The sequence below is a fragment of the Hibiscus syriacus genome, unplaced genomic scaffold, assembly GCF_006381635.1.
Source record: "Hibiscus syriacus cultivar Baekdansim isolate YM2019G1 unplaced genomic scaffold, ASM638163v2 tig00110858_pilon, whole genome shotgun sequence".
Taxonomy (NCBI): Eukaryota; Viridiplantae; Streptophyta; class Magnoliopsida; order Malvales; family Malvaceae; genus Hibiscus; species Hibiscus syriacus.
The window spans coordinates 1-69,706 of NW_024062890.1; the positions used below are offsets into that span (position 1 = coordinate 1).

At 36.1% G+C, this 69,706-nt stretch overlaps 5 protein-coding genes across 6 annotated transcripts; 1 reads left to right on the top strand and 4 right to left on the bottom strand.

Moving 5' to 3' along the window:
* Nucleotides 1-23,449: 23,449 nt before the first annotated feature.
* On the bottom strand, nucleotides 23,450-25,006 carry LOC120143543 (shewanella-like protein phosphatase 2). The gene has a single exon (XM_039157843.1). It carries the CDS (start codon nucleotides 24,966-24,968, stop codon nucleotides 23,787-23,789), a length of 1,182 nt encoding a protein of 393 aa, XP_039013774.1. The 5' UTR covers nucleotides 24,969-25,006; the 3' UTR covers nucleotides 23,450-23,786.
* A 196-nt stretch (nucleotides 25,007-25,202) lies between these two features.
* Nucleotides 25,203-27,320, top strand: LOC120143544 (protein FAM136A-like). Its single transcript, XM_039157844.1, has 3 exons — nucleotides 25,203-25,435; nucleotides 25,804-25,941; nucleotides 26,980-27,320. The coding sequence occupies exons 1-3, from the start codon at nucleotides 25,307-25,309 to the stop codon at nucleotides 27,160-27,162; spliced, it is 450 nt and encodes a 149-aa protein (XP_039013775.1). The 5' UTR covers nucleotides 25,203-25,306; the 3' UTR covers nucleotides 27,163-27,320.
* A 307-nt stretch (nucleotides 27,321-27,627) lies between these two features.
* Nucleotides 27,628-40,539, bottom strand: LOC120143542 (cysteine synthase, chloroplastic/chromoplastic-like). Of its 2 annotated transcripts, XM_039157842.1 has the most exons (11): nucleotides 40,392-40,539; nucleotides 40,191-40,358; nucleotides 39,500-39,609; nucleotides 39,082-39,139; nucleotides 38,013-38,276; nucleotides 37,797-37,934; nucleotides 29,288-29,339; nucleotides 29,102-29,181; nucleotides 28,881-28,940; nucleotides 28,401-28,481; nucleotides 27,628-27,823 (listed from the first exon to the last, which is right to left on the bottom strand). In XM_039157842.1, the coding sequence occupies exons 1-11, from the start codon at nucleotides 40,461-40,463 to the stop codon at nucleotides 27,731-27,733; spliced, it is 1,176 nt and encodes a 391-aa protein (XP_039013773.1). In that variant the 5' UTR covers nucleotides 40,464-40,539; the 3' UTR covers nucleotides 27,628-27,730. The 2 variants fall into 2 exon arrangements, with proteins under 2 accessions (XP_039013773.1, XP_039013772.1); XM_039157841.1 differs by having other exon boundaries at nucleotides 40,191-40,539.
* A 3,192-nt stretch (nucleotides 40,540-43,731) lies between these two features.
* LOC120143486 lies at nucleotides 43,732-44,372 on the bottom strand. Its single transcript, XM_039157794.1, has one exon. It carries the CDS (start codon nucleotides 44,292-44,294, stop codon nucleotides 43,737-43,739), a length of 558 nt encoding a protein of 185 aa, XP_039013725.1. The 5' UTR covers nucleotides 44,295-44,372; the 3' UTR covers nucleotides 43,732-43,736.
* Nucleotides 44,373-45,957: 1,585 nt separating this feature from the next.
* Nucleotides 45,958-52,636, bottom strand: LOC120143504. Its single transcript, XM_039157809.1, has 14 exons — nucleotides 52,512-52,636; nucleotides 52,138-52,246; nucleotides 50,625-51,536; nucleotides 50,233-50,333; nucleotides 50,022-50,136; nucleotides 49,613-49,690; nucleotides 49,431-49,523; nucleotides 48,944-49,027; nucleotides 48,457-48,555; nucleotides 47,738-47,800; nucleotides 47,502-47,532; nucleotides 47,129-47,175; nucleotides 46,828-46,886; nucleotides 45,958-46,341 (listed from the first exon to the last, which is right to left on the bottom strand). The coding sequence occupies exons 2-14, from the start codon at nucleotides 52,183-52,185 to the stop codon at nucleotides 46,122-46,124; spliced, it is 1,950 nt and encodes a 649-aa protein (XP_039013740.1). The 5' UTR covers nucleotides 52,186-52,246; nucleotides 52,512-52,636; the 3' UTR covers nucleotides 45,958-46,121.
* Between the last annotated feature and the right edge of the window lie 17,070 nt (nucleotides 52,637-69,706).

Genomic DNA, 69,706 nt, shown 5'->3' on the forward strand with positions numbered 1-69,706 from the left:
TGTTGGAAAGTGCAAATGAAGTTGGTGGAACATCTGGAGCGCGAGTATGACACTAAAAATCGCTGGGAAGAAATACTTGAAGATTCCAATGAAGATGAAAAAACTGAGGACCTCTTTTGGTTGAGGATGATGCCATGTTTCGATGGTGATGATGATATCAATATTGATGAATATTCGACACCATATCAACCTACCCCTCACATACATGAGATTAATTATGAAGCAATGAGGGCACCTGAATTCCCGGAGATGCCACATTTAACTTCAGGATACATGATTGAATCGTTTCGATAAATCTGGTGAATTAGCAGTTGGGAAATAATACAGAGGAAAAAAGAAGTTACACTAGCAATTAAAGAGTATTGCATAAGGCCATGTAGTAAGGTTGCAAAGTCCAACCAAAAAATTTGTATGCGAAGTGTGTTAAATATGAGCCCGAGTGTAAGTGGCTAATCAGAGTGTCCAAAATGCAGAGGCAAGATGCTTGGGTCATCACAAGGTACAATGGTCCACACACATGTTTTCAAAACTCTATCGAACAAGACCACCGACTACTAGACTCCGATGTAATATTCAATATGTGAAGGTTTTGGTTGAACAAATCCAAGATCCCTTGCTCGGTGTTAGCTGCATCTATTCGAGACCAGTTCGGATACAATGTAAAATACAAACCCGTTTGGTATACGAAGGAGAAGGTAAGGAGGTTGATATATGGTGATTGGGATACATCATATAATGAGTTACTGATTTAATATGATCTATGAAATAATTCATACCTGGAACCATCGTGAAGTCTCAACCAACCTGCATACGACCGAGAAGGTCAACTTGTTCAAGGGAAGAGAATATTCCATAGACTCTTTTGGGCATCAATTCTTGCATAGAAGGTTTTCCATTTTGCAAATGTATGGTCCAAGTAGATGATACATGGTTATACGTCAATACAGACATATATTGATAACAGTTGTGTAGGATGGTCAACGAAATATATTCTCAACTGCATTCGCCATCGTTGAAGGAGACGACATAGGCTTGAGACTTCTTTTCTGACTAATCTACGTAAGTATATCGTCTGAGAATAAGGAATTTCCTTAATATCCGATCGAGGAACAGGCCTTTTGGCAGCAATTGAACGACCGGAAGTCGTTGGACACCTCCGCACGCATATCCCACATATTGTATTCGTTATATTGGTAAGAATTGTATTGAGAAGTTTTATATCGGCCGTATTCGTAGGGAGATAGTCAGCACGGGTAAGTTTATTTTAGCATTTGTACCCATTATGTGTTGTTTATAAATTGACTTTAACACAATATCTATTTTGAAACAGGATATGAACTACGCCAACCAAATTTTGACAAGAGATTGGAGAATTTGAAGGCTATAGATGAGCGGGTTTGGAACTGGACGTCGAAAATCGAGCGGGAGAAGTGGTCGTAAGCATATGATGGTGGTCGGAGATACAAACATATACTATAAACCTTGTTGAGGCTATTAATTAAGTACTAAAAGGTACCATCATCTCCAATAGTGGGTGTGGTGAAAGAGACACTTTAGGTTGGCTAAAGTTTGGTCTGATAAAGGGAAAGAGATCGAGTGTCTAATAAATCGAGGTAAAATCTGGGCTCCGACGGTGGTAGAAGCAATAGAAGCAAATGAGCGTATGGCAGCCTCAATGTTTGTTCATGACTTCGATTGAATTGGACATACTTTTTTGTCATCGCATGCATACATCACAACGAAGGAGCAGATCGAGAATCATTTACTGTTAATTTACGACAAAGATGGTGTGATTGTGGCCGCTTTCAGGCGTGGAGATATATGTGTGCTCATGCAGTCGATGCATGTATGCATACTGAAATCAATTCATACATTTATGTTGATGAGTGCTTTCACCTACAGAGGATATTAAATATATACACCATGAGTTCAGACCGATCCCAAATGAATCTTATTGAGAGAATCGAGATCATGATAAATGGTTGCCAAATCTACTACTTCGTAGAAGTCAAACGGGTCGGCCGGAATCTACTCGTATTCATACTAGTATGGATATCCATATTAGAGAGAAAGGTCAACCGAAGAGATGTGGATTATGTAAATGTGAAGGTCATTCAAAAAGAAATTGTCCAACCTTCCACGGTACATGCCTCAACAGTAATCTTATTTCTATTTAATAATGAATAATTGTATTTGTTTAAAAATTGTTATATCTATTCTATTATTCGAGTGTATATATAATTAATTAAAGTTTAAAACATCAATTTAACTCCTTACTGAAATGAATTTTTTTTACTAAAGTTTCGAACTTTAATAGTAAAAAACTCAATTTAAGTGTAATGATATGATTTATTAATAATGATTTAATGATTTCCTACTAATGATTTAATAATAATGATTTAATGATTTGATACTAATGATTTGATAATGATTTGATAATAATGATTACTAATAATATTTGAACCTTAATGATATGATTTATTAATAATGATTTAATGATTTGATTACTAATGATTACTAATTTTATAAATAATGATTTAAGTGTAATGATATGATTTACTAATATGATTTAAAATAATAATGTAATGATTTAGTACTAATGATTTAATATAATAATTTAATGATTTAGTACTAATGATTAATATAATAATTTAATGATTTGATACTAATGATTTAATAATGATTTGATAATAACTTTTTAATGATGATTGAATAATAATGATTTACTAATGATTACTACTAATTTTATAACAATTTTTATTTCTTAAATACCAAACAAATTTATTAATTAATTTTATAAATTTATAGATTATATTAATTTATTAATTTATTAATTTATTAATTTAACCAAGAATAATATATTAATTAACATTAATATATTAATTTAAACAAGAATAATATATGAATAAAATATTAAAAACCAATAATTGTGGTCTCATGTGAACTGAATGAATGCTTCATGAATACAATAATCGCACTGCAGTTGACGCGTAAACAGTAAAAAATCCGTTTCCATGCTGCACATTTGAAAAAATTGTTTCCATGTGAACTGAATGAATGCTTCATGCATGCAATAATTCGCACTGCAGTTATCAAAATCTGACCATTCATTATCAAAATCTTTTCAGCTTTTGCCCTTTTCAATGTATTTGAATTTAACTTTATATTTAAAAAACTAAAATACAAATGATTTAGTAATGATTTATTAATTATTAATTTAATAATGATCACTAATGATACCAATAATGATTATGTTGAAAACATTTTGATGGTTCGATATAACAAATTAAAGTTAAATGAATTTTAAATTTTACAAATGATTTTATAAGTATATTCGACTCAATTAATCGAATATCAAATCAATTACTCCAAGTCTTTTCAAGATCAAATTCAAACCTTACTAAATGTGTAAAATTGTGTTTTATACTTAAATCATTTTTGAAACAATTTTCACAAAGTATTTTGAACCAAAATCAAGCCTAAAATCAATTTTCAAGTGATGCACCAATGCACAAATCCATGCATCGATGCACCATGGAATAAATTGAACATCGAATGCATTTCATGCATCGATGCACATACTATGGATCGATGCACTCAGAGTTTTATGAAAACATTGAATGTATTGATGCATCGATGCACCGTCCATGCATTGATGCACTCAGGCTATTTTGAAATATCGAATGCATTTTATACATCGATGCACTCTTAGTGCACCGATGCACTAAGGGTCCAACAGTCAAAATATTGAATTTTACACTTGATGCACCGATCCACCTTGGGTATGCATCGATGCACTGACTCTCCCAACTGATTTAATTAATTGTTTTCACACTTAAAACTCTATTGACTCCACTAATCATCCCCAACGTTCAGAATCATTTGAAGGAGTATTTAAACAAGCTTAGAAGCCATTGATCAACAACAAGAAAATACAAGAAACAAGAATCAAGAGAGAATCAAGAGAAAGCATCAAACCTCAGTTTGAGCATTTCAAGCCTATTTTTCATTCAATATTCATTTTGCTTTCAAGAACACTACTTGTACTCAATTGTATTCATTTTTTAGTATTATTTCTTGTTCTAGAATTGTGCAAACAATCTACCTTGTGAGGATTTCCTTGTAAGTTTGCAAATTTGTAATCTTATCTTTGAGAAAGAGTGTTCTCAAGAATTGTGGTATATTCTTGAGGGAGTTGTAAGGTTATCTCTTTGGCCTCAAAGAAAGAATAAATTAGTGAATTTGTTGGAAAATCCTTAGTGTGGATAGCTAAGGTAGTGGACGTAGACTTTGGTTGAGAAAGTCAAAACACTCTAAATCGTTGTGTAAATCTTTTCAATTTTCTGCAAAAGCTTCCACCAAAATTTTAATTGCCAATTCACCCCCTCTTGGCCAATATCATCGATCGATTAATTCAACAATTGGTATCAGAGTCTCACTCATTTGAAGGTTTAATAGCCTCTTGAGTCGATTCGGGAAGAGTTACATCGATTATCAAGTCATCAATGACCTCTACTTCAAATGTCGACTCCGGTCTCGATTCGATGCCCGTCAACAAGCCTCCTTTCTTCAATGGAGCTAACTATGCCTATTGAAAGAATAGGATGATGTATTTCATTCAAGCAAGTGACATGAGAGCATGGAATGTTGTAGAAGACGGATATCAAGCCTCTCACTCATCTAAGATTGTGGAGTGAAGGAGAGACAAGAATGTTCCAACTCAACTCCAAAGCCATCAATATCATATTTTGTGCTCTGGACCAGATGACTATGGAATAGATTCATCTTGTACAACTACCAAAGAAATATGGGATAAACTTCAAGTCACTCATGATGACACCGACGAGGTAAAAGAATCTAAAATTAGTCTTCTAACACATAGCTATGAAAATTTCAGGATGAAACCAAATGAAGATATCAAAGCTATGACGGATAGATTCTCAACGATTGTAAATTGTCTCAATCATATAGAGAGATCATTCCAAACGAAAAGCTTGTGAGGAAGTTAGTTTACTCACTTCTAAAATCGTGGCAATCTAAGAAGACGGTAATCATCGAGGCTAAGAACCTAAAGTCCTTAACTCTTGAAGAGCTAATCGGTTCCCTCCTCACTCATGAAATGATGCTTAAAGATGAGGTGGACCTCGATAAGATTGACGAGACACCAAAGGAAAAGGAGAAGAAGAAAAACATTGAAGTTGCTCTCAAATCCACAAAAGATGAGAGTGATTCGGATGAAGATGACGATGACGAGGAAATGACATTGTTTGCCAAATGGTTCAGAAATATAATGAGACCTTATCGAGGAAGAAAATTCAAACGAAATTAAGGCCTAAAAAATGAACCAAAAGAGAATGGCCCTATCATTTGCTATGAATGCAAAAAGTCGGGGCATGTCAAATATGATTGCCCACAAAGAATAAGTACAAGGCTCATGTGGCTACATGGAGCGATGAAGAAGGTTCCGATGAAGAGAAACAAGAAGTAGCAAACTTGTGCTTGATGGCATTCGAGGAAGATTCTAAGGTAACCTCTAACTCATTTTAATTAGATGATTTATCTTATGATGAGTTATTAGAGGAATATAATAGGTAGGCTTCGGATTATGAGAAATTATTTTTAAAATATAAAAATGATGTTTCAAAATTGAAAAATGAAAATAAGCTCATATCCAAAACCAACAATGACTTTGAAAGTAAAATTAGTGATTTATAAATCAAACTAAAAGAGTTTGAAAAGAAAAATTTAGATTTGTAAAATTTACTTTCAAAGGTCAATGATGATCATCAAAAGAAAATTGATGATCTTAAAACTTCATTTAATAAAGTTGGAACAAAACGTTTTGAAAAAGGGGAAAATTCAAAAACCAACTTTGTTAGAAAAAGTTTAAAAAACTATAATCATAGAGGTCCCCGAAGAACCTCTAATGGAAAATCGTTAGAAGTATATGAGTTCCTAAAGGACTCATTACTACTAAAGATAAGGATATCCTACACAAATGGATACCTAAGGGGACTAGGATTTTGGAAACTAATGAATATGAACCCAAAAGAATTTGGGTACCAAAACTCAAAAATTAATCTATGTTTGTAGGAAAAGAAGCATTGCTACAAGGCACGAGAAACAAATTCAAACTCATGATACCTTGATAGTGGATGCTTAAGATACATGATCGGAGACAAAAGCTGGTTCATAGAGCTCAACGCCAAACATGGAGGAGAAGTGACTTTTGGTGATGATTCAAAAGGTCACATTGAAGGTATAGGTACTATAGGTAATGCCTCTTCCATACAAATTAATAATGTTTATATGTGAATAGATTAAAGCATAATCTATTGAGTATTAGTCAATTGTGTGATAAGAGATTCAATGTCATGTTGATATTAATGGTTGTAAAGTCATTGACATTGCATCTAATCGGATTGTGCTTGTTGGTCATAGAATAGGAAATATATACATGGTGCATTTAGACTCTATATATATAACTAATTTATGCCTAGTTTCTAGGGATGAGCATGATAGTTGGTTATGGAATAGGAGACTAGGACATGCTAGTATGAGTGTTTTGCAACGGCTAATTCAAGGAGATTTAGTTTGAGGGTTGCCTAAACTAAAATTTGATAATGATAAAATCTATGATGCTTGTGCTAAAGGAAAACAAAAGAGAGTTTCTTTTAAATCCATTAATGATTTATCAACTAGTAGAGTATTACAATTGATCCATATAGATCTTTTGGGCCAACTAGAACTACTAGCTTGGGTAGAAAACAATATGCATTTGTCTTGGTAGATGACTATTCTTGATATACTTGGGTTCTATTTTTAAGTACTAAAGATGAAGCATTAGAACATTTCATCACATTTCAAAATAATCCAAAATGAAAAAGGTTACTCTATAACTAGTGTTAGGAGTGATCATGGCACTGAATTTGAAAATCTTAGATTTATTGAGTTTGTAATTCTAATGGTATTAGCCATAATTTTTTAGCACCTAGAACTCCTCAACAAAATGGAGTTGTTGAGAGAAAAATCGTACTTTAGAAGAAATGGCTAGAACCATGCTTTGTGAAAATAATTTGCCAAAATAGTTTTGGGCGGAAGCCACAAATACCGCTTGTTATATTGTAAATCGAGTAATTATTAGGCCGATTTAAAGAAAACTCCATATGAAATTTTCAAAAACAAAAAGCCTAACATTAGCTATTTTCATCCTTTTGGATGCAAATGTTTTGTTTTAAACAACGGTAAAGAAAACCTTGGCAAATTTGATGCTAAAAGTGATAAAGGAATTTTTTTGGGTTATTCCTTAAATTCTAAAGCTTATCGAGTATTTAATAAAAGAACTTTAGTTGTAGAAGAGTCTATACATGTTGTTTTCGATGATAATCCCCTTCCAAGGAAGGATTCTCGTGTGAATGATGATGTAGGCATTATAAATATAAATGATGTTGGAGAACCATCATCAAAGGAAGAAACGAAAGATGAGGAAACTCAAGATCCTCTCGAGAATCCAACCATTGAAGAAAGTGAAGTATCTTACCCAAGGGAATACAACTATGTCAAAGATGGTGAGATTATAGGTGATCCATCCAAAGGGGTAACAACTCGATCTTCTTTTAGAAATATTTTTAATTATGTTGCTTTTATCTCATGCATAGAGCCTAAGAATATTAAAGAAGCATTAAATGATGAACATTGGATTATGACTATGCAAAAAGAGTTAAATCAATTTGAGAGAAGAAAAGTATGGACATTAGTTGAAAAGCCTAGTAATAAATCCACTGTAGGTACTAGATGGGTATTTAAGAATAAGCTTGGTGAAAGTGGTAATATAGTGAGAAACAAGGCTATACTTGTTACTCAAGGGTATACTCAAGAAGAGGGCATAGACTATGATGAAACATACGCTCCCGTAGCTAGGATGGAAGCAATTAGAATGTTATTAGCATTTGCATGTTTTCATGAATTTAAATTATATCAAATGGATGTTAAAAGTGCATTTTTAAATGGTTTTATAAAAGAAGAAGTGTATGTGGAACAATCTCCTGTTTTGTAGATTTAAAATTTCCAAATCATGTTCTTAAATTGACAAAAGCACTTTATGGTTTAAAACAATCCCCTAGAGCTTGGTATGAAAGATTGTCAAATTTTTTAATTGAAAAAGGTTTTTTAAAGGGAAGGTTGACACTACATTGTTTTTAAAGCATAGAGGTAAAGGTTTATTAGTAGTTCAAATTTATGTTGATGATATAATATTTGGTTCTACTAATGATGTTCTTTGCTAATAATTTTCTAAGCTAATGCAAAGTGAATTCGAGATGAGCATGATAGGGGAGCTCTTATTTTTCTTGGGACTCCAAATCAAGCAAAAAAAAGATGGCATTTTTATCAATCAAGCTAAGTAATATGCTCAAGAAGTTTAGACTGGAAAATGAGAAACCTCATGACACTCCAATGAGCTCATCAACAAAGCTTGACATAGATGAAGGAGGTAAATATGTGGGTGTTAAATTATATAGGTCAATGATTGGCTCTTTTCTTTATCTAACTGCAAGTAGACCGTACATTATGTTTAGTGTTTGCTTATGTGCTAGATTTCAATCATGCCCTAAGGAATCACATTTACTAGCTGTTAAGAGAATCTTTAGATACATTAAGGACACTCCTAGATTAGGACTTTGGTATCCTAGAGACTCTAGCTTTAGCTTGCATGCCTTTTCTGATGCGGATTATGGAGGATGCAAATTAGATAGGAAAAGCACCTCTGGTACTTGCTAATTCCTTGGAAATATGCTGATTTCTTGGTTTTCAAAGAAACAAAATTGTGTTGCATTATTTACCACTGAAGCATAATACATTTCAGTTGGTAGTTGTTGTGCGCAACTTTTATGGATGAAACAACAACTTTTTGATTATGTAATTGAAGTAGGTACTATTCCTATCAAGTGTGACAATACTAGTGCTATTTGTCTCACTAAAAATTCCATCCAACACTCTAGAACTAAGCACATTGAAATTAGACATCACTTCATTAGAGACCATGTCGCTAAGGAAGATGTAGTTCTAGAATTTGTTGATACTTTGCACCAATTAGCGGATATCTTTACAAAACCTTTAGACAAAGAAAGATTTTGGACACTTAGGAGAGAATTAGGTTTAACTGACCTATCTTCACTTAGTGTTTAAAATAATTTTATCACTTTTAAGAATAAATGAAAATTGCTTATAATAATAATTACATTCATTGCTATTAGTTAGGGGGAGTTTATGTTCTTTGGTGAAAATTAATTTTATGTTCAAATGTAGTTTAAGAATTAATTGATTGATTGAACATTATTAATTTTCAATATATGAGTTGCCAATACCAGTAGAGCTAATTAATTTAGCATTCTGAGTGTTTTAAAACGGATTTTTGACATTTTTGTGCTTCATGCATCGATACACTTAACAGTGCATCGATGTGTCCCTTTGAATGTGCATCGATACACCATGAAGGTGCACCGATGCATGCCTTGAATGTGCATCGATGAACACTGCCATGCATCGATGCATCCGTCGGGTTTTGGGTTTAAAAGGCTTATTTTCTCATTTGTTTCAAACCCTAAAACTATACCCTCATCAGTCGCACGCCTCTCTCACTCTCTAAATTCTCCTCTTACTCCAAAATCATCGTTTTTAATCGAAATTCATCCTCATTTCATCTCAAAGTCCTGCTACTATCTTTAAATCGTGCAACACAATATCTCATTCTCATCAATCTGAAATTTTCAAGGTATTTTTCTAAAAACTTCTAGTTTATCATATTTTGATCTTAGGACTAATTTTAATTAGTTCTAGGATGAACATTATATCGGGCATTAATTGTTTGATGATTTCAAACTAGATTTTACAACCAATTCCATAAAAAAACTCACAAATTTTCAATTTTTTTTTGAATTTTTTGAAATTTAAAAAAAATCGAAAATCTGAATTTAATTTTTAATTTTTTGTAATTTAATTATGTTGTTTTCATGAAAACTATACATATTATGATTTTTCAAAAATTATTTTCAAATAGTTTTGAAAACCTTGCCCATTAGGATTCGGTTTAAGAGAACCTTGAATTATTGAGGACTCAATTGAGTTTTGGGATTGATTATTATGCATACATGTGTTTTAAATTGCAGGTTTCATTCCTTATTCCGATACCTTAACCATGTCTAATCCTAAACGTCCTAACACTTCATCGAGTCGTTCAACCCGACCTCCTAATCTCGTTCCTCCTCCACCTAATATTCTTATAGGATCCTGTTTTAATATGCCTGAACGTCGTAGAGACGACTTGTACTCTAGGTACATAAATTCTTTCCAATCCTATAGAATCCGGGAAGAGCGTATTCCTTCTCTTCAAGCCATGATAGATATTGACTTCGAATACCTTCTGATTCTTAAAACTTGGAAGTTTGATAAAATGTTTCACCTCAAACCTATCATCTATCATCAGTTAGTCCACATTTTCTACTCCAATGCGGTATGCATTCAAAACCAAACTCAATGTGGGACTATAACAATTAGATCATATCTTTTAGGTCAATATATTAATATTGACCCCGAGACTATAGCTTTTCGTTTTGGGCTAGATGATGATGGATTATATAATGAGAATGAAACTGTGGAATATCCCTATGTTCCAAACTCTAGTGTTAGTACTCTACGATCTCATCACGATCGTTTTCTTCATTTGATGATCTCTTGGTGGTTTAGACCATCCGGAGGTAGGTTGTAACACCCCCCAACCCGTATCCAACCCGGATACGAGTCAGAGATATTACATTGACTTTTAAAACACAACTCATTACAAATAATAGCAAAATATTTGAACTTATATTACGAAAAATATAATAATATACATATGGTAATATAAGTTTACCAAAATATTCAGAGCATACACAACTTAACTCTTTAGTTATATGCCAACATCCATTTTCATAACAAAATGACCTACTGATTAAGTTGCTTCTGATCTGATAGTTGCAGGAGTAATGTTGTCCAGCTGCTTAACCTCGATCGTCTACTTTATCGGATCCTACGTGTGAAACACTCACACGCTAAGTCATCGACTTAGTGAGGCAATATAATAATAATATCTATAAATATAAAGTAATTGCCAAAATAAGATGGGTTGCAATGATAAGATGTATGTAAACAATGCAATAACCAGAACCATGTTTCTTACACATATACTTATCAAATTCACATTCATAAGTTCGCCTTAGTAAGTTCATTAGCCCATGGTACCATACAGAGAACCTAAGGTATGTGAGTATTGTGAGGTTGTGCACTATGCTGTCACCACAACTCATATAATTGCACCTAAGTGCCACGTAGAATTGCACCGGAGTGCCGCGTAGAATTGCACCGTAGTGCCATATAATAATGTCCATAAGGACCACATATCATTCCTTAAGAATCATATACATATGCCAATGATCAAGTATGTGTCTCACCATACCTCACACATGTTCCAAAGAATACATATATGTCCCGAAGGACCATATATCATTCCTTAAGAATAATATACATATGCCAAGGATCAAGTATGTGTCTCACCAGACCTCACACATGTTCCAAAGAATACATATATGTCCCGAAGGACCACATAGACCCTCTACCCTTGGCATGCCAACTATACCTATAGTTCTCATTTACATAACATGGGCTTTCACAATTTATCTTATTTGTATCACGTAGACATATTATTTTCATACCTTTATCACATAACTCATATAACTTTTTCTTGCATATTCATGTCCCATAATGCATATGGTATAGATTCATGTCATATATCATAATATGAAATACTATCATGTATCAAAATATTGAATCTAGACTTATCACAAGTCTAGAACTGAATAAAATACATATTCATGCTATGCATATGCACTCACCTAGATTTCTTTGTCTTTCCCTTGATTGATCCTACTTGTTGATAGTTCCGGAACTCGTTTAGGCTCGATATCTACATAGTAATTCATTGATACTTATCAGTATACTAATTAATATATTCTAAACTATCATTTCTTAGGCTAAAAGAAAATCCATTTTCATCTTTTAATGGAGGTATGCATCGATGCACTACACCATGCATCGATGCATAAATCTTATTCGATATTTGTATTTAATGGGGATGCATCGATGCACTCCTTATGCATCGATGCATAAATCCTATTCGATGTTTTCTTTTTAAATTAATGCATCGATGCACTGCATGTGCATCGATGCACCTTAAACAATTTCTAGGATTTATCATCGATGCATCGGTGCACAATGAATGTGCATCGATGCACATTGCCCAGAATTGTCATTTTAGCACGAAAATCTCTTCATAGTCTACTTAACACTTTATATTTCCCCTCTTTATATATCCTTAAATTGCATACTCTTACTTAAACTAATTATTGTCCATTCCATACTTTTTAAACTTAAAAATCCAATTCTCCATGTAGAATTTAAGAATCTAACCCAAATTCCAACATGTTCTAATTTGAATTCTAACACCTCATACTTCTTAGTTAGCTTTATGACAAGTCAAATTCCACTTCTAATTCTTATTAGGAACTCTAATCCAAGATTTCACTTTTCTACTTCATTTCTTTGATTCTTCATATTCTCCTCATCTTATGGTTTTAAGATAATCTAAGCTTTCCTTAAGCTTAGTTATCAGCTAAGGATCAATAAGAAACCTTAAATTCATCAAGAATTTAATCAACAAGAAAACTCACCTTTAGCTTGGTCTCTCGATGGAGAAGAAGAAGTGAAGAAGAAGAGAAATCTGGAAACTTTTGTTCTCTTCATTTGCCTTCCACGTGGATTTAAATATCCTCATCTAATATTTAATTATTTCCCCTATTAAAAGACTCTTTTACCCCTTTAGTTCCTCCTTCTTTGTTAATTGATCCTACACAAAACATTCCCATTAAATCTTTCAACTATTCAATTTATCTACTTTGGCCACTGAATTTTATAATTTCACAATTTGATCACTAACCCGGTATGGAGGATGTTACAAATCTCCCTCCCTTAAAAAAATCATCCTCGAATTTTCATTGTACGAACAGATGGGGATATTGAAGTCGCATATCTTCTTCACATTCCCACGTAGCTTCTTCTACTTTGTGATTTCTCCAAAGAACCTTGACCAACGGAACTGTCTTACTTCTTAACTGTTTGACTTCAAAAGCCAATATTCTCACTGGTTCTTCTTCATATGTCAGATCCGATTGGACTTCTACTTGTTCTGGTGCAATGATGTGAGAGGGATCAGACATATATCTTCGTAACATGGACATATGGAAGACGTTATGGATCTTCTCCATTTCCGGTGGCAATGATAACTGATATGCCACGGGTCCTATTCTCTTAACAACTTTATATGGCCCAATGAATCTAGGACTTAACTTTTCTTTCCGACCAAAACGTAATACTTTCTTCCAAGGAGATACTTTAAGGAAAACTTTATCTCCAACCTCGAACTCAATCTCTTTTCTTTTAAGATCAGAATATGACTTTTGCCGATCAGAGGCCACTTTGAGGTTATGCTGAATTTCTCGAACTTTTTGTTCTACATCTTGAATTAAATCCGGACCAAGAACACTTCGATCTTTGAGTTCATACCAATTTAATGGAGTATGACATTTCCTCTCATATAACGCCTCATATGGGGCCATCTTTATACTAGACTGATAATTATTGTTGTAAGCGAACTCTGCCAGTGGCAAATACTTTTCCCATGATCCTTTGAATTCCATTACGCATGCTCTCAACATATCTTCCAATATCTGAATAGTTCTCTCTGATTGTCCGTCAGTCTGAGGATGAAAAGCCGTACTAAAGTTTAAACGAGTCCCCAACGCTCCATGCAAAGATTTCCAGAATCTAGAAGTGAATCGAGGGTCTCGATCAGAGACTATGGAAATAGGCACTCCATGCAATCTAATAACTTTTCTAATATACAGCTCTGCATATTTTTCCATAGAGAAATCTGTTCTAACCGGGAGAAAATGCGCTGACTTAGTTAATCGATCAACAATTACCCAGATTGATTCTCTTTTGTTCGGAGTCAAGGGTAACCCCGAAACAAAATCCATCGTAACATTTTCCCATTTCCATTGAGGAATGACAAGCGGTTGCAATAATCCTGACGGAACTTGATGCTTAGCTTTGACTTATTGACATATCAAACACTTAGACACAAATTCGGTGATGTTTCGTTTCATCCCTGGCCACCAAAATCGATCCTTCAAATCCATATACATCTTGGTTCAACCCGGGTGCATCGTTAACGGACTGCAATGAGCCTCTGTTAATATTTCTTTCTTCAAGTTGTCATTGTCGGGTATTATAATTATTCCTTTACAATATAGATTTCCATCTGACTTAACCTCAAAGTCTTTAATCTCTTTACTCTTTACTTGCTCAATTCTTTTCAAACACGTTTCATCTTTACTTTGCAATTCTCCTATTCGTTCCAACCATGCTGGTTTAAGTGTTAACTCTGCACAAAGACCACCGTCTCCCGTTAAAGATAATCTTGCGTCCATAGCTCGTAAAGCTGCAAACGTCTTTCTACTCAAAGCATCTGCTACCACGTTAGCCTTTCCGGGATGATAGTCAATTATCACATCATAATCTTTTAAGAACTCTACCCATCTACATTGCCTCAAATTCAATTCTTTTTGAGTCATCAGGTACTTCAGACTTTTATGGTCTGTATACAAGTAACATCTTTCTCCATATAGATAATGACACCAAATCTTGAGAGCGAACACCACAGCAGCCAATTCTAAATCATGGGTGGGATAATTCTTTTCATGTGGTTTCAATTGCCTCGATGCATAAGCTACCACCTTCCCTTCTTGCATTAATACACACCCCAACCCGTTATGGGATGCGTCACTGTATACTACAAAATTCTTGCCAGATTCCGGTTGAACCAATATCGAAGTTTCTATCAGAATTCTCTTTAAAGCTTCAAAACTTTCTTGACATTCAGAAGTCCAAACAAACAGTACATTTTTTCTCATCATCTTTGTTAAAGGCAACACTATCATCGAAAAATTCTTAACGAATCTTCGATAATAACTGGCAAGTCCAAGGAAACTTTGAACTTCAGATACATTCTTTGGAACTTCCCAGTCCATTATAGCTTTAACCTTATGAGGGTCCACTCTAATCCCAACTTCCGAGATCACATGCCCCAAGAAAATTACTTCGTTTAGCCAGAATTCACATTTGGACAATTTCGCATAGAGATTTTTATCCCTGAGAATTTGCAAAACTAGCCTCAGATGTGCGCTGTGCTCTTCAATGGACTTCGAGTAAACCAGTATGTCATTAATAAAGACAACAACAAACTGGTCCAAATAGGGCTGAAAAATCATGTTCATGAGATCCATGAAAGCAGTTGGTGCATTCGTTACTCCGAATGGCATTACGATGAATTCATAATGATCATATCTCGTTCTGAAAGCCGTCTTCGGAATATCTTTCTCCTGAATCTTTAATTTATGATAACCCGAACGTAGATCGATCTTCGAAAATACTGAAGCTCCTTTTAGTTAATCAAAAAAGTCATCAATGCGCGGAATGGGATACTTGTTCTTGATGGTCACCTTATTAAGCTGTCGATAATCAATACAGAGACGCATTGATCCATCATTCTTCTTAACAAATAACACCGGAGCTCCCCAAGGTGATACACTTGGTCGAATAAATCCCTTTCCTAACAACTCTTGCAAATGATTCTTTAACTCTTGCAATTCTTTCGGAGCCATCCGATAAGGTGCCATTGCAATTGGAGCGGTTCCTGGCATTACTTCAATTTGAAATTCTACCTCTCTATCTGGAGGTAATCCTGGCAACTCAGCCGGGAAAACTTCAGGGAATTCTTGAACTATTGGAATCTCCTCTAGCCCTTTCTCTATCGCTCTTAAATCTATCACATTTGCAAGAAATCCTTGACATCCTTGTAGCAATAGCTTCTTAGCTTACATTACTGACATTACATTTGCAAAGGGATTAAACTTTTCACTGTTCACACTTATCTCTGTTTCTCTTGGACTTTTCAGGGTTACCTTTTCCAATCTACAATTAACATCTCCATAGTAACGGAACAACCAATCCATTCCCAGAATCACTTCAAATTTGTCAAAGGGTAATTCCATCAGATTAGCAGGGAATTCAATTCCCTGAACCTTTATGGGACACCCCTTACAGACTTTATTCACCCGAGCACTATGGCCTAAAGGAGTTGTTACTATAATCTCATTACTCGTAGCTTCTAAGGGAATCCTCAATTCCTTTACTAACTTACTTGTAATATAAGAATAATTAGAACCAATACTAATTTATCGTACAACTGAAAAGTACCTGCTATAATATCAGGGTCATCACGGTCTTCACTTGTCTTTAGATGGTACACCCGTGCGGTTGACCGAACTTCAGGTTGAGCAGAGAATTCAGACGGGTTTCTTCCTCTGCCTCTTCCTCGTCCTCTTTGTGAGGAAGAACCAACTCTTTCAGATGGTGCAGGCTCACCAACCATCAATGGACAATCCCGGATAAAATGTTCGGCATCTCCACATCGAAAACAAGTCCCAGCAGCCATCCGACAAGCCCCAGAATGGTTTTTCCCACAGTGCTGACACTGTCTCGCTTGACTCGGAGTAGATCTCCCAACACCAAATCCCACTGACTTCGTCTCTCTAGGTCTTGCCTGACTTACTCCCCTAGCAGACGATGCAACTGATTCTGATCTAGCTTGTGATCGAAATCCTAAGTCTCTTCCCCTTTTTGATGGTGCTAAGCTAGAAGAAGCACCCATTCTCTTTAATGTCTGAACTCTAAAATCCCCAAATCTCTCATTCTGAGCTCTTTCAAGAGCCTTGGCACGATTGACCACCTCTTGGAACGAGGACAAATTCAATACTATCAGCATCTCTTTCAATCTAGGGCGCAAACCATCCACAAACCATTCACAAGCCTCTTTTTCAGTAGGCACAAGCTCGGGCAAACCTACTCAACTTGTTGAACTCACATTCATACTCATATACAAAGTGGTTCATCTGTTTCAAATTCAAAAACTTCTGATTCATCTGTCGAATAAATTGATCTCCAATGTATTTGTTTTTAAATTTATCTAAGAATAAAGACCAAGTCAATTGGTCACTGGGCATCCTCATGGTGACGTTCGTCCACCATATTCTCACCTGACCCCTCAACAACGAGACAACTCCATCTAACTTCTCCACTTCAGAATAGTGGAGACCATCCAACATGATCTTTAAATCATTTAATCAAAGATCTGCCGCAACCGGACCTTCTTCAATTTCTCCCTTAAATTCGGGAGCTCCTAAACCTCTCAACTCTTTTGCTACATTCATCCTTTGAGTTGGTGGAGCATGAGGTTGAAGACGCGTTAGAATAGTGTCTAACGTTCTGAAGAACATATCTTGATCTTACACAGACACTCCTTGAGATGTCTGTTCTTCACCTTGCCTGGCCAGGGCAGGTGAATTACTGCTTTCAGCAGGCCTATCTTCTCCCACTTCACTTCGGGAGCTATTATGTCCGGACATCTAATAAGAATAAACACATTGTTCTATTAGCAAAACAACATACTCATACTATACCATATCAGAAGTTCTCACTATTTGTTGGCATGTATTCCATTTAAAGACTCTATAGACTCTGGTTTATGCCTAGAATCGGCTAAACCATAGCTCTGATACCATTAAATGTAACACCCCCAACCCGTATCCAACTCGGATACGAGTCAGAGATATTACATTAACTTTTAAAACACAACTCATTACAAATAATAACAAAATATTTGAACTTATATTACGAAAAATACAATAATATACATATGGTAATATAAGTTTACCAAAATATTCAGAGCATACACAACTTAACTCTCTAGTTACATGCCAACATCCATTTTCATAACAAAATGACCCACTGATTAAGTTGCTTCTGATCTGATAGTTGCAGGAGTAATGTTGTCCAGCTGCTTAACCTCGATCGTCTACTTTATCGGATCCTACGTGTGAAACACTCACACGCTAAGTCATCGACTTAGTGAGGCAATATAATAATAATATCGATAAATATAAAGTAATTGCCAAAATAAGATGGGTTGCAATGATAAGATGTATGTAAACAATGCAATAACCAGAACCATGTTTCTTACACATATACTTATCAAATTCACATTCATAAGTTCGCCTTAGTAAGTTCATTAGCCCATGGTACCATACAGAGAACCTAAGGTATGTGAGTATTGTGAGGTTGTGCACTATGCTGTCACCACAACTCATATAATTACACCTAAGTGCCACGTAGAATTGCACCTAAGTGCCACGTAGAATTGCACCGGAGTGCTGCGTAGAATTACACCGTAGTACCAAATAATAATGTCCATAAGGACCACATATCATTCCTTAAGAATCATATACATATGCCAAGGATCAAGTATGTGTCTCACCAGACCTCACACATGTTCCAAAGAATACATATATGTCCCGAAGGACCACATATCATTCCTTAAGAATCATATACATATGCCAAGGATCAAGTATGTGTCTCACCAGACCTCACACATGTTCCAAAGAATACATATATGTCCCGAAGTACCACATAGACCCTCTACCCTTGGCATGCCAACTATACCTATAGTTCTCATTTACATAACATGGGCTTTTACAATTTATCTTATTTGTATCACGTAGACATATTATTTTCATACCTTTATCACATAACTCATATAACTTTTTCTTGCATATTCATATCCCATAATGCATATGGTATGGATTCATGTCATATATCATAATATGAAATACTATCATGTATCAAAATATTGAATCTAGACTTATCACAAGTCTAGAACTAAATAAAATACATATTCATGCTATGCATATGCACTCACCTAGATTTCTTTGTCTTTCCCTCGATTGATCCTACTTGTTGATGGTTCCGGAACTCGTTTAGGCTCGATATCTACATAGTAATTCATTGATACTTATCAGTATACTAATTAATATATTCTAAACTATCATTTCTTAGGCTAAAAGAAAATCCATTTTCATCTATTAATGGAGGTATGCATCGATGCACTACACCATGCATCGATGCATAAATCTTATTCGATGTTTGTATTTAATGGGGATGCATCGATGCACCTTAAACAATTTCTGGGATTTATCATCGATGTACATTGCCCAGAATTATCATTTTAGCACGAAAATCTCTTCTTAGTCTACTTAACACTTTATATTTCCCCTCTTTATATATCCTTAACTTGCATACTCTTACTTAAACTAATTATTATCCATTCCATATTTTTGAAACTTAAAAATCCAATTCTCCATGTAGAATTTAAGAATCTAACCCAAATTCCAACATGTTCTAATTTGAATTCTAACACCTCATACTTCTTAGTTAGCTTTATGATAAGTCAAATTCCACTTGTAATTCTTATTAGGAACTCTAATCCAAGATTTCACTTTTCTACTTCCTTTCTTTGATTCTTCATATTCTCCTCATCTTATGGTTTTAAGATAATCTAAGCTTTCCTTAAGCTTAGTTATCAACTAAGAATCAATAAGAAACCTTAAATTCATCAAGAATTTAATCAACAAGAAAACTCACCTTTAGCTTGGTCTCTCGATGGAGAAGAAGAAGTGAAGAAGAAGAGAAATCTGGAAACTTGTGTTCTCTTCATTTGCATTCCACGTGGATTTAAATATCCTCATCTAATATTTAATTATTTCCCCTATTAAAAGACTCCTTTACCCCTTTAGTTTCTCCTTCTTTGTTAATTGATCCTACACAAACCATTCCCATTAAATCTTTCAACTATTCAATTTATCTACTTTTGTCACTGAATTTTATAATTTCACAATTTGATCACTAACCCGGTATGGAGGATGTTACATAGGTACTCCTCTCTTCGTACTAGGGATTTATGGTGGATGCACTGTATCAAGAATAAGAAGAAAATAAATCTGCCCCACATTATATTTAGTCAACTAGTGGATATCATAAACATTGTTCCTTCAAAACATGTCGAAACATTAGTTTATGGATGTCTTCTTAGTAATTTTTTTATCAAACTCGATCTAAACGTCTCTCTTGACAATCACATCCCTCTCCAAAATCAAATCAATCTCACCTCATTGAAGAAAGTGGATTGAAAACAAGACGAGGAAACCGGTCTTTGGGTCTTTCAACCCAGTAAGCAAACTCCGGGAGCGAGTTCTTCACGAGCTGCTCGTAGCTCATCTTGTGCTCCTCCTCCTCCTCCGGCACCGGCTGCAGACGATGATCCAGAATTTCAGCAGTTTATGCAAGATATCAACGATCACATACCAGATGATGAGCTTTGTGTGGTACCTTCCAAAGGTACTGCTCACATATTGCAAACACGTTAAGATCAGTATTTTCAACCACTACCATTCCATTTGTAGAAACACCGAGTTATAAAGCCACATCCTCAAAAGTGATCGCACATTCACCACACAAAAGATGAAAAGTATGAGTTTCTGGTATCCACCGTTCAATTAATGCACTGATCAAACCGGGGACCAATCTAAATTCTCTTACAAAAGCGACATAATAAAAATCGATTATTTTTAAACTATCGACAATAAGTTGATCTGGCATCTCACAATTGATAAGTCGAGGACAAATGACTCGTTGTTCGTCATCCTGCAATTTTTTAATCCATGTAATTAAAATTAATTCACCGTTCTCAAATAAAAAAATTATTCGATCATAATACCAATTCTTCCAAATGACTCGAAATGTGTGGACCAGCTAGCCTCAAAAAAATATTTTCTTCTGCCATATTTAAGCAAATCTAGAAAAAAAAATATTACACTTAAATACAACTTAATATGTTGGAAAAATAAACGGAGTTCACATGGGAAACGAGAGAGAACTTACGTGTTTTTTAACATCGTTAAACCAAAACTCGAAAAATTATCACTGAAAACCCACTTCAAGCAAAGCAACAGCTCCAATTGAAACTAAAAGAAAATCATCCTTCAACGTTAAAATGCCCCTTCAACTAAAAACATCTTAATGGAAAAGAAGATTGCATTAGTAAAAGATTTCCCTATGTTCACAAGTAAATCATCCTTCCAAAAGGGGACAAAAGAAAGAGCATCTGAAGCTTTATCAACACTAATGTTTCTTGTCAATTTTCATATTCCATGTCAAACCCACATATTCTTGGAATGAGAATAAAAGTGACGCACCATGGTAAGAAGTTAAGGTCCTAAGCAAGTTGTTCAAGTCAATAATCGATCCACATGTGATGAAAGCTATGGTTAAACTCTTAGTTCACAAAGCAAAACCCTAAGCAAGTTTGAGATACAAAATGTTCAATCACCTTTACCCCATGTGTTTTTATAGATTAACAATTTTTAGTGATACGAATTAAAGCAAGGAAAAGACTGCAGAGGCAAGTTCTTACAATTTCTGGCCATTCATAATCAATGCCACATATTTAAACCGAGAAAATCCAAGTTCAATGCAATAAGAAGCCCTTTGAGGATTTATAGTCTTCCTATATCATATGTCAGGCTTTTGGCATCCAAAAGTAATCAAGTAAATATCATCAAGGGCTTTAAAGATTCTCAGGCAATCAAAGATCTACAAGCTAAAAAAACTCTTAATCTTAGAGAATAGAAGATCAAAAAATTAATGTCTGAATCAAGTCAAAAGGCCAATATAAAAGCAAATATGCTATTGCTCGAGATGAAAAAGTAATACATATTTCTTCATCAACACAATCATGGAAATAGAAATCACATTAAATGGGCTTTGACATTCTAGCTAAAGTTGAGAATACCTTTGTTGCGTGGAACTACCTGACTGCACTTTCCTGATTGAACCTTGATATAAGATCTCGACGTCTGTTTTTGTTGTAGCTAGTCTCCTCTGCAGCGTATTAAGAACCCTTTTTAACTTATGGCGCTCATCTGATAGAAAAAGGATAAGGAAATCTCTATGGAATTATAAATGAAATGCCTAAACCCCTCTTATAAACATGTTCACGAGCTTCCGGTGCATGCCTTATTGATGGTACCCTATCCCAGTGCATGCATTCTGCATTGGCCCCCCCACTGCTGAAGAAGACGCCGAGAAATCCCCCCATGCTGAAGAAGACGCCGAGAGATCCCAACAGCAGCATGCATGCACGATTTAGACGTCCAAGCCCCCTCCCAGCAGCATGCATGCACGATTCACGTCCAGGCCCCCCACATGCAGTTGCTCACCCCTGGCACATGCAACAACAACTTTCTCTGCTCACCCCCGTGATTTCCCACGTCCAGGCCCACATACAGAGCTCCCACATGCAACAGCAGCAGCACCTCAAGCAGCAACAATGTCACAGCTCGCACATGCAGCAGGGGCGGTTTCAGTTTCGCAACAAAGTTGAAGACGCCGAGAGATCCTTGAACGAATCCAACACCCCGGAAGACGCTGAGAAATCCCAAGCACACTTGTAACCCTGTAGCATTCACTCCATTTGGGGAAATAATCGACTGACTGGATTATTTTGGGAATTAAACATTCCCAGCAGCATTATCTGGGCACTTTTGCCCGCAATGAACTTATATCATCTAAAAAAATCACTATTTTAGGAAGTTTGAAAATGTTCTCGAAATTGAGAGCTTTGATAGTGTTTGTTCAAAAATTCGAATGATTCTTTAGAAAAGATGAATAACACGTACTTCAAAACTAACTTTATCAAACAATTATCAATCAAATGAAAGAAGAATGAGATGTGAAAAATTTTAATATTAATCTTATCATAAATAGTGACCGATGAATGACGATTATTAACCTACTGTGACAATAACCATAAAATGGAAAAGAGAAACCAAACAATATAGAAAGTCTGGTGCTAAAATTGAGATATTTTGAAATTTAGAGACCAAATTGATACAAACTAAAGTTTAGTGATTAATAGAATAATTTACCCATATACTAATTTATAGAAAAAAAGTTTCAATATCTTTTAAATTGAATAGACACACTATTCAATTTGTAGCATTATAAATAATATAGATTATACTCCCCACTAATCTACACCTTCATCTCCTCGGTCCCCATCCAACTAAAATAGAATGAGCTTATTGCCTTCCATGTTGAAGGCATAGTTCTAAGCAACAAACCACAAAAATCTTATAAAAATACGATAAAACTATCGATCTAAGCTTGATCGAGTTTCACTTTTAAAGTTTAGAAACTCGATCGAACTTGAACGAAAATAAAAATTGAATAACCAAGTTTTTTTACACTCCTATCTACAAAACAAGCACTCGCACGTGCACAGACATTCAAAGATTAATTCTTACAAGGCTGCATTCATACCATGAAAATGAACAATGGAATAACAGAATTAACATAAATGCCAGAAATTTTCATTTGCCAGAATCCAATACAAGATTCATGTCATGTCTGGCTGCGTACGGAAACTTTTCGAGACAATGGTTAAACACTAGCAACGACATAAAGCCAAAAATCGGTCAACGGCCAAATTGCTAACGGAATCATCATATCGATCGAACAAATTCATACATCAATGACAATATAAGCAACGTTTTCAGTTCAAGTTCACATCAAAAAATGCAGATCCAATGGTTAATTCCTTTTACAAACAAGTTTACCTGCAAATGAATATATGTGCAGCAGTTAATGGGGTAACAGCTTTCGGAGCTCAGATATACTCGAAACTGCTAAGCTTTCACTTCGACTAGTTTCGGCCCCTGCTTCGGTACCAACAATACAAACCCTTCCTTAGTTCTACCATCTGCAAATGATTGATTCTTGTTCATATACAAAGGATATGAAGTCAATACCCTCAACCTCGAGTCCTTATTAATCTCCAAAACTTCAGGCAATCCATTACCGCAGCCTTTCGACATTCCCACATCGATCCTTATAGCTCTAGAATCACAAACACCATTAATCCCAGCCACTTGAATCGTATGACCCATTATCATCCTTTTTGCACCAGGGATTGTAGCAAGAACGTGTTCTAGAAGTGAACAATCACAGTTCTTTTCTAACTCATCCGAAAACTTTCTCAACCAAACCACAGCATTCCTCCCTCTACAATACTCCGGTGCTCGGCCGCCCTTCGATCCATTAATCCAATCCCTCACCTCTTCATTGATCCTCTGCAACCCATAGTCCACATGTTTCGCTAAAAGGCCACCGTGTACAAAAACCGAGTCGCCGACGACCAAAACAGTCGAGTTATTAGCTAAGAATCTACGGGAGATCGGACCATTGGGTCTCAATGCAGCAATTCTAGCTCTAACACTATAAGAAAATTCTTCTGGGACTCGATGAAAAGATAAAGGAATCCCATGAAATGGGTTCTTAGGAATTTCTAAACCATGACATAAACTCTTCATTTTGTTCCCTATAGCATACCAATAAGCCCAAACATCAAATTCCTCTAAACCCTTTTCAGTAACATACCTGAAATCACCTTCAATGTTCATTATCTCGTGATTTCCATTCAAAGTTAGCAGCTGCCCACCAGTTTTAACAGCTTCGCGCTTCAATTTCTCCAAGAAATAAAGGATCTTGAGCTCTTCCCCGCCACGGTCAAGCACATCGCCAATCTGAACAACGGTGGTAGACCCACCGGACCAACGATCAGACCCATCGATGAGGCCGGCGAGACGGAAAGCTTGCTTGGATTTCTCGAGATCTCCATGGAGATCGCCGATGGCGACGAGACGGTCAGGGGAAGGGTAATGAGTTTGTAGAGGTTTTTGAGGAATTTGTTGCTGTTGGGGCAGGAAAAAGCCACTTACTGAGAAGTCTACGAAGGTGTCGACGAATGAAGAGAGGAATGAAGGAAGGTTTTCGCATGTTAATAGGGATGATTGATCTTTTTGTTCCATTTTTTATATCTGCGCTTCGTTTGATGCAATGGGGTATATCAATATGCAAATTTATTGACTAAAAATGGTGAAATTCTCCCGAGCAAGAAAAGTTAGACCTTTATATCACTGTTGATAGGCTCAGTGAGCCCAATGGGTACTGAATTTGGAGTTTTGGACCCAAAGACTCTTCAAGAGAAAACAAGAATGTAGCTTTAAGGCTTAAATAAAACTTTTTTTTTGTACAACTAAATAAAACCCTTTCAACTGCAACCAAAACCCCTTATAAACCCTAAAACCTAATTCTCTGTGTCCATTTCTTGAATCAGATTGTCAGAAGGAAGAAAGGAAGACAAGAAATGGATCACATAGAAGCAGTTGAGCAGCAAATGGTTTCAGAAAGAATGAGGAGGAAACTTAATGAAGTAAACACAGCAGCTCAAGCTCAACTTGCTCCTGTCCAAGACCACATCAATTTCACCCTTCAGGTTTCCCTCTCTTCTCACCCAAGCTCAAATCTCTACACTTTTTCTTGGGCATCTTCTCTCTCTCTCTCTGACAGTTTCCTCGATTGATATTAGTCACCATAACCTAATGTTTTCCATGAAACTATGATTCTCAAACGGGTTCTGTTTAATTCTTGCTTATGAATTGTCCGAAGTAAATTGATTATTAGATTTTAAAGCTTTGAACTTGCTGTTTTCTTTAGATATTAAAAATTTTACATGTTCTTGGGGATATAATTAGATGCCAAGTTTGTTTATTTTTTTCTGACCAGTTATGATAAGGACATAAGCTTCTTGGTTGCGTTGGTTTTATTTATTTTGTTTAAATTTGTTGTGATGATTGGTTCCAGAAAGCGTATTTCAAGTGTGCATATGAATGCTTTGATAGATCAAGGAAACAAGAGGAGATAAGCAATTGTGTAGAACATTGCAGTGTCCCTGTTGTCAATGCTCAACATCATTTCGAGAACGAAATGGCCAAGTTTCAAGTAAGTTTCACATGTCTTCAAATTTTTGTGTAAAGGAAGCTACTTAGGCTTTAAGTGTTCTCTTCATTGAACAACATTAACTTTTTCCATGGTTAAAATTTTCTTCAATTTTCACTTCACTTTCTTACTTCCTTCCACTGTTCCATTTCTTTCTGTCCTGATAAATTTAAGGACCTTTCCTTTCCATGATTGTATTAAGATCTAGCTGTTTCTGGAGTTTTATTTTAGAAGGGTGCTGTCCTAAAGTTAGCAATGTGAACCTATTGCCTCTTGCATTTGTTCTTTCGCTTCATGCATTTTCTGGAAAAAAGAAATAGTTAATCTTTGGAGTGGATGTGATCGAATGGCAATACACTGTCCCTCTCCTCTAATCATCCAGTAGGCTGCCCGTGTTCTGAATAATGTTCGAGAAATGTTCACATCAAGCATCATTGGACTGATGTCCAACGCCTTTGTTAAGTCAAGATAGAAATCTATGATGAGCTACTCTCATTTCATGCGCAGTAGAAAATGCTCAAAGGCAGCATGACATCTTAAGGTTAGTTCGTAAGTGCTGAAGAATATGCAAATGACATAGTTATTAGTGGACAGCGATTCGGAGTTTACACCTGATTGAATGTGATTAATGATTCCAAAGTAGCTGGAACTTAATATCTACCTTAGCATTATAGATTTTGGAGGTTGTAACAGGAATCGACAAAGAAGAGGGAAACGAGTTGATTAGAAAACGTTCAATTCCATGACTGTTTTCCTGTTGCTTTGCTAGTCACTTTGTTGGTATGATGGTATCTTCGAATGTTCAATGGGGACCTTATGCTAATCATCCGATTATTTCACCATATAGCCGGTGGTTGTGTCCGATGTTAGAGAAATCTCGGTGTATGGTTCTTCAGCTTTTATTCTGGAGAAAATAACGTTAATTCTTCTCTACGTAGGTCTAAGGATTCTCCATGTTTAGATTCTGTAGTTCTATTGGCCTGTCACCCAGATATTACACCATAATAATACATTGATGGATAATTTTTGTAATGGATGTAGGAAAGGCTAAACCGATCCTTGATGGTCTGCCAAGATAAGTTTGAATCAGCTAAACTTCAACAAAATAAAACTGATGCAGTCAATGAGTTGGAGTCGTGTGTCGACCAGTCGATCGAGGATAACATGAAGACACTGCCACACCTTGTCCGGAGAATGAAGTCTTCTTTCAACATCAGTGCTTGAGTCCAGATGAGTACTAGAATTGTGGTTGTGACCCATTTCTGTTTACTTAAAAGATTTTTAACTCAAAGCTTGAGATTATATGTTAGGCATCTGCCAAACAATGCCCTGAAACTGTGATAGTTTATTCTTAGCAGTTGATTCTGCTTGAATTTGAGAAACTGCCTCTTGATTTCATGCTTTTACTCTTGGCAATATATATTTTATTTGAATTCTGATGAATACCGATGTGTGTATGACATGTAGTATGTTTTAACTTTTACTATAAGTGTTTTTTTATGTAAATAATTCTCAAACTCGAATTAAAAAACTTGTTTAAACACTGTACTATTGCTTAAACAAAATTAAGAGCCGAAATATCCAAATGCTTAAGTGACTTTTATAGATTTTTAATACCAGACAATTCTGTTTATGGAATTGCAGTAGAATTCTCATCAAATTATTGTTGTCATGACTCATAGTTGAGAATTTCAAGGAAATGCCTTCTCAATGGTTTACATACCATTACCAAAATGGTCCAACATCTCCATGGAGAAAAAATTGTTTTTATTCATAGAAAATAAAAGAGACTTCATGGTTCAGGCTGCATTTTCTCACATTCATCGCGAATAGATTGGAAAAGTACTGAGGAGAGGTATCGCTCACCAAAGCTTGGAAACACGACCTGAAAGTATCCAAACACATGCGAGTTATATCATATTTCACGTTTGAAAACGGTTGTATAGCTACCAAAAATGGGAAAATAATAAGCATGCAGGTAAAATTATTAGCGACGGTCGAGTTGTTTTTGCTTTTATTAGTTCCTCACACAGACGTGCAGGGACATACAAGTGCACCAAAGAAGTGAAAAAAACAAGATGAGGGAAGGGTTAACATCGGGAATATAACACCTAAATTAGGCAGGTTCGTGACATAACATTATAACATAAAGGTTTGGCTTCATGTTGGTCATATTCAGAATGAGACTTCTACAAGCAAAGACCAAGTCCCCAGCTCTTTTCTAGCAGACTACCAGCCAACTTTACATAACCTTAGATCCAAAGTTCACTATTCTTTAATATCACTCAGTTATTCACCGTGACATTGTTTGATATATGTCATTCCTATAGTTTAGCAAAAGATGACACCTTCATACTTGTTTCTAGCTTTAACGTTATATTTTATGTTTATGATCTCCAAAATACAAGTATCCTACTTGAAAGCTGCTGGTCAAGCTCTTAGTATATGCTAAAAATACTTACAGCAATCAGCTTCCTGGCATTTTCCGGTCTTTTCCCAACTTTCATTGCGGCAGCTGCTGCTGCACCAGAGGATATGCCCACCTAATATTACATAGTATAATGAATCAAATTAGCAATGAAGGAATGTTATAGCACACGTAGAACACGATATACGAACCGAAATCAATTGTCTCTATTTTGCTCATCTTTTTATTTTTTATTTACCAAGGGTTTCGAAAGTCTTGCTCAAATACAAACCACGTGGTTTACTACCTGAATGAGCCAAGTCCAAGAACCTTCCAATTGTTTAAGCTTAGGTCAAGCTTTTGAGTTACTAAGGTCATATGTATAATGAGAAATGACTTCTTCCCATTTTTATTAACTTCCTATTGCTAGGATTAACAACATTGCAATAAGAAATTAATGTAGGTAAAGGACCATTTATTTTTGCTTTCAGTCCAAACTTTGAAGCCAATTTAAAGTTGAAGAAAAAGAATTTACCATCAAGCCTTCTTGAAGGGCTAATTGCTTTGCAGTTTCAACAGCTTCATCGCTGGATATCTGTCAATTCAAATCCATCAGGATACATGACTTCATGAACCGAAGCCAATAGAGAAACTTAATACAAAGAAAACCTCAACTACCAGTTTGATGAATGGCCACATAAAAGTAACAGACAGAAATCGCAAAAAATTAGCCACGAAGGAAAACAAAACTCAGACCTCAATAACTTCATCCATCACATCTAGGTTCAAATTCCCAGGTATAAAACCTGCTCCAATCCCTTGAATCTTGTGAGGACCTGTATGTGATAAGGGGAAGGTGTGGTGTCAATATAAGATGCATATTCCTAAAAATTGACACATGAAGATAATTATATTAAAAAAAAGAAGGTTATCTCCTCTTACCAGGCTTTCCACCGGAAAGTATGTTGCTCTCTGTAGGTTCGACTCCAATAACCTGATACATCCAAAGACATAAACAAACAGTCAACTATTCAGTTGCAAAATAAGGCAAGGCCCTTCTTGAAAAAATAAAATAAAAGGAATTCCTTAAAGAAAATTAGCAGTGTTAGTTGATACTAAAAATTGCTTTTCTTTGATCATAAATTCACTAAAATAAATCTCCAAAATTCAATGTGATAATGTTTGGAAGGGCATGTGATTAAATGTCATTTAGAGTCTGTTAAAATGGATGATCACCTCGATCCCTATGTTAGTTCACGTGTTAGTGAGAGAAGCTAGAGCTTCTCTCTAACCTAGGTGTTTTTCAAATTTCAAATATCCCAGGCGTTTTTGAAATTTATTCTCCCCTCAGACATTCATTTGTTGTCCGCCGCCGACGTACGCCACCCACCGCCGCCGTTTGTCACCGCGTCGGTGTTATAGTTCAAGAGAATTAGAGAAGAGTTTGAGAATGAGGAAATAGAGAAGAAAGGATTTTAGGAAATGAGAACGATTCATTCATAATCTGAGGAATCAATCCTTACAGCCAGTCTTATTTTGTTACAAGGCTAGAAATGTAAATAGCAAATAATGCCAGCTGGCGTTACAGTTATAACAAACTGATTCTATCCTTCTCTTTCAGGTTACTGGGCCACCATTCTTGGGCTGCTTCAACTCTGCTTGGGTCTGGAACTCCACTAAGTCCAATGCCTCCTGAACCGGTTCAGCTGCACGCATCATTTGAAAGGGTAAATGCATCCTTCCCTCTTCTTCAATTGCAATCCCTAATTCCCCTCCTCCCATTCTTTCTCTCGCTTCGATTCCCAATTCACCATCCTCAATCCCTAACCCTAGGCCTCCTCTTTCCCCAATTCCTTCGTTCTCTTCGCCCTCCTCGATCTCTTCCCTCTCATCCCCACCAACTGTAACAATACCCGCCGCTGGAATTGATCCTTGTCCCCAAGGATCAAACTCTGGAAACTGTCTTCGAAGAACAGTATAGTCCTCCCACGAATCACTGGTTTCATCAAGGTTTCTCCATCGTACCAGCAACTGAGATACAGGTTTGTTATGTCTATTTATTATTCTTCTGCCCATAACCTTATATGGCTCAACTCGAATCTGACCATCATCATCCATTGCAGGAGGTTCCGTAGAAGAAATGACCAAGTCACCCACATGTTTCTTGAGGAGACTGACAAGAAAAACTGGATGCATTCTAGAAGAATCGGGTAAGTCCAATTTATATGCAACTTCACCAATTTTCTCAATAATTTTATAAGGACCATAATACTTTGCTGCTAATTTTAAATTTTTTCTCAGGGCCAGTGAAGTTTGGCGATAGGGTTGCAACTTCAGGTAAACACTATCCCCTACTGCAAATATCCTCTCTGTCCTCTTTTTATCTGATTGTTGTTTCATTCTGCTGCTGGCCTGTTCTAACTGCCACTTTACCAACTGTCTAAGACTCTCTCTGCTAGTCATTAACTCATTAACAAACTGTACTGTAGTTTCTGTCTGCCAAACCATAGTAGGAGGTTTATAACCATATAAAGCTTGAAATGGTGTCATCTTAAGGGCAGAGTGATATGTAGTGTTATACCACCATTCTGCATATGGCAACTATTTAGCCCACTGCTTTGGTTGAAAAAAACATAGGCCCCTCAAATATTGTTCTAAACACTGATTCACCCTTTCTGTTTGACCATCAGTCTCTGGATGGTAAGCAGTGCTAAACAATGTCTTAGTCCCTAACTGCTTCATCAGTTCTCTCCAGAAGAGACTAGTGAATGTTTTGTCCCTGTCAGAAATGGCCATTTTAGGCTGGCCATGAAGTTTATAAACAGTATCCAAATATAATTTGTCTACATCAGCAGCAGAATAGGGATGTGACAATGCTAGAAAATGACTGTATTTTGTAAATTTGTCAACAACTACCAAAATGCAATTTTTCCTCAAAGATGTAGGTAATCCCTCAATAAAATCCATAGTAATGACCTCCCAAGCTTGGTGAGGAATAGGAATTGGTTGTAAAAGTCCTAGTTTAGCAATATGCTCCACCTTTGTTTGTTGACAAACTGTACAAGCCTTAATATAAACTGTGACCATAGCTTTCAATCTAGGCCAGCAAAAATAAGCCTTAATTCTCTGATAAGTAGCCTGTATACCAGAATGACCTCCATGGGGTGAATCATGTAAGATTTGAATAATCTGTACCCTTAGAGTTCCATTAGCACCAATATAAACTCTATTTTGAAATCTAAGGATGCCCTTAGAATATTTCCACCTAGTATCAACACTAGGAGTAACTGTTAAAATAGATATCCATTCTGCAGCCATTTTATCCTCTTTCTAAGTCTCTTCCACCTCTTGCACCCAACTAGGAATGATCAAAGTAGTACTCAAAGATAAGCATTGACCTTGATCTTCCCATTGTCTAGAAAGGGCATCAGCAACTACATTTGACTTTCCCTTCCTGTACTGAATAGTGTAATCCAATCCCAGCAGTTTAGTCAAGCCCTTCTTTTGAATAGCAGTAGTTAATTTCTGCTCCAACAAATACTTAAGAGATTCATGGTCTGTTTTAATAACAAAAGGACTGCCTTCTAAATAATGTCTCCATTTAGAAGCGGCCATTAAAATAGCAAGGTACTCCCTTTCATATATAGAAAGAGCAGCATGTCTAGGACTAAGTGCCTTGCTAAGGTAAGCAATAGGCCTTCCCTCCTGAGATAATACAGCCCCTATTCCCCCTGAACTTGCATCTGTCTCCAAATAAAAACATTTACCAAAGTCTGGTAATGCTAAAACAGGGGCCTCACACATAGCAGACTTTAATTTTTCAAAAGCCAATAAAGCCACCTCAGTCCACTTAAAACTGTCCTTCTTGAGCAGTTGTGTCAAGGGTTTACTGATTGTACCATAACCCTTTATAAATCGTCTGTAATAGCCTGTTAATCCCAAAAATCCACGCAAAGATTTTAGTGATTTTGGCACAGGCCAATCCTTCATAGCTGTAACTTTAGAAGGGTCAGTAGATACTTCAGAAGCTAATATAATATGACCCAAGTATTCCACTTGAGTCTGCCCAAAGAAGCATTTGGACCTCTTGGCAAATAATTGATTAGTTTTCAAAATTTCCAAAACTAATTGAAGATGAACAACATGATCTGCCATAGAGGTACTGTAAACTAGGATATCATCAAAAAAAACCAAGACAAATTTTCTAAGAAATGAACTAAATAATTCATTCATTAGAGCTTGGAATGTAGTAGGGGCATTAGTAAGCCCAAAGGGCATTACCTTAAATTCATAGTGGTCTTGAAGAGTTCTGAATGTTGTCTTGTAGATATCCTCAGGTTTAATTCTGATTTGCCAATAACCAGACCTCAAATCAATTTTGGAAAAAATATACTGCTCCATGTAACTCATCCAATAGATCCTCCACCACAGGAATTGGGAATTTATCTTTCACTATCATGTTGTTTAACTTCCTGTAGTCTACACAAAACCTCCAAGTACCATCCTTCTTTTTTATTAAAAGACATGGAGAAGCAAATGGACTTTTGCTTGGCTGAATAATAGAGGATGATAGCATATTAGCAATTTGCTTTTCCACTTCAACTTTCTGATTATGTGGAAATCTATAAGGTCTTAAATTGATAGGAGCAGCTTCAGGCTTAAGGGTAATAGCATGATCATGATTCCTTGTAGGTGGCAGACCTGTAGGCTCAGTAAAAACACAGTGATATTGGTCTAAGAGAGATTGAATAGCCGTAGGAACAGACTTGGATCCTTCAAACATAGTAAATAGGACTACATGTCCCAAAATAGATGAGTCAGAAGCTGTCATCTTCAATAGAGTAGCTCCTGAAATCTGCTGTAGAGAATTAGATTGTTGCTGACCTTGTATAATAATCTGCTCCCCTTTATGCACAAAACTCAATGTCATATTATTGAAGTCCATCAAAATTGGACTGAACAATTTCATCCAATCCACACCTAATACCATATCACTGCCCCCCAATTGAAGTAGTCTAAAGTCATGTATAAAAGAGTGCCCTTGCATCTTCCATTCCACCTCATTACACCTTGTTGAACTATAGAATTGCTGTCCATTAGCTACTGTAATAGTTAAAGGATAGGGAGTATTAACCTGTTTACCCGCATCAGCCCACTGAGGTGTTAAAAAACTGTGGGTACTACCACTGTCAATCAATATACTTAGTGGTCTCCCTTGAATTGTTCCTTGTATCCTCAATGTATTATGTCCAATACATCCATTAATAGCATTCATTGATATTTCTAAGCTCTCTTCTTCTTGCATACTTGTTTGCTCAAAATCTGCTGGTGAATTTTCTGAAGGTAAAACAGTGTCATCCTCCATCATCATGTTTAACTGCTTCACTTTACATTGATGACCTGGAAGGAATTTTTCTCCACATTTAAAACAGAGGTTATTCTGCCTTCTGTGCTCAATAAGATTCTGCTTAGAGTTTTGCACTACTGTAGGTCTTGTATTTACTGGCAATGAAACTGATTTAGAAACAGTAATGGGGTTTGGGTAGGGTGGGAATTTAAAAGAAGGCCTCAACCTTCTGTTCTCAAACTCCACAGACAATTCATAGAGCTTAGCTTGCTTACATGCTTCAAACAAATTCTTAGGATCCAAAGCTTTGACCCTATGCTTAATATCATCCCTGAGTCCACTAATAAAGAGTGACACAAAAAACTCCTCAGTTAAAGTAGGATTCTGCAACAACATATGGGGTTGTAAATCCTCAAATTTCTCCTGATATTCGTTCACAGACCCTTTCTGAGTCAGTTTAGTGAATTCCTCAACAATATCAGAAAAATTTCTGTCACTGAATCTGTGACAGAGATCAACCTCAAATTCATTCCAGGTAACATGGTGCTTTTGCATGATATACCCATCAAACCATATTTCAGCCTTGCCTGTTAAATACATAGTAGCTACCTCCACTCTCTGTTCAACAGGAACACCACAAATAGAAAAATACTTATGGCATTTCTGAATCCACCCCCTCGGATTAACTCCTTCGAAAAAAGGCAGTTCAATTTTAGGCCTATGCCACATATTCCCTGTACTGCTAAATGAACCCCCTGGTCCCTTGTTTTCAGCTACCAACCCCATCATATTAGGTCTAGTGTTACTGTTTTCACCTATCAAATTCTCAGACCTAGAATTGTTCTTAATGGCCAAACAATCATCCGGTTTATCTTTTAAAATCCCAGGTTCATCTGTTTTATAAGTGAATCTTGATTTATCTTTCACTACAGTCACCGAAACTGGATTTTTCTCCCCATCTTTAGAGTTACTAGGAGTTTGTACCTGTTCCCCTGCAGTCTGCTCTTGTTCACCATTTCTGCCAGTTAAGATCTTCAGTATATCTTCCACATAACTGTGATTCGTGTTCATCCTTGCCTCCAATGCAGTAATCCTGTTTTCCTGAGCCTCCCACCATTTAGGTAGATTAGTCTCATCTTGGCCTCGTTTTACCAAGGTAGCAAGGTCTGTAATTTGTTTCTGAATTCTAGCTAAATCATTTTCTGCCATAGATTGATTTTTCTTTGGCATGCCCTCAAAAAAAACTTTTGCCAGAATCGTAGCTCTGATTACCAAATTGTTATAGTTCAAGAGAATTAGAGAAGAGTTTGAGAATGAGGAAATAGAGAAGAAAGGATTTTAGGAAATGAGAAAACGATTCATTCATAATCTGAGGAATCAATCCTTACAGCCAGCTTATTTTGTTACAAGGCTAGAAATGTAAATAGCAAATAATGCCAGCTGGCGTTACAGTTATAACAAACTGATTCTATCCTTCTCTTTCAGGTTACTGGGCCACCATTCTTGGGCTGCTTCAACTCTGCTTGGGTCTGGAACTCCACTAAGTCTAATGCCTCCTGAACCGGTTCAGCTGCACGCATCATTTGAAAGGGTAAATGCATCCTTCCCTCTTTTTCAATTGAAATCCCTAATTCCCCTCCTCCCATTCTTTCTCTCGCTTCGATTCCCAATTCACCATCCTCAATCCCTAACCCTAGGCCTCCTCTTTCCCCAATTCCTTCGTTCTCTTCGCCCTCCTCGATCTCTTCCCTCTCATCTCCACCAACTGTAACAGTCGGCCGCCACATCCGGTGGCTGTTGACCACCAAATCTTCCAGGTTTTTTCGTCTCGGCGCCATAATCTCGGTTCTAGGCATCATTACGTCAGGGTGAGCCTTCAACTCAGTGGATCTTGGAAGAGGACCTTCGGCTTTCAGTTGTTGGCGACGCATCTTCTTCGTCAAAGATCTTTACGCCTTGGTTTCCGTTTTGCTAGCGTCTCATCGCCTGTACATCTTCTTCCCGCTGGGCTGGCCTTTTTCTTGCGAACATTACAATTTTTTTTCCTATCTTCCAGACCCATGGCGTTTTTCGTGTTTTAGTTTTTTGTCGGGATAACTACGAAGTTCATCTGTCTTCAGGTCCTATATCTACCTGTAGGACTCTATTCATCACCTACTCCCTTCTTTTTTCGCCGGCAGTCACAGCCTCCATCGCCGGCATTCATAGCCTCCATCGTCGGCAGTCACAGCTTCCATCGCCGGGCGCTAACAGAACAATTTCGTCAAGTCCCTGGGTTGTTTTTACTTCAACGGTTTTCTTCATGCGGGGTGTTGGAATCCTCCCTTCTGTCCAACAGAAATCGAAGGGCCAAACTCCTCCATCCTCTGCAGACGCGCTTTCTCCGTCATCTCTCCCTTCTCATCTTGAGGAGGTTCGTACCATCTTCATTATGGGTCTGCCTGTAGATGTCAAAGAGAGAGAGCTGCAAAATCTTCTGAGATGGCTTCTAGGCTTTGAAGATTCTCATTTGAGTTATAAAGGAGAAAAGCCTAAGGGTTTCGCTCTCTTCTCAAATGCAGAATTTGCAGTTGCTGCCAAGGATGCTCTCCAGAAAATGGTTTTTGATTCTAAGTTGAAGTCTCTTTTGCACATTGAGATGGCAAGGAAGAATCTTGTTGTTAAAAGAGGTACTATTTCTAATTCTGATGCTCCTGTTCCTCCAGTACAGCCATTGCCAAATCCAGCCTCTTTAGCATCTCCAAGTATTCATGTGCCTTTTAAATCTGGGAGTTGCGACGAAAAGTCAACAGTTGATGGTGTCCACGATGGAACCAGGGAATCTATCACAAAGGAGTGCAATGTTGATAAGTATGGATGCTACACATTTTTGTTGAAAATTTACCAAAGAATATCCATTGGAAGAGGCTTGGATCATTTTTTTGCTCCCATGGTCGGGTTATTGACGCTTTTATTCCAAATAAAATAAATGCAAAAGGAGTTCGTTTTGGTTTCATTCGCTTCGCTTCAATCGAAGAAGCAAGGAGAGCGACCTCAAAAATGAATGGCTCTTATATCGACGGCAGCAAAATTGGCGTTTCTTTCGCTAAATTCAAACCTCGTCAATCCTATTAGAGAAAGTCTTCCACAAGTGTTCTCCACAAGTCCAGGATGGAAGATGATTCGAGGAAGAAGCATTATAAAGTCGAAGGTGTTATTGATGAAGAAAAACTTCAGGTGTTGAATTATTGTCTAGTGGGGTGGTGTAAAAATTTCATCAAAATCAGTCATCTCGCTAGACAAATGCATGCAAAGGACCTCACTGGCTTCTACTTAATGAGAGCTGCTGGAAATGCGGTATTAATGATTTTCGAAGATTCTGCTTCATTGAGAAGTGTGAAGAGCGATAAATCAGAGACTCTCGTAGAGTGGTTCTCTATAGTCGAAGCTTGGTCAGAGAGTTTGGTATTGGAGTGTCGCCGAGTATGGTTAGTTTGCAAGGGTGTTCCGTTTCACGCATGGAATAGGGATACCTTCAAGAACATTGCTGATAGTTGGGGTCAGTTACTAGCAATCGACAAAAGCTGTCAGTCACCATCATCCTTTGATCGGGCAAAAATTCAAGTCCTAGCAAAGGCTGGTGCGAGAATTGATGCGACGTTGGAATTGAAGGTGGGTGAAAACTCCTTCAAGATCATGGTGCATGAGATAGAGCCTTCATTCAAACCAAACTCGTGGGCTCCTGAAGAAGACGAATCTAATTAGATTTTGCCTTTCTATTTGTGGTTTAATTTAGTTTATATGGTTGTAGGTGTTGCTTTTATTTTGTATTATGTTCTGTTGCGTTGTTTAAATTCTATTACTGGAGGTGTAATTAGAAATAAGGTGTTTAGATTGCGACTTTGGTTGAGGTTATATGAGGTTAAGGTGTTTGTTGTAATGGTGCTTATCACCATAGGAGGATATTTCGTGTAATCTTTTGTATTGGGTATTATTATTAATATAATTTGAGGTACTCTTTTCTTCCTTCCAATGTTCGTTAACATACTTCTTAGTATGTGAACGAATAAGAAGGGGGGTTTTAATGAGACCTCCAACTTCTATAAAAAAAAAATGGATGATCACCTTTATGTTGGGATTCTTTTCTTTAAGGTAGCAACCAACTCCAGATATAGTTCCACCAGTTCCAATCCCTCCAACAAAAATGTCAACTTTGCCTCTGGTGTCTTCCCAGATCTCTGGGCCAGTTGTCTCATAGTGTATCTGCAAAAGGAAATATGATTTTTTTACCTAAGGCCACAAAACTCAGCAAAGTACAAATAAGGAGTAGTAAATACTGACTTTGGGATTTGCTGGATTATCAAACTGTTGAAGCATGTAGGCATTGGGTGTGCTTTTCACAATCTCTTCAGCTTTCTGAACAGCACCCTTCATGCCTTTTGCTGGATCAGTTAAAATAAGCTCAGCTCCAAATGCTTTCAAAAGAACTCTTCTTTCCAGACTCATTGATGACGGCATTGTCAAGATAAGTTTATATCCTTTTGAGGCAGCAATGAATGCGAGGCCAATGCCCGTGTTTCCACTTGTAGGTTCCACAAGAATACTCTAAAATGTTTAAGAGTAAATGGTGAGCATCAGCTCATAAGTACCCAAATTTATTTTAAAAAACATGTAATAAGTAGCAATCACACACGAGTTTAACAGTAGTGGAGACTAAGATTGATCTAAAAGGTCCTTTTTAAATTTAAACCAGAATCTCCAAAATGTATAGTATATAAATAATAAATAGAAAAGATAAAAGAATTATATTATATTTTTCCATTCAAATCGGAGCACAGGCTCTATTTAATCAGTGGTCACCAGTGGACAACATAGAGAGATAGCAAAACCATTAGCAACAAAATATAACAGGATTTTGACACTAAAAAACCTCTAATGAAAAACCAAAAAAATAAGATGCAAGGCTGGGTCATGAGTCCATGCAAGAGAAACTAAGTCGAATGAAAAGTATGCCTAGTAACTGCTGTGATGAGATAGTAAAATACAGACATCTATATGTGTCCACGCATCACTCGGACCTTATGTTATGAAGGTAAGCCTCTCTTTCTGCAGCAGGACAGACTAAGTCAATGGTTGTGATATTAGAAGTGAAAATCTGAATGCTTGACGGTATAGCCACGGTTTTAGGCATAACAGATGAGCTCAAGATTGCTGAAATAGCAGAGCATATTGATCTAACAGTGGGAGCCTACACCTAAAATAGAACTCCCACTTGCCTTTTCAGAAGACCATCCAAGAATGCCAAATTTAAGACAAAGTATTCAAAACGGTGTGACAGCAAATTTTGATAATAAATTTGTTGTTGTACATACACCACACATGGACAGAAGTCCCATCTACCTCCCATTACCTTTCCAGCTGTTATAAGTCCTTTTTGTTCAGCATCTGCAATCATACTGTACCCTATCCTGAAACCAATTTAAAAAATCCAGTCAATTGCCTGGTCTTCCTTATATTTAAAATTTAATGACAGGACAGTTATCATCAAGCCTCATCCAAAAGATTTTGGAATTTAAAAAGGATAAATGAATGAACATTTCTTGAGAAGAACTTAAATACCCATATACATATAAGGCTGCCTTAATGAACTCCCCTTAGAAGATATCCTTATAAAAACTTTAGCAGAGGCCAGAGGGTTCAGCAAAAATAACAACCATTTTCTCCTAGATCTCAAGGTAATGTTTTTTAACTATTAGCAGACAACAAACTTGATAACTAATGCAAACAACTTTACAAGCTACATGATGCTTGTGAAAAAATTTCGCTACCTGTCCTTCACACTGCAACATGGCTCCATAATCTCAAGCTTGGCTGCAATATTTGCGACAGAGCCTTTCACAATATTGTTCAAGTACACCATTGGTGTTTTTCCAATAAGCTGTATTACAAAACAAACAATAGAACAAAATAAATAACGCAGCAAAACAAAAATAGAAAGGTTCATTGATTATTAAATTTATACAAGTTCGGTTCTTTCGCCATTGAGATAGCATGTGCTAAGAGCAAAATAGTAAAGAGTTTCAGTTTCACATAGAAAAACCCGAGACTCAGACACTGTACTTTTATAAATAGAACCATTTCTAAACATAATTCAACAAATAATCTTTCTGGGTGCTGAAGTGAACAAAGAATTTCAAATGAACTAATCTTAATACTAATATAAAACTATTACGGTCACGAAAGCACAAAAGTCTGTAAATTTATTTTTTTTTTTTTTTCTCTTCTTCAATGATTATCACATCCTTGAAAAAAATTAATCCGCGACATATACCAGAAAAGCGTGTAGTACCACGAAAATTAAGAACCCAGAAAGCATAACTTGAAAATTTCCAAGAAACAATCCGCCCCCACTTCAGAAATCTATGCAAACAAAACACTGAAAGCCAAATTCTCCAAAAATAAAAGCAACCCATTTCTCAATCCCGACCGAAATTCAAGAAACAAACATGAAAATGAGACCTGAGTAACGTCATCAGCAATGTTAAGCCCTTCGATCTCAGTGTCAAGCTTAACCGAAACAGCTTTACACACAACAGATAAATCATAAGACGATCCTTTCCCATAATTCAGCTTCTTGAATCTCAGAGATGCAGAGGCAGTGTTAGTGGTGGGACCAAAAAAACCCAGCTTGATAGCGCCGGCAGAAAGGTCGGAGCAGGCCTTCTTGTCGGAGTTACAGTGTTGAGAAGTGAAGGGATTGAAGAAGATAGAGGAAGAAGAAGCAGCAGCCATGTTTTGCTTTCCTCTTTTTGGTTCGTTTCCAAACAACGCAGATATTTATGCTTTGATTCGTTGTGTTGCGTCCTTTGGCTTTTTACTCGTGTTGTCGAACAATATATAGAATTGTAAATATATATTTTGATACTTGAACTTGGTTTAAAAGTATAATTTTATAGTTAAATTTTATTTTAGTTCAATTAGGTACTTAAATTTGTCTTTAAGATTTAATTTGATAGCTAAAACTTTTTTCCTCCGATTAAGTACATGAACTTATCTCGTTGATTCAAATTGGCAACCTAAATTCATTTTTTAATTCCAATTAATAATAACGATAAATCATTTGTCTGAACCAATTTGAATCATTAAGTCACGTTTACGTGCCAATTGTAACCTAAAAGTTGAATTCATGTACATAATTAAATAAAAAAAAAAGTTAAGGTATCAATTTAAACATGGCATAATACTAAAAGGAAAAAAATTCTAATATTTAACAAAATAATCATTTTCGACATTATTCTTTTTTGAGCATTTTAATTTTTTAATGTTTCATTTTAAAGTAAAAATACCACTAATGTTTAACTAAATAGTTACTTTAACATTTATTCTTTTTTATAACATTTTGGCCGTCAATGTTTCATTTAAAAAAATATTTCTATTTTAGAGTATTGATTGTTTGTTGACTAACAATTTTCATATACAAATGTGTCTTTTTGTCCCAAAATAAAATATTATGGTCAAAATGTTTCAAAAATAAGAATAATGACCAAAGTTATTATTTAATCAAATGTTGAGGATATTTTTATTATTATACCTTTAAATGGAAATCGTTATATTACACTATATCTTAAAATCAAGTTTATATACCGATATATGTTTACTTTAGAAACAACAAAATATAAACTCATCAAGTTATCTCAGTGATAAAAATAATTTTTTTCTTATGATCTATAGTTCGAGCAGTTGTATCTGTAGTGTTTGTTGTCAATTAATTAAAAAAAATCTAAACAAATATTATATTGTAATCACTCAAAATAATAAAAAAATAGATATGATCCAAATATATAGATATAGTAAAACAAAAATCCAAATTTTATTTGAAAATAATTCTAATTTAATTTATTCTCTAAGAGAGAAAGGATTATGCTATCGAATTTCAACTCTAATATCAATTAATTTTTAAAGAAATTCTTAATTATAATATTAATATCTTCAACTTAGTTGACCAACTTCAGATTTTTAATAGATAGAAAGATAATGAATAATTATTCGAATATATATCATATTAGAATCATTTGTTTAAGAGTTAAAATAATTTTTAAAATATTAAATATTAAAAAATAATAATCAATCAACTATTAGATAATTTAATAGGACGGAATCCTGAATTTTTAAATAATTCGTATTTATTAGTTCATAAATTAAATACCAATAATAATTATATCAAGAACAAAAAATCAAATTTCAACTCCTTGACCCTCTAATGTATACTAATATCATGCGCAACGCAAGTTATATTTTTATAAAATGAAAAGAATATTAGAAAAATATTTGAGAAAACAAAATAGTGTCTAGGTTCAATGAATATAGACGAAAAATTACACCAGCCTTTCGATGGCCTCAGAGGTCAGTTTCCCGATCCAAGTTGGGCTGGGCTGCCCGTGTTATTTTAAAAAGCATAAATTCGTATTTAGTATTTAATTTATTAGTTTTGATTTATTTTTTTAAAACTTAATGACGGGTATTAAAATAAAATAAAAATTGATAGTTTAAATATTAAAACAGACTAAATTAATAGTTTAGGTATTAAATATATACTTTTCCCTTTAAAATAGATTAAATGATATTTTTAGTCGAATAAATTCAAAAATATTGTTAGCGGATTCCTCCCCAAAAAATATAGGTACTAAAAATTTATTTTATAATATAGATTATTTATTATAATACACATAAAATTTATTATGTTCATAGGAATTAGAAACTCATCATGTGAAAATGAAAAATCTTCATGATGACAAAACGAGTTATAATCATTTATTATATTTTATAAAAGTCTTTATTTTCACACGATGAGTTCTATCAAATGGTCTTGTCGTCTAGTTCCCAAGTTAATTTTCCATCACATACATTTCCTTAAAAAAATTAAATGGATTATTTGGTCAACGAAATCATTCTTAGTCACCAAAATTTTTAAAATTATAAAATAATTCATTATTATTATTTTGAATAGATAGAAAAGATCACTAAAATATTATTATTATAATAAATTTTTGATAGATTTAAGAATCACTTTGTAATAGTTCAATAAATCATTTTGTAATATCACGAGGATCATTTTGTAATAGGTCGAAATAGACCATCTTATAATACTTTTTAAAAAATGATCAAAAAGATCATTTCAACAAAATTGAGTGATTTTTAATGTACTTTATCATTTAATTACTTTATCAAAAAGATCATCTTTTCACGGAGGTCAATTCATAATTGCTAGAGGTCTTTTATAGAAGTTGCTCTCAACCTAGCGTTGGGGCAACCTACTACCCTACCTCTCCTTACCCCATTACATATAGAAATAGGTTCATCTAATTTTTTTTTGTCACTCGACTATTTTTTTAATCAATATCCCGTTAAAAAGTGTAAAGATTTGATGAGATGATAATTTTTTTTATTTTCAATGATAACATAATATTACTTGTATTAATTTTTTTAACGATAAGTGATCAAAATTAAACATTAAATATAATTTTGAAAATAAATTTATTAGATGACAAAAATAGAATCACATTAATAAAAGTAGATGACTGAATACGTAGTTTACCCTAAAAGTATCAATGCAACTTATACATATTTTAATAATGGTTCAGAAACGAGATATATATATAGAAATCAACAATTTATTGAACTTTAATCAAAATTTATAAAAGTAACCGATCTGATCAAGAACAGATGGACAGACAGTACAAGAACAGTAAAAATCACCAATATTTTACAATGTAACTTGGTAGAATTTCAAATTTTTCTCAAAAAATAAAACCCAGAATTTTGCTTTTCTTAAACTTGGAAAGGCCAAGGCCAGTTCTTCAAATCTAATAATGGTTCAGAAACGAGATATATATATAGAAATCAACAATTTATTGAACTTTAATCAAAATTTATAAAAGTAACCGATCTGATCAAGAACAGATGGACAGACAGTACAAGAACAGTAAAAATCACCAATATTTTACAATGTAACTTGGTAGAATTTCAAATTTTTCTCAAAAAATAAAACCCAGAATTTTGCTTTTCTTAAACTTGGAAAGGCCAAGGCCAGTTCTTCAAATCCTCATCTGCAACTTTCCCATTCCTCTGTTTCAACGATCCGCCATTGCCAACCCCATGACCTTCAACGAAAGCATAGTACCTCAATACAAAAGCCAACCCCAGAACCACCCATTCCAAGCAGAAAACCACCACACACAACCCACCAGCCAGTTTCAATATCAAAACCCCATCTTCTTCCCTAACGTACGACTTCAAATACCCCAAGAAATCTTGGGTTCGGGTCCATATAAGCACCGAAACAGAGCCTTCGAATATCGACGTCAGCACCATCGTCACCATGTGAGACAAGTACCATTTGTTGGACCCCGAGATCGCGACGGAACAACCCGAGACGGCGCCGCCGATGGCGATGACGTGGAGGAGGATGAAGAAGAAGCCGAACAGGGAAGGGAATAAACGGAGGGAAAGGGTGAGAAAGATACAACTCGAGGCGGCTCCCAAGAGAAGGTAATTGCTGACTAAGAAGATTTTGTGGGATCGGCTATGAGATTCTGTTACCGAATTCTCGACAGAGAGACCCATTGTTGAGAACTTTGAATTGAATTCGATGGAAGGGTGAAAAATCAAATTTTCGAGCTTGAAATTTTGTTTCTGGATAAAGATTTGAAGGTTTTCTATAGGTTGAAGAAAGGAGAACAAGTATATAAGGGTGACAAGTTTCTGCGTTAACGTTCAATTTTTTAAAAGATGGTGACCGTTGAGAAAGTAATTCAAAAGCTTTGTAAACGTCTAGTTTTTTTTCCCTTTATAACGTTCCTCAACAAAATAAACAAATATAAATCATATGGAATTTAGGTTTATTATATAAATTGATATATGAATTTGTCAATTTTATCAAAATTATCAGAATACGACACGTGTCACTTAAAGTGATTTTTCAACAATCGTTACTGTCAGGACACTTAAAATGATAATGTTTGTTAAGTACTTAGATTTACCGAAAAATAGTTTAAATACTTAAATAGAAAAAATGTATAATTTGGATATTTATTTCTATATATTTAAGCCTTTTTAATAAGTCTGAAATTTATTATCTTACAGCATTATAATATATGTAACCATGCAAGTATATTAAAAACTTGTCAATATGCTAACTTTTTTTCTTCTAAATTTAATACGCAAAATATATAACCTCTTATTATTATTATCACCAATCTAAATATAAATCAAGCCTAAATCGAGTTAAAAATGAGGTTTAGATTGAGACTTTCAGTACGACATTGATGCTTTCTGTTTAGTATTTATACTTCAAAACAACAAAACTAAATTCTATGTTGATACTTTTCAATAATATCGATACTATTGAAAAAGTCTTGATATTTCTTTCAAAATATAAACACTTTAACTTTATTGAGTGAAAATGGTTTTCATTCATCTTGTTTGGTTTCTCATTGGATTGTATGTTACTAAATGGACTTAGATAAGTTTAAAATATTAAAATATGAAGAAGTGAAGATAACACCGGCAAATTCTTTGTTGTGCATTTGGTAATATTGGTGTAGTGAACGAGGTTGGTGATGGAGTGTATGAAGTAATTTTCATGGACAAATGTAGTATTTTATGTTAGGACTTGACGTAAGGAATGAAGGATGCCATGGCTGACCTCAACCCAGAAGTAATGCAGCTTGGCCAGTCAGTTTACAACCAACCTGGCGCCGGCGGTGCCACTGGCTCTGCACCTGATGGTGAAATTGGACCTTCATATTCATCAAACAAGGTATTTATCCGGGGATAAACATTGAATACAGTTTCCTACAAGTGAAGTTAGTCAGGTGATTGATGTATGCTAAATGGGTTCGAACTGGTTGAAAAACGTCCATCAATATGATGTCCATACATCGTTGACAGACGAAACTTAATTACGGCTGTTAATGGCTGTTGATAACGTTGCTGATGACAATGACTTGTTGGCTTGAGTTGGTGTCATGACTGTTGAAACATGCATCAAGGTTAAAGTGTCTATATGTAAGTGTCACAAGATTATTACCTTCTTTCCAAAAGACAGGTCTGATAGAATGCTCTCTACTTTTCTAAAACAAGCAGCACGGAAATAAATGCATAATGAATGCATGACACATATAGCTGCATTTCTAACCAAAACCACAAAACAAAACCAACTTGTACGTTTGGAAATGATTAACCAAGCTTTATTGATTGCAGTTGGTATGATTGTTTGATGAGTATTATAGAACATAAATGATTTAGCTCATATGTAGAGGACTTGTTCTTAGGGTTTAGACAGGTCAGTATCTTTGCAAACTCTTTGTTCACTATGTCAACGTGAACCATTGCATTCACCAATTTGATGATCAAATGGAGATATTTTACTGCAAGAAAAATGCACTACACCTATGCTTCGGAGAGGTCAACTTTCTCATTCATTGGAGCCATTGCATCGGGATCTTCTGAATCAGATGGTTTAGATTCATGCTTCGCAGCAGCCTGCAACACTCGGCTTTGAACATCTGGCGATGAGGGTGAGGTTGGAAGTCCAATTCCATTGGTTTCTAAGTTCCCAGAAACCCATGAAAGTGCCTGAGCTCCAAATCTGACAGGAGCTAGCAACAACCTTCAAGAAGAATTTCAGTTGGAAGAACAAATTGTGGTCAAGGTTTCAGTAAAATCCAACTAATTGGTTAGAAGGATTTAAAATCTTGATTCTTGGTCCATGAGTACGATAATAATTATGCAAAATTACACGTGAAACGTACCTAATAACTTAATCAGCGGCTAAATCATAGATGACAAAAGCAGAAAGGCCAAGGTCATACAATTCTACTTAATGTGAATGAACGACAATCAAAAGACATTATTGAGTATCAAGTTCATAACATATATTTAGTTATCATCATTCTGCAGAAATGCCAACCTCGGAAATAATGCATTGGCAACAACTACCACAACCTTTTTTTCGACGGTTTTATGTAAGACAACGCCGTTAATAGCCATATAGTTTGGACATGGGATCAGACACAGGTACTTCAAGAATGTATCTAAAGACAATCTTTTTAATATCACAATATCAGTATTATAAATGTTTTGAAGAAGGGTGTACCTTATGTCTTCTTTAAAATCCTCAGAGCTCTCATACGAAGAGACCCTCCGATAAATGGTCTGGTAAAATTAGAAGTCAGCAATCAAGAAGCTAAATTGAAAGAGTTGCTAAAATATTCTCTCAAGGTAAAATATAGGAGAAGCTGAAGATGTTCAGACGAGAGTACAAAGCAACAGCATGCTTTTTTTTTCTTCTTTTTTATTCAAAACATAAAAGTTCATTTTAATTTAGAAAAATAAGGAAATTGATATAAAAAACTGAGAACTTGATAAGAACGTGTTAAACCAGGAGGTTTACGTACCACGACTAAGCCAAGAATGCCAATCAGCTGTAATGATTTCTCCCACTCTACAAAGAAGTAGAATGCCAGTAAACAAAAAATCGACATAAGGAGTTATGAAGTGCAAATGCATGACAAAATACCTGGAAAAATATATTAGAGAGAAGATATATTAAATAGCAATCTCTCTGACTATCTCTTTCTCCATAATTTACAAATCAAAACTCACAACAAATTGGCATTTCAGAAGTTCTAAGAAATGCAAAATGCACATGGCTAGACTACCTTGGGATAAATCGCAATCAATTATTGCTTCCAGGTTTCAATTTCTTTTCAAAGAGAAAAAAAAAAGGAAAAGGAATTGATATGTTTCAAGGAAGGACAAGATACATACCTAGCAGAGCGTAAATTGCTGCTACAGAACCCTGCCACAAAGATATACATTAGCATTTTATGGGTTTTAACTGATATAATTAACTTGTTTCATGTGAGGATAATGATGACATTGGACCACCTCACTAGATATACTTCGAATATTGCTCAAGCTTGTGTAATAATAAGAATACCCTTCTTTTATGTAGTATATAAACTATTAAAGTTTACATATCATAAAAGGAACCTGAGTCTTACCACACCATACCCAAGAACTTGCACTGGAGAAGGACTAATTTCTTCTAAGATCGCCTCAGCTTCCTGGGATGAACACAAGTTAAAATTTGTTACACTAATGAAAAAAAAAACAGTCGTAAGCATTTTTATTCATATCATTCAAGTATGGCACACATGGAAATCCTAGATCAGTAATATTTTGGCTTGAAAGTGTCTTATATTCAGGTGGGACATTCTAGCAGCAGTGAATCAGATTTTAAGTATAGATGTTAACAAGATATGGATACCCTAGCTGTTTGATTCTCTATTTCTTCTTCATTTCTCCATTGCATGGTGGGGATGTGTTAGTTGTAACTGTTCGATGTGGTTCTTTAAACATCAGCTCTAAAATAGCTATTATACTTGATAGCAGTAACATCTAAGATAGAAGATGAAATCCAACAAAACTACCTAATTCAATCACATTAGCATACAAAAATGTGATAATGTTCCATGATGACCAAGTAGTTTCCAATAAAGTATGTGACTTTCTCCCTCTTTTATTCTTGGTCCAATATTTTACGGATATACTTTAGGCAGTTCTGTCGCAAATGAATTCAGAGTTACTTGATGTCCTCTAATTAAGCAAAAAAAAAAAAAAAAAAAAGAAATACAATCAATTGAATCATAATCCTATGAATCAACTTACCGCATTTTCCATATAAAGACTTCCAGAAAAGAGAGTACAACATAATAAATACCTCATTGAGTATCGTAAGTGCTGTCTCTGGTTTTAGTTCCTTAATTCGGAGACCCTGGTTCACCCATGACTGGAAGCCACCCTGGACCAGGTAGGGTTTCTGTGATATAAAACACATTAAAACGAGTCAGCCGGGAACAATGCAATGTTCAGCTTCCAAAATGTGATACTCGGATTTACAGATTTAACCATTTAGGTCCTGCATATTTCAGTTCGGATTTAGTCACAAGTCTTCAAAAAATATGACAGACCAAATTAATAAAAAAAAAATTGAACTTTTAATTGAATTTGAACTGAATATGTTCACTCCTTAGATCAAAGACACTCTCAAATATGTAACTGTAATATTTCAGGGAGGCACTGTAGTATCTCTCACATTCGAGTTCCCAGTATATGAATGTTAGCTCATGAAAAGAAAAGAAAAAAAAAATACACCATATGAATTTCAGGTATCGTAACTCTCATTCCCCCTCCCCCCCAAGTCTTACCTTAACCCCAAGTTTTCTCAATGATCTTGCAATTCCTTTGGAACGACTACCATCAGCATCCATAATTATGACCTTCGACCTGTCCTACAAGTGGTAGAAAAGAAAATATGCATAAATTATGATGTTCTATTCAAAGGCCAATAACAATGGCTACAGTCAGTAGTTAACTTTAGCTACATCTTATAAGAAAAAGACTGGATGTGCATGATCACCCCCCCCCCCTTCCTCCAACCTATCCAACGAGCCATGGCTTTGGTATAACAATAAAACTAAGTTGACAAAGAAGAGAAAAATAGTAAGAAAGTTCATAGACATATGAAGCTACAAAATCATATGCTAAAGTGTTCTTAGTAGCCTAAATGTGAATGCGTTACAGAGTTTGGTTAGTCTGACCCTAAGTTCTTTCACTCTTTCTGCAAATCTCTAGCTTAAAAAATCAACTAAAACCAGCAAAGAGGTAAGCAATGAAAAACAAAAAGATGCAAACCTCAATGGTTTTCAAGTTTCGAATAACAGTAGCAATCAAGGAGTCATCAAGGCCCCTTCCGCTCTTCATTAATTGCCGTATTGAACCATTAACCTGAATAAAAACAAAGACCATAAAGATAAAACTTTGGGAAAGCCAATAAAAGTAAACTTTTCAAGTAAGATGGTGATGTTTAACCAGACCTCAGGTAAATATACACTAGCATAACGAGACCGAGCTGCTCGTCGAAGATCGGGAATGCCATCTCTCTCTCTTAAGACCTTGACCAAGTTAATGCCCAAAAACAAGCCACTTCAGATTCAATGGAATAGGAAAAAAAAATCAACTTCAGAAAAATAATAGATCATTAATCATCTATGAGGGAAAATAGCACCCTAGGAAGAGAAGCATGAGAGCACTATTAAAACTAGGTTGGTTAAGTCAATATCCATGCTACAAAACAGAAAGCCCAAAACTCATTGGAGTGCAGCTCAGGGGGGTTGTGGGGTAGGCTTAGGACTGAAACCTAAGTTTGAGCTATGGTGCCTACTCGTCTTACTCATACACAAAAAAGGGGGCAAAAAATAGCCAAAAGAATTTGTGGTATCTTGCCTCAGGCCGCACATCAATAAGTAAAGCATTCTCCTTTCCAGACAAGAGCTCCAAAGTTAGTTTAGGCGATAAGTCCCCAGAGTAACCACCATATGTCCACACCCAGTAAAACACCCTGCACAGATCTGATACAAAATATAAACTCCCCATGCGAAAAAAGAACTATTCAGTAAAACTTATAATTAAAATGAGCACATAAGAACATTCATACCATAGAGTGGCTGAGGAGCCAACAAAAAGGAAAAAGGGGACAATGGGATCATTCGGATCAAAGCCTAGACTCCTTTCAAGCCCCTCAATACCAATGTAAATCTGCTTACAACAAATTGAATTAAAATAAAAATGAAAAGAAGCAGCAACAGCAGCAGCTCACAACTGAATAAATAATGGATTTGTTATATATATATATATATATCCTTGAACTAGAAAATATAATTCTAGGAGATTTCTTATGCTTGAACTCATTGTTCTATCTTTAGTACTATAAATTCTTATCGTCCCAACTACTAGCATATATCTAGAAGCAGGAGTTTGTTTGAGGATCATCAAAGAACATTAAAGCCATGAGACATGGACTGATATGAACACCAAATAAAAGGATACCTGTTGCAGGGCATCCCCAACAGACTTTAGGACTTTTCCTGTTTTCTCTTCATACAGAGTTAGTGTGTTTTTGATCTCTGGCGGAAGACGTTCCTTAGAAGAAGCATAATAATATATGAAAGAGGAAGCCCCATTTGATAAAGAATCCTCCACTCCAACAATTGTACGCCTCAACAAGTCGACAGCAAAAATATTAGCTTCACTTGATGCTTCCTTCAAGTCATTTGACAAGTTTGAAAGCTTATTGTCAGCTAATACTTGAGCATTAACTACAGCTTCAGAAGCACTTGTCTTAACAGAAGTTATAGAAGAAGTAATTTTCTCCAATAAGCTTTTCACAGCATTCTCTCCTTTGTCTAACGAAGAGTTAACAGACTCGTTAACCCCAGCCAGAAAATCGTTAAGACCAGTTTTCGCATTGGATAGTGAATCGTTATCAAAGTTCACGGAGCTAGATGCTGCAGTGGGGGTCTTGGGTGTTGTGTCAATAGTTGATATGGTTTCTGGTCCCTCCAAGCCCATGTAATCATTGGCATTTTCAACTAATTGGTTTGACAAATCGACAAGTTTCTCTTCTGCAGTAGATATGCTAGAATCTTCAACATATTTCAGTTCAACATCAGTGGGTGACATTATTGCTTCAACTGAAGAACTCCATCCATTAGAAATTTTGCATTTAACATCAACTAACTCATCTGGGCAAGAATAGCTGTTAACAAGGTCCACAGATACTGGTTGTTCAATGCCTTCAACAAAGTTGGAGTATAAAGATTTCGTTGCTTGTGGCTTAAAACACATTCTATGGAGATGATTTCCATTTGAAATGCCCAAAGCAGACTTGTCTTGATAATTACATCTCTGAAAGTCCTTTTCAAATGGAGTGAAAGGCCGCAAACCTCCATGGAATGAAATCTGCTAGAGGCATCAGTTCAGATAATGAATGAACTGCTTCTTAAAAGACAATTAACCAGTGCCATTTTAAATATAGGTAACGACACAGGATGCAGGAAATACATTTGTTACACAGAAATTCATACGTTGGTAAAGGCACGCCCTAAATGCAGCTATAGTACAAGATCATCATTTCAAATACACGAATGAACTACTTCTTGAAGCAAAATCATTTAAAGGTCCGTCGGGATTTGGGGAAAAAACTGTTACACAAGAAAGGGTATACCTTGAAAACGGAAGTAAGATAAACAAGCAACATTTACCTATAAACATAAATTCCCAGAATGATCTGGATATATTATGGTCTTCACTGACACAAAGCATTCCCCCTCAATGCAGCTTTATCCACTTACTAACCAAATACTATCAACTCCTCAACATTGAAACTAATTCAATATTCCATAGCAGTTAAATTTCACAACTTTGATTATAATTTATCTATTCAAGCTTGAAAGTTGGAACATTCAAGAATTCAGAAAATAATTAAACCCATAAAATCAAAACAAGGGAGTCAAATAGTGCATAGAAGCAAATTTGTGGTTAAAGAAAGTGAAAACTTTACCTGAGAATATGAAGAACAGCCAGCAGCGGCTGAGCAAACGGGTAACATTGTTCAAAATGATCTCAATGGCAAACCACACTTGGTAAAACTCAACAAACTTCGATATCGGCTAAAATTCCAACAACAAAAAACCCACATCAATATTCAATGTGTAGTCACCGGCTTAACGAGAAACAACAAATTCATAATATGAAATCCGGGGAAACAAACAAAAAAAGGCAATTACACAGCACTCAAATTGCAGGGGGGGGAAAGGGTTCTTTAACATGGGATTCTCGAAAACTTTAGCTCAAAACTCATTTTCATCTTTGTAGCAACAAGATCAAAACTTTACACAGAGTTAAAAATAAGATCAAATAAAAAAAAAAGTGTACCAAGTAATTCGTCCTCTCCAATGCAAGTTTCTAACAAAATTGAAGGCGGATGCAACATAAAAACAAGCTGAGAAATGAAGTGGAAAGGAAGCGGTTAATGTACAAGGAAGGGAGTCGAAAGAATGGAAGAAGATGAAATATATATAAAGAGAGAGAAATGGGTGACGATGGAAACTCCTGTGGCTTGTTGAAGCTATTAGATTGTACTTCATCCTTTCAGTTGCTGACTTGGCGCAACGCTTTGCCTCTTGTTATGTGTGGGGACAGATTTCCATAATCGCATTTCGAGTTTAAGGTCGGTCTTGTTTAGGCTAAATATTACTAGTATCTAATATGTTTTATTTTGATGATTGATTTTTTTTTAAAAAATTATTTTTTATTATTACATTTTTAACTCATTTTATTTTGATAATTGAGTTATTAATTTATATTATTTTATTGACATCACACATTAAATGAATATTTAAATGATTAAGAATTTATAATAAAAAGGAAATCAATACAAGATTAATTTGAAAATCGCAACGAGATACTTACTTTCGAAATGCGATAATAATTGAGCTTTTTAAATATATATATATAATATTTTTTTTTATAGATTTTTAGTTATCAAGGAAACTCTAAGATATTATATAAAAAGAGTTCTAAGTTTTAGTTTAGTGCATGAATTTAAACATTGGTCTATTATCAAAATAACAGTTTATTATTGAATATCAATAGTGAAATATTGTCTAAAACAGTTATTGCATGATCGTTATACTTATGATAACTATATTAATATTTGTTATATCTGTAATCGTGATAAATACAATATAACTAAAAATGTGACTACAACCATAATTTAAATCTCTGATCTAATGTAGACATCATGACTTTTATGTCGAAAATATATTTTTTATTTTATGTATTTTATCAGTTAATTCAATTTAAGTGGTAAGTGTTATTTGAACATAATGTAAAGTAATAAAATAGATGTATATAATTTTAAGGGTAAAATATATAAATAGTCCCCAAATTTTTAGGCACTTGTATTTTGGTCATCTAACATTTGAAATTTACAATACAATCATTGAACTTTTAGTTCATTTTCAAAATAGTCCCTACCGTTATCTCCCACGTGACACATTAACTCCGTTAAAACAACACCCCCACAGGTCTTCTTCTTCTTTCTTCTTCCTTCTTTCTTTCTTCTTCCTTCTTTCTTCCTTCTTCATTCTTCCTTCTTCTTTCTTCTTTCCTCCTCCTCCTCCTCCTCCTTCTTCTTGGAAAATAAAGCTCTTGACTCTTCTGTAACAATGCATGCAATCTCTTTCTATCGCTGCATCAAAGCCTTCACGACGATCGAGTAAGTCGTTACCTTCCGTCGCCTTTCGACAAATTTGAAGATTCCGACCGACTACCGAGGTTAACTATCGACATTACCAACATGCATGGAAATGGATAAGCTTGGAAGAGTTTTAGAAGAGTATGTTCAGATAGAGAACGATTCATCCCGCTATGAAGAAAACTACGAAAATATGGACGCAAAATAGCACAACATGTACCTCCTTTTGTTGAGTTAATCGATTGACGGAATCGGCCAAGAGGGGGGTGAATTGGAAATTAAAATTTTGTGGAAGCTTTTGCAGAAAATTGAAAGTAATTGCACATCGATTTAGAGTGGTTCGACTTTATCAACCAAAGTCTACGTCCACTACCTTAGCTATCCACACTAAGGATTTTCCAACAAATTCACTAATTTGTTCTTTCTTTTGAGGCCAAAGAGATAACCTTATAACTCCCTCAAGAATATACCCCAATTCTTGAGAACACTCTTTTCTCAAAGAGAAGATTACAAATTTGCAAACTCACAAGAAAAACCTCACAAGGCAAATATGTTTGCACAATTCTAGAACAAAGGAAGAACACTCAAGAATAAATACAATTGAGCACAATAAATGTTCTTGAAAGAAAAATGAATATTGAATGAAAAATAGGCTTGAAATGCTCAAACTTGAGGTTTTGATGCTTTCTCTTTGATTCTCTCTTGATTCTAGTTTATAGATGTTTCTTGTTATTGATCAATGGCTTCTAAGCTTGCTTAAATACACCTTGAATCACTTTTGAATGTTGGGGATGATTAGTGGAGTCAATAGAGCCGTTTAAGTGTGAAAACAATTAATTAAAACAGTTGGGAGCGTCAGTGCATCGATGTATACTCATGGTGCATCGGTGCATCAGTGTAAAATTCAAATATTTTTACCGTTGGACCCTTAGTGCATCGGTGCACTAAGAGTGCATCGATGCATCAAGTGCATTCGATGTTTCAAAATAGCCAGAGTGCATCGATGCATGGCTGGTGCATCGATGCATCAAATGCATTCGATGTTTTCATAAAATCCTCAGTGCATCGGTGCATGGTATGTGCATCGATGCATGAAATGCATTCGATGTTCAATTTAATTCATGGTGCATCGATGCATGGATTGGTGCATCGGTGCATCACTCTGAAAAATTGATTTCAGGCTTGATTTTGGTTCAAAATACTTTGTGAAAATCGAATATACTTTTAGAAAATCATTTGTAAAATCTTAAAATTCATTTAACTTTTTCCGGATTTGCCAAAATGACCAACAAAATCGCAATGCGATCGCTAATTCGCAACGCGATCTCCATTATCGCAAATTCGCGTTGCATTTTCGCAATGCGATAGTTGAAAATCGCGTTGCGATGGTCTACAGTATCGTTGCGATTTTCCCAATTCGCAATGCGAATAAGTAAATCGCAACGCGAATTGGGAAAATCGCAATGCGAATAAGTAAATCGCAACGCGAATTGGGAAAATCGCAATGCGATACTTACTATCGCAATGCGATAATAAAAAATCGCAACGAGATACTTACTTTCGCAACGCGATACTGACTTTCGCAACGCGATTTACATAGCGCCATTCGTATTAACGCGTATTTTTTTTTCAAATTCCAAACACTTATTTTTTCTTAATAAATAGGAAAATGAACCGTCCACAGTAATCGCAACTCATAACCTCAAACCCAAAAACACAACACTCAGTCCCATCTCCATCTCTCACTCTCTACGGCGAAATTCGTCCCCATCTCCGAAGATTTCCGTCCCCATCGCCGGCGAAATCCCTCACAACCATTCACAGTCAAAAATCCCTCACAATCATTCAGAAATGGAAAATCAACCTCCGAGGGTTAGTTTTTTTTATTTTTATTTTGAAATTTTGCATTATTTTAGGTTTTTCATATTGAGATTGATGATAAGTTTACTGGTAATTTCAATAATAGATTAACCATTTCACTTAGATTTCTTATTAAATTCATTCGATTGCTGCCAATACTGCTAAACTGTTTAGCTTGTGAAGTTAGTATTTGTCTTTGCTTTGTCTTTTGGTTGAAGTAATGCAGAAGAAGAATAGTTTCGAGAATGAAAATCGCAACGCGGAAATAACTATCGCAACGCGAAATAAAAATCGCAATGCGAAACCAAAATCGCATTGCGATTTTTATTTCGCGGTTGCGATTTTCATTTCGCGTTGCGATTGTCTGGTCGCGATAGTCATTTCGCGTTGCGATTCTCTCGTTGCGATAGTCATTTCCGCGTTGCGATTCTCATTATCTCGTTGCGATTTTCATTTCAACCAAAAGACAAAAACAGTGTTGCAAATTTTAGTTTCAAGAATAAACTACTATTTATGTTTATTGTTTTGTTTTTGGTATATCTTGACAGTGTAATTTTTGGTATATCTAACTTGGTATGTTTATTGTTTTTTTGTAGAAATTTTTTTTGGCTTCATTGACATTAAGGAATAAAGTTAGCCTAGCCACTACAATTGCTTCGAAGCTTTCACCTGCACAAAGAAAATTGTTTGAAGAAACCTGCTTCGGGCCATGGCTGAGAGTACAGCATCCGGGTGGAGATGCTAGTTTGACCCATTTGTGGCTTCAGGCCATGACTAGCGATCTACCCGACAGTATACAACGTGGTGAGGAAGAGATATGGTTTCATTTTCCACCGGCGTATACTTGTTTTGGGCGGAAGGAGTTCTGCTTAATCACTGGTCTACGATTCGGACACGATGATGTAGGCCGGTACACTCGTCATATCACCCGCCCATCATGGTTATCCAGGGTTTTTCCTGATGAGTCAATAGAGAAGCCGAACTTACACGTCGACGACATGAAGAAATTGTTTAATAAGAAAGATGGTTTTACTCGGATGAATGACGTCGATGTTGTCCGAGTATGCTTTCTACTACTTTTGTATGCCGACTTTCTAGGCAGAGAGGCCAGACAACCTATTCCTCAGGAGCTAATATTATTTTTAGAGGACCTAAATGCATGGAATCTGTTTCCGTGGGGTTCGTATATATGGAAAGCTACCTGGACTAAGTTGTCGTCTGCCTTTGATGACCGCAAAAGTTTGCGGGGCGATGGGTCGAAATACACTTTGTCAGGCTTTGTTTGGGCCTTTAAGGTAAGAATTTCTATATAATGTTTTCAAAAATATAATTAATTATTTAACATTTACTAATGTTTGTTATTATATTGTTTGTAGATTTGGATATTCGAGGCTTTCCCCAGCATGCGGACATATGCATTAAAATCCTCAGATGATATTCCTAGGGCTATTTCCTGGAAGAGGAAACGTATGTTGGATTGGGAAGACTTAATACCATATGCGACAATAAATAATGTAAGTTAACACAAATACTATCATATATAAACAAGTTATTAATAGTAGACGTTTAACTTTGTTTAGTTTTTATATTTTTAGGAGGCCAACACTCCATTAATGAGACTGACACCCACGGAGGCTGAGCTTGCCACTGATTGGTGGCAAGCTAGTCAGCGTTTTTTTGATGGCACGAATGATGAGCAGCCTCCACTTCCTCCACTTCGAGAGCCATCACCTCACCCAGAGCCATCACCTGATCGACCCGACTATACACCTCTACAACGAGAGCCATCACCTATCCCGTCACATCATCGAGTCTCTTCTCCACCATCACCTCATGATAGGCGACCGACAAAGATGCCACGACTTCTATCTCCCTGTTCTCCACCTCCACGGGATGAGTCAAGGGAGTTACGTGATGAGGTCAATGCCTTGCGTGAGGAGATCGGTACTCTACGCGATAACGATGGTGTATGGCGTGTGGATGTGTCTACTTTACGTGGTGAGGTTGCCGCTCTACGTGAGATGGTAGTATCGTTGCAGAATGAGGTTCATACTCTACGCAACGAGGTAAGTTTAAGATTTTCCATATTTAACTTGATGATAAATTTACTCGTAATTTCACTTAAATTAACCATTTCACTTAGATTGCTTAGTAAATTTATTCGGTTGCTGCCAAAACTGCTAAACTTTTTACTTTAACACTGTGAAGTTAGTATTTGTCTTTGTTTTGTCTTTTGGTTGAAAGTTTGAAATATATTTATCTTTGTTTTCACTGTTTAAATATCATGTCTGTTTATTTACTGATATTTGTATTTTTATTTAGAGGACCGATAAGGTGGATGCTTTACGTCGGATTTTTCTTGCACGACAGAGTTCACGCATCAGACGGCGTGCACGTGCTATTAAGTCTCCATATACCCCAATAGTGCGAAGACACCGCAAGAAGAAGCCCGACTCGCCTATCATCCCTCAAGAGTCCACTCCTATCGTTGAAGAGGCCCCTATCATTCCTCGAGAGTCCCCTCCCACCGTTCAAGAGGCCACTGTCATCGTTGAAGATATCCCTCCCACCATTCAAGAGCCCGATTCACATGGCGTCATATGTAGGATTCTTGAGAAACCCTCTGACGTGCCGGACATGATGGATTCAAGTTGGCTCTCGTATGAGTTACCGGCCAGTACCATACCGGTATCTGAAGAGGAGAGGAAACAACTACCGGACACAATTCTGGATAACACCCTTTGGGCTAAGACCGCAGTTGATTTTTATCTACATGAGCGAAGCCAGGGGTGTTTCACTGACATATGCAAGCTCAATGATGATATCTATTTGTTGCTTGATCGGTCTTGGTGGGGCGTATTATTAGGGGTCGAAGACAATGGCTATTTCGATGGAGGGGTAAGTCTTATATTTTTCTTATATTTTCATTTGATTAATTTGTTTAAAAATTAATGTAATTCACTAATATATGTATTTTTTTGTAAAACAGCATATCGATGCGTGGGTGTCACGTCTACTAATAATTAGGAAACTTAAGGAAAATAAAAGAAATACACGGTATACAATAATGCCGACGGCTTTTAACGTAGTTCACTTGAAGAATCAACGAGATGAATCATTTGCGTTGGGCAATGGACAAGCTAAACTTTATCCTGCATGGTGGGAGGTCGATAAGGTTAGTGTTTATTTTAGATTGAGTTTAAAGGTATTCATAAATAAGTGTGCAAATGAATGAATTATTACTTATGATTGTAGGTGTTTATCCCTGTTTTGGAACGTAACCATTGGCTTCTCGTCGAGCTTCAGATCCCATCCCTGAAGGCAATAGTATATGACAACATGATAAATTACATATCATTGGCTGATTTAAGAGATATTATTAAGGGATGGAGCTCTTATTTGGCTAAATACTTGGATGCGATAAATTATTGGACTCGTTCTGGAAACAAGAAGCTCAATATTACAGTTAGCAGAGACGAGACCGCACCACAACAAACGAAAGGACCCAGAGGGGATTGTGGTCCTCTCGTATGCTTGGCGTTGGACCGTTTGATCACAGGAAGTATAAAGTATCTACCTCCCACCGATATAGATAGAGCTGCAGTAGGCTTGTGGTTTCGACATTATATGGCTAGATCGATATATACGAGACGCTGCCTACCTGCATCCGCGTTATAAAAATTTCCATAAACAATTGGTATGTTTATAGGCTTGTGGTTTGAAAATGTTTGGTTAAGTACCTAGAATTCAATAATTTGCTGTTTGTAGGTTTTAGATGTGTAGAAAGTGTTGTTTGAGCAAATGTTTGGTTTATGCAGGTTAATCTCAGAAGTGAGCTGCGTGAAAATGATGTATGGCTGCAAAAGTTGATTCAATAGTAGAAGTGTTATTTTCTCTAATAATTATTGCTTATTTTTTGATTGTTTAATTGATTTGTAAAAGGTGATTTGTAAAAGTTGATTTGTTTAATTGATGTTAACATAATTCTTATTTGTGCTTGTTTAATTGATTGAAATGTAATGGTTGATTTCAATCTGCATTATGTTGAAGGCAAAAAGTACTATCGCAATGCGAAATGAAAATCGCAACGCGAAAATGAAAATCGCAACGCGAAATTAAATTCGCGTTGCGATTTTCATTTCGCATTGCGATTCCCTCGTTGCGATTTTCATTTCGCATTGCGAAATTAGCGTTGCGATTTTCATTTCGCATTGCGATTCTCTCGTTGCGATTTTCATTTCGCATTGCGATAGTAATTTCCGCGTTGCGATGGACATTAAGATGATTGCCTATTAAGTGATAACAACTGGAACAGATCATAGCAATTTTCAAACTCAAGTTACTAATACATGCCTAACTGAAAATGTTAAAAGTTCACACATAAAATCTACATAATACAACGTTTGCATTTAAAAATCACCTAAGTTAACAGTCCCAAAAGGTGAAGCCAGTTGTGATTGGGATTTTAAAGATGATTGCGATTTTGATTGCCTTTTTCTTGACACCATATGAGCTTTGGATTTTGATGATGATCCATATTTTGGTAGAGGAAAAGATGATTGTGATGGCACTGGTGATCCACATGTCAACCTTGTATGACCACTTTACTTGCACCGACTACATGTCGATCTCTTCTTCTCTTCACCCTTAGACGGTATACGATTGTGACTTTTTGGTCGGCCAGGTAGCCTTCTGTCCATGGCTGGTGGCAAAACTGTTTGTAAGTCATCTAGTATGTCCCACTCAGAAGGATGTGAAATAGGGTAGACAATCTCGACATAAGTATGTCGATATACTTCTGTAGTGTAGCAATCCATAGCGTATGTGCTTGAATCATCTTGGTTTAGATGAAGAGCAACTTTATAACATGGCCACATGGATACCAGATGTTTGCCATTTCATACAACTACACGTCCTTGCATTTAGATCGACAAGCCCATTTGAGTTATTATCCAGTACTTCAAACAAAGTGTTTGAACATGGTTCAACTCTCCATGACGTTGACTTCACAACACGTTTCGTTATCTTTTTTTCAGTCCATGGTGTAACACGATGTTCCAATGTTCCTGTAAATTTAAATAAATAATACTTAGTAAAATATATGATAAGTTACGAATTCAAGAAATAATACCTGCATGGTTTCTTTTCTTGTAGTACCACTGTTGAATAGAGGCTCGAAAAAACTCCATTAACATAGTAATGGGTAATTTCCGGGAATGACGACTTAGAGCGTTAATTGATTCTGCACTATTAGACGTCATGAAACCATATCTTGCTCCAAGTTGATGTACTCTTGACCATCTTTCAAACCCGACATCTTCTAGTGTTTGAGCACACTGAGGCAAAACACGTCTTAAACAGTTTATATGCTTATTGAAATCCCTTCCCGATAAGCCTTTACAGCCTTCCAGTATGTCCATTTGTGCTTTTTTATACCAGCAGACCTTGATTTTAGATTTCTATACAAATGAACACCACAAAGTCCATGAAAGCATCTGGGAAACACCTTCTAACAGCGTTGTCAATTGAGTTTGCCCTATCGGATATGATTGTCAGATTGCTAATAGGACCTATACAATCCCTAAGATGCCCCATAAACCATGTCCATGAATCAGAGGTTTCAGATTTGCCAACCCTGTAAGCTATTGGCAATATCCCATTGTTAGCATCCATGGCTACTGCTAATAAGTTTACTCCAAGGTATCGACCTTTCAAATGTGCTCCGTCAACTATAATAACTGGGCGCATGCAAGTAATAACGAACGAATCTACAAAATAATATACACAAGAATATAATCATTTAAATTTAAATGCATGTAACTAACAGAAATGAGTCACAGAATTATATTGATTTACTAACCGCAGCACCAATGGCGATAAACAGCAACTCAAAGCGTCCATCTCTATCTGTTTTGATATGAGTTACCGACCCAGGATTTTCAGCTTTAAATTGTGACAATAAGCCGGCAGTTGGGCAAACGATGCTTCTGGCGACCCCCTCAACAATTCCAAGGCATAACATTTGGCTCTCCAAGCTTGAGAATATGATATACTAATCTTGAACCGAGCATTCATGTCAGTCATAATTTCATGTCCCCGATATACCCTGCCATTCAAAAACATTAACTCAGCCAGAAAACCACCCAACACCTTTTTGTTTGCCTGTCTATGGTGAGGAAAAACTTGGGTTCTTGAACACGTATGTTTATCAATAAAAGTCCTAACTTGAAACATTGCGCAATCTTTTATCCTCTTTGCAATCATACGCCACGTACAGTTTTTGTCAATCGTACACCTTGTTTCGAAACGATCTTGCTTGATTTGTAAACTTTTAGTTGATAGCCATCTTCCACACATTTCGTATACAAAGCTATCTTCAAGTCTTCCTTTGTATCAAAACAATCATCTTTCTTGATACGAATAACTTTTGTGTAACAATCAACTGCTTTCTTGCCAACTCTTTTTTCCGGTAACTGAAGTAATTCTGGCATATTCCAGTTATACTCCGTGGCATTTTCTTTTCTTCGGGGACTTTTTCTTCTTCTTTTTTTCTTCAGGATTATATGAATACAGAATGGATGTTCAACATGTTCATTCACAGTCGTAACTTCCTCCTCATTATCAACAACATCTTCCTCGGCAACAGGTGTTTCATCATCAAAATTCGGGTATTGACCAATATCAAAATCATTACACGCAGGGTCTGTTTCTTCTTCTGAAACATCATCAAAATCCGTGTATTGACCAATATCAAAGTCCGGGTATTGACCAAGATCAAATTTCGAATACTGACTAGTACTCACAATTTTTCTCTTGGCTCATCATCGTCTAATTAGTCAATACGAAAACCGGAATTGGTGCTGAAAGTGATTTGGATTTGGATTAGAGAAAGGCTGTGGGTTTTTTGACCCACTTAGTGATTACTACCCGCTACTGACCCAACAATACTACTTCTAGGTTCAACAACATACAATGTAACATCATCACTTGAAACATTAATGTAAGCAATGAATCGTTCAACATCTTCATTGTCGGTAACAAATAAACTTTACCATTTCTCTGATAAGATAGCCTAAATCCACTTAGGGGCTCTAAATTTAATTTCTTTGAAACACGTAACATTAGGGTTTCATAAGTTAACTTCTTTAATGACAGTTTTAGTTGAAGATTCATGGGTAAAGGCATATATTGTAAAAAACCATGAACATTCTCCCATGACCCTCCAAAACACAAATCTATCCAAACATGATCAACATTAGATGATTTCATGGTTGTAACTAAACAAACGAGATGCGAAACTAAGACCTGTTGCCGGATGGGGAAGGATGTCGTTGGATATTGGAACGAATGTCGCCGGAGAGAGTGATAGATGGAGATGGAATGAGTTGCAATTTAGGGATTTAGGTTATGAGTTGTTGTTGCTGCGTATATATATACACTAAAAATTTGGCTTGCGAAACTAAAACCTGTTGCGAACTTTGAAACTCGCATTGCGATTCTGTATTATCTCGTTGCGAAAGTCAGAATCGCGTTGCGAAAGGCAATCATTTGACCATCGCAATGCGAAATGCAAATTGCAACGATAGAATCGCAATGCGAAATGAAAAAGGCAACGAGGATTAACATGCATAAACTTTTAACAATTATTATTGAATTCTAGGTACTTAACCAAACATTTTCAAACCAAAAGGAGTATATATGTTAACAAAACTTGCATTATGTGTATTTTATGTGTGCACTTTTAACATTTTCAGTTAGGCATGTATTAGTAACTTGAGTTTGAACATTGCTATGATCTGTTCAGTTGTCATCAGTTATTAGACATTCATTTGACTATCGCAACGCGAAAATGGCTATCGCAACGCGAAAATGGTTATCGCAACGAGAAAATCGCAATGCGAAATGAAAATCGCATTGCGATTTTCTCGTTGCGATTTTCATTTCGCATTGCGATTTTCATTTCGCATTGCGATTTTCTCGTTGCGATAGCCATTTCGCGTTGCGATAGTCTGTTTTGCCTTCAACATAAAGCAGATTGAAAATCAACAAATCAACTATTACATTTCAACACAAATTATGTACACATCAATTAAACAAATCAAGATTTACAAATCATCTTTTACAAATCAATTAAACAATCAAAAAATAATAATAATTCTTATTTCTTCATCAATTATTGAATCAATGAATCAACAACTTTGTGACCCCGTACATCCATTTCACGCAGTTCACTTAAGGATTAACCTGCAGAAACCAAACATTTGCTCAAACAAGACTTCTTACACATCTAAAACCTACAAACAGTAAATTATTGAATTCTAGGTACTTAACCAAACATTTTCAAACCAAAAGGAGTATATATGTTAACAAAACTTGCATTTGACTTACCAATTAACAATGAACACTTTCATAACGCGGATGCAGGTAGGCAGCGTCTCGAATATATTGCTCTAGCCATATAATGCCGAAACCACAAGCCTACTGCAGCTCTATCTCTATCGGTGGGAGGTAAAAACTCTGTGCTTCCCGTCGTCAAACGCACCAAGCAAAGGCATACGAGAGGACCACAATCCCCTCTGGCTCCCGGCGATTGCTGTGGCGCGGTCTCGTCTCTGACAACTGTGACATTGAACTTATTTGGCTTCTTGTGTCCAGAATGACTCCAATACTTAATCCCATCCAAGAATTTAGCCAAATGAGAGCTCCATCCCTTGAAAATATCTCTCAAATCAGACAGTGATATGTAATTGATCATGCTGTCATACACTATTATCTTCAGGGATGGGAGCTGAAGTTGGACGAGAAGCCAGTGACGACGTTCCAAAACAGGGATAAACACCTGCAATCATAAGTAATAATTCATTCATTTGAGCACTTATTTATGAATACCTTTAAACTCAATCTAAAATAAACACTAACCTTATCGACCTCCCACCATGCAGGATAAAGTTTAGCTTGTCCATTGCCCAACGCAAATGATTCATCTCGTTGATTCTTCAAGTGAACTGCGTTAAAAGCCGTCGGCATTATTGTATACCGTGTATTTCTTTTATTTTCCTTAAGTTTCCTAATTATTAGTAGACGTGACACCCACGCATCGATATGCTGTTTTACAAAAAAATACATATATTAGTGAATTACATTAATTTTTAAACAAATTAATCAAAATCATATATAAGACAAATATAGTCTTACCTCCCCATCCAAATAGCCACTGTCTTCAACCCCTAATAGCACACCCCACCAAGACCGATCAAGCAACAAAAACATTTCATCGTTGAGTTTTCTGATGTCAGTGTAACACCCTTGGCTCCGCTCATGTAGATAAAAATCAACTGCGGTCTTAGCCCAAAGGGTATTATCCATAATTGTTTCCGGTAGTTGTCTCCTCTCCACTTCAGATACCGGAAGGGTACTAGCCGGTAACTCATACGAGAGCCAACTCTCATCCATCATGTCCAGAACCGGTGGGGGTTTCTCAATACTTCGATATATTACCCCATGTGAATCGGGCTCTGGAATGGTGAGAGGACCTCTTCAACGATGACAGTGGCCTCTTGAACGGTGGGGGGGAATCTTGAGGGAGAATAGGGGCCTCTTGAACGATTGGAGGGGACTCTTGAGGGATGACCGGTGAGTCGAGCTTCTTCTTGCGGAGTCTTCGCACCATTGGGGTGAACGGAGACGTAATAGCACGTCCATGCCGTCTGATGCGTGAACTCCGTCGTGCAAGGAAAACCCGACGTAAAGCATCCACCTTATCGGGCCGCTAAAAAAATTAATACATAAATCAGTAAATAAACAGACATGATATTAAACAAAGACAAATATGTTTCAAACTAGCATTGTATTCACCCAAATCATTATTCTATCATAGTTCACAAAATGCTCAGATAACATTCCAGAAGTAAGCACTTATATAAACATTTAAAAGGACAACATATATAAACATTCCAGAAGAAGAATAGTTTACTTTCGCAACACGAAACTTAAAATCGCAACGCGAAATGACTATCGCAATGCGGAAATGGCTATCGCAATGCGAAATGAAAATCGCAACGACAAAATCGCAACGCGAAATGAAATCGCAACGACAAAATCGCAACGCGAAACACAAATCGCATTGCGATTTTCATTTCGCGTTGCGATTTTGTCGTTGCGATTTCATTTCGCATTGCGACTTTGTCGTTGCGATTTTCATTTCGCATTGCGATAGCCATTTCCGCGTTGCGATAGTCATCTTCGTGTTGCGAAAGTAAACTATTCTTCTTCTGCAAATTGAAACTTGAATGGATTGCATTACTTCAACCAAAAGACAAAAACAAAACCAAAAACAAATACTAACAAAAACAGATTGGCAGCAACCGAATGAATAACGAGTATGAAAAATCTTAAACTTACCTCGTTGCGTAGAGTATGAACCTCATTCTGCAATGATGCTACCATCTCACGTAGAGCGGCTACCTCACCGCGTAATGTAGACACCTCAACATGCCATGCACCATCGTCTTTGCGTAAAGTACCGACCTCCTCACGCAAGGCATTGACCTCATCACGTAACTCCCCTAACTCATCCCGTTGAGGTGGAGGTGGAGAACAGGGAGATAAACGTCGTGGCATCTTTGCCGGTCGCCTATCTTGTGGTGATGGTGGAGAAGAGGCTCGATGATGTGACAGAATAGGTGATGGCTGTCGTTGTGGAGGTGTATAGCCGGGTCGATCAGATGATGGCTCTGGGTGAGGTGATAGCTCTGGGCGAGGTGATGGCTCCCGAAGTGGAGGCTGCTCATCAACCGTTCCATCAAAAAAACGCTTACTAGCTTGCCACCAATCAGTGGCAAGCTCAGCTTCCGTGGGTGTCAGCCTCTGTAGAGGAGTGTTGGCCTCCTAACAATATAAAAGCTCAAACAAAGTTAAATGTGTACTAGTAATAACTTGTTTATAAACATATGGTAGTATTCATGTTAACTTACATTATTTATTGTCGTATACCGTAGTAAATCTTCCCCTGGGAATATTATTTTAAGTTTTTATTGCATATGTCTTCATGGAGGGAAAGGCCTCAAATATCCAAATCTACAAACAATATAATAACAAACATTAGTAATTGTTAAATAATTACTTATAATTTTGGAAACATTATATAAAAATTCTTACCTTAAAGGCCCAAATAAAGCCTGTCAAAGTGTATTTGGAACCATCGCCATGCAAACTTTTTCGATCATCCAAGGCAGACGATAACTTATTCCATGTAGCTTTCCATAAATACGAGCCCCACGGAAATAGGTTCCACGCATTTAGGTCTTCTACCAATTTGATTAGATCATTTGGAATAGGTTGTCTGGCCTCTCTGCCTAAAAAGCCGGCATGCAAAAGAATTAGAAGGCATACTCGGACAACGTCGACGTCATCCATCCGAGTAAAACTATCTTTATTATTCAAAAATCTTGTCAGGTCTTTTACGTGTAGACTCGGCCTCTCCAGCTCAGGAAAAACCCGGGATAGCCATGATGGGCGGGTAATGTGTCTAGTGTACCGACCTACATCATCGTGTCTGAAGCGTAGACCGGTGATTAAGCAAAACTCCTCCCGCCCAAAACACGTATACGCCGGTGGAAAATCAAACCATATCTCTTCATCACGACGTTGTATAGTCTCTGTTAGATCTCTAGTCATGGTTTGAAGAAACAGGTGTGTCAACATCGCATCTCCACCGGGATGTTGTACTTTCAGCCATGGCCCGAAGCATGTATCCTCAAACATTTTTCTTTGTGCAGGTGAAAGCTTCGACGCAATTGTTTTGGCCAGGCTGACTTTATTTCTCAAGGTCAATTGAGCCGAATAAAAGTTCTACAAAAACAATAAACATACTAAATTAGATATACCAAAAACTACACTGTGAAGATATACCAAAAACAATAATAAACATAAAAAGTAGTAGTTTATTCTTCAAACTTAAATATGCAACACTGTGAATTTCGTATTTGTCTTTGTTTTTTGGTTGAAGTAATGCAATTCATTCAAGTTTCAATTTGCAGAAGAAGAATAGTTTCTGAAAATGAAAATCGCAACACGAAAATGACTATCGCAACGAGAGAATCACAACGCGAAACTAAAATCGCGTTGCGATTTGCATTTCGCGTTGCGATTCTTGGTTGATTTAATAAGCAATCTAAGTGAAATGGTTAATCTATTATTGAAATTACCAGTAAACTTATCATCAATTTCAATATGAAAAACCTTATAATAATGCAAAAATTTCAAAAAGAAATAATTAAAAAACTAACCCTCGTTGGTTGATTTGGTTGATTTTCCATTTCTGATTGTGAGGGTGGCTATGAGAGATTTAGATAGACGGATTTCGCCGGAGATGGGGACGGATTTCGTCGGAGATGGGTGTGAGAGTGAGAGATGGAGATGGGACTGAGTTGTGATTTTAGGTTTTAGGTTATGAGTTGCGATTACGGGATATACTGTGGACAGTTCAGTGTTCCAATATATTAATATTCATGTTTGGAATTTAAAAATAAAATACTTGGCCAGGATACTAATGGCGCTTTGAAAATCGCATTGCGATTATGTATTATCGCGTTGCGAAAGTCAGTATCGCGTTGCGAAAGTAAGTATCTCGTTGCGATTTTTTATTATCGCATTGCGATAGTCAGTATCGCATTGCGATTTTCCCAATTCGCGTTGCGATTTACTTATTCGCATTGCGATTTTCCCAATTCGCGTTGCGATTTACTTATTCGCATTGCGAATTGGGAAAATCGCAACGATACTGTAGACCATCGCAACGCGATTTTCAACTATCGCATTGCGAAAATGCAACGCGAATTTGCGATAATGGAGATCGCGTTGCGAATTAGCGATTGCATTGCGATTTTGTTGGTCATTTTGGCAAATCCGGAAAAAGTTGGTTAAAATCGTATATTATATGGGATTTTTGGTCACTGAGGTTATTTTCTCTTTTAAATTTGATGTTTTTGATACATCTTATAATTTTACAAATATTATTTTCAAATAGTTTTTCAAAACCTTGCCCATTAGGATTCGGTTTAGAGAACCTTGAATTATTAAGGACTCAATTGAGTTTTGGTATTGATTATTGCACATACATGTGTTTTCAATTTGTAGGTTATATTTCTTATTCCGACTCCTTTACCATGTCTAATCCTAAACGTCCTAGGACTTCCTCTAGTCGTTCACATCGTCCTTCCGTTCCTCTACCTCCTAATCTCGTTCCTCAAACTTCTAGTGGCCTATTGAGTTCCTGTTTCAATATGCCAGAGCGTCGTAGAAACGACCTTTATAATAAATACATTGAGTCATTCCAATCCTATAGAATTCGGGAAGAACGTATTCCCTCACTTCAAGCCATGAACAAAATTGACTTTGAATACCTCCCAATTCTTAAACAATGGAAGTTTGATAAACTTTTTTCACTTTAACCTATCGTCTTCCACCAATTAGTCCGTATTTTCTATTCTAATGCGGTCTATATTCAAAATCAAACCCAATGTGGAACCATCGGAATTAGATCATATCTTCTAGGATAGTACATTGTTGTTGATTCCGCAACTATTGCTTCTCATTTCGGGTTAGATGATGATGGTGTGTTTGACGAAAAAGAATCTGTGGCTTATCCCTATACTCCTAATGCTAGTGTCAGTACCCTTCGAACCCATCACGACCGTTTCCTTCATTTTATTATTTCTTAGTGGTTTCGTCCTTCTGCTGGTAGGTACTCCACTCTACGTGCTAGGGATTTATGGTGGATATATTGTATTAAAAATAAAATCAAAATAAATCTTCCACAGGTCATTTTTAGTCAACTAGTAGACATCGTAAACATTGTTCCTTCTAAACATGTTGAAACATTAGCCTACGGATGTCTACTTAGTAACATGTTTATCAAATTTGGTCTAGACGTTTCTCTTGACACTCCCATTCCTCTCCTAAATCAAATCAATCTCACTTCTTTAAAGAAAGTGGATTGGGTTCAAGATGA

Coding starts and splice junctions, on each gene's coding strand:
- LOC120143543 (XM_039157843.1), bottom strand. CDS start 24,968: ATGGAACAAAAAGATCAATCATCCCTATTAACATGCGAAAACCTTCCT.
- LOC120143544 (XM_039157844.1), top strand. CDS start 25,307: ATGGATCACATAGAAGCAGTTGAGCAGCAAATGGTTTCAGAAAGAATG. Junction 25,436..25,803: donor ACATCAATTTCACCCTTCAG/GTTTCCCTCTCT, acceptor GATTGGTTCCAG/AAAGCGTATTTCAAGTGTGC. Junction 25,942..26,979: donor ACGAAATGGCCAAGTTTCAA/GTAAGTTTCACA, acceptor TAATGGATGTAG/GAAAGGCTAAACCGATCCTT.
- LOC120143542 (XM_039157841.1), bottom strand. CDS start 40,463: ATGGCTGCTGCTTCTTCTTCCTCTATCTTCTTCAATCCCTTCACTTCT. Junction 39,610..40,190: donor TTGCTGATGACGTTACTCAG/GTCTCATTTTCA, acceptor TTTGTAATACAG/CTTATTGGAAAAACACCAAT. Junction 28,941..29,101: donor TGATGGATGAAGTTATTGAG/GTCTGAGTTTTG, acceptor TTGAATTGACAG/ATATCCAGCGATGAAGCTGT.
- LOC120143486 (XM_039157794.1), bottom strand. CDS start 44,294: ATGGGTCTCTCTGTCGAGAATTCGGTAACAGAATCTCATAGCCGATCC.
- LOC120143504 (XM_039157809.1), bottom strand. CDS start 52,185: ATGTTACCCGTTTGCTCAGCCGCTGCTGGCTGTTCTTCATATTCTCAG. Junction 50,137..50,232: donor GGCTCCTCAGCCACTCTATG/GTATGAATGTTC, acceptor AGATCTGTGCAG/GGTGTTTTACTGGGTGTGGA. Junction 48,556..48,943: donor TGAGAAAACTTGGGGTTAAG/GTAAGACTTGGG, acceptor TTTATATCACAG/AAACCCTACCTGGTCCAGGG.